The sequence below is a fragment of the Molothrus aeneus genome, chromosome 7 (assembly GCF_037042795.1).
Source record: "Molothrus aeneus isolate 106 chromosome 7, BPBGC_Maene_1.0, whole genome shotgun sequence".
Classification (NCBI taxonomy): Eukaryota; Metazoa; Chordata; class Aves; order Passeriformes; family Icteridae; genus Molothrus; species Molothrus aeneus.
In genome coordinates, this window is record NC_089652.1 from 29,321,312 (window position 1) to 29,382,259 (window position 60,948).

The 60,948-nt window shown below is 46.9% G+C and overlaps 1 protein-coding gene across 1 annotated transcript; it reads right to left on the minus strand.

The window, feature by feature from the left end:
• Positions 1–2,760: 2,760 nt before the first annotated feature.
• On the minus strand, positions 2,761–54,355 carry HEG1 (heart development protein with EGF like domains 1). The gene is made up of 21 exons (XM_066553100.1): positions 54,250–54,355; positions 36,212–36,478; positions 34,978–35,196; positions 34,347–34,601; positions 32,867–33,175; positions 32,149–32,466; positions 31,279–31,596; positions 30,074–30,385; positions 28,838–29,389; positions 28,166–28,507; positions 25,846–27,204; positions 23,483–23,602; positions 21,721–21,815; positions 20,881–20,939; positions 20,295–20,455; positions 18,465–18,599; positions 13,781–13,823; positions 13,641–13,678; positions 13,058–13,145; positions 11,452–11,626; positions 2,761–9,855 (listed from the first exon to the last, which is right to left on the minus strand). The coding sequence occupies exons 2-21, from the start codon at positions 36,399–36,401 to the stop codon at positions 9,706–9,708; spliced, it is 5,238 nt and encodes a 1,745-aa protein (XP_066409197.1). The 5' UTR covers positions 36,402–36,478; positions 54,250–54,355; the 3' UTR covers positions 2,761–9,705.
• Positions 54,356–60,948: the final 6,593 nt, after the last annotated feature.

The following is a 60,948-nucleotide window of genomic DNA, read 5'->3' on the forward strand; positions in this document are numbered from 1 at the left end:
TGAAGTCCCTCCAGTGTGACCTGCTCCCCACACCTACCCCCAAGTCCCCACAGTGACCCCCTGGCAGCCCCCCTCTCCCTCTGTCTGCTCCTTCAGGCCATGCTGGATTCAGCTCCTGCCCTGCTCCTGCTCCCTCCTGTGCCTATTGCCCGTCAAATCACTCAATTCCTCCAGGCCCCTCACTAAAAGTGCTTTGCCAGGAAGCTGGCAGAATAAGAGAAGGAAATGCCTGGGAAATGTTTGGCCCCAGTGCCCTGTGCCTACCTGCTTGGCCAGTGTCCAGCCTCCACCTCAGGTCACCACCATGCTCCCAGCCTCAGGGGACATCCAAAAACTAATCCCAAAATCTTGTCAGAATAACAAATTTCAGTGCTGTGAGCCCCAGACCCCAGCAGGTGCTTCAGGTGGGGGTGGGTGTGCAGAGGAGGACAAACTTGGCTGTTGGAGAGTGGCCCAGCTTTATGTCACCCATCCTCTGGCAATGGCCATCTCCCAGACTTACACTCTGATTTTTCAATGCTGCCTCAAGGTGCAGCTAGATCAATCCAGATCTCAAAAATCTCCCTGTTGGCTGTGAAGCAAGTGCATGGGACCAAAATAACTTCTCAGGGCACTATGGAAAATGAGGGCCAGGTCTTCAGCAGGTGTAGATGGTGCAGCTTTTCTGCCTACACTAGAGACTAGTGGTTGAGTGTGCAGTCCTGCACATTAGAACTGTTCTCTACAGTGAAGGCACATCAGGAACTGGTGTGTTACCTATATTTTTAAACTTTACTTCCATTCCTGCCTGGTTGTTTACGTTTATTATGATCACAGTTTTGGCAGTGTGAGTCATTTGCAATGCAAAAGGCCCCAGCTCCTCTAGGAAGTAATGCCCTGAAAGACACACATCTTCACAGACTAGCAGTTTTCATATCTGCTCGCCCTTCCTTGCCCATTTGTGACACACCAGTGGTCACAACAGGCTCTCTCCAGGAAGGAGGGTGACAGGCTCTATGTGCCCTATTGCTTGGTGATTTGTGGGGCAATTAATTATATATTATAAACCAGAGATATGGTGGTTTAGGAGAACAGACACAGAGAATTAACCAAAGAGGAGAACTGATACCAGTGAAACTGCACTTAATAATTAAGCACACATTAAGCACAATAAAAAGTTGACTGTTAGTCCAGACAGACTCACACAGCCACAGGAATTGTGATGTCCTGCAAGGAACTACAGAGAAAACTTCCTTTGCAGAAGTAAGTCAATAACTTTCCAGAGGCTATAAAATCAAACTGTTGTGTGTCAAAACTCAGATATGACAATCAAGAACACGGAACAATTATTATGGAATAAAAAATATGCTATGTTTAGTAACAGTAGCTGCTCTATTGTCAATAATTTTTTATGGCAGGAAAAAGAAATACCAAAAGTAAAGGACCTTATCTATCTATTAGAAAGTGCATGAAATCAAGAGGCAATCATGCTGTCAGAAGAGAAGGTAGAAAAAAATTGTCTTTTACAGCTTTTTATGTGCACCAGCTCAATACTTTTTTCCTGCACATTTTTCAATCCTTTTTCTTACTAGATTCCTCCACATTTTGTTATTTCATGTAAATTTGCTTCCTTCACTATATATGACATATATAAGTAGAATTATATGTTTTAATTAGCTAAAAGTTTAAAAAAAAGCTTCAGAAGTCTAAATCAAAGATTTAGCTATGGATCCAGATTCACATATGATCAGGGGAAGCAGATGCTCTTTAACTTCTTTTCAGGTGGTTCCCAAGAGTTTGAGGGCACACATTAGGGATGCATTCAGTGGTCTCAGAGGCCCCAACGTGCAAATCTGAAGTGGGCAGGGCTGTTAAATCATGTGCTTCTCCACAACCCCAAAGACCTTTTACTTAGTCCCATGGAAATGTTGTGACCTGTGGTTTTACACTGCCAATTTCCTAAAAGATACCAACCTCACACAGAAAGTAGAGTAACATGAGACAGTCATGCTAAGTGGTCTCTTACCATGGGGTGAGGTGCTCTCTGTGGGTGTGTGTCCCTTTTCATGGCTACTGGGAGAGCCAGATCATGTGTTCAAAGTGGCCACCTAACTTTTCATAGAACAGATGAATCCCACCTTAGTCCCATCTGATTTCTGTCACAGCTGTACTGCTCTGGAGCAACACCAAAAAAATTGCCCCAGATGAACCTACCTGCCATTGCTCCAGATGCTCTTCCAAATCATGCCTCTTCTCAGCAGCCTGACTTGGACTTGGTGTTCCTCTGGATTCAAGGCGCCCTCCTTCTTCCTTTGAGCGACACTCAGCTGGGCATTCTTCACTGTCCCTGGTGGTTTTTACTGGGACTGGACTGATCTCATGGTGGTCAGGTCCAGTTCTTTGCCCTTGCAAACAGCCCTGCTGCACCCTCTCCTGAGGTTTTCCTCCCCTCCAACATGCACTCACACATGTAAACACACAACTTTACCAGTTTCAGCAAAAATTAAACTGAGGAAAAATTAAAATTAGACTGAGTTGCTTGGTGCCACCAAGATAAATGTATCAGAACACAACTTGTACTTCAGCTGAGCAGAATTTTGTTTGGCACAACTAACAGAACATACTCATTTCCTCTTTGCTTTTCAATTTAGTTATTCAATCTTTTCTATGCAATTTCTTATTTTCTGGATTAGATGCATAATAATAATAAAGACCACCTAAAAATTGCTTTTGTTTCCCTTTACAGGAAAATCTAAATACAATAAAAAAGCAGGGACACAGTAATATTCATTGTTTTATTGTATCCTTTTATGATACTGACTAGAACGCCAGATTTAATAATATTGGATGCAGATATAAAAATAATCCAATCCTTAAAAATTATATTTTGCTACTACAGTACTGTATAATTAGTGGAGGCTGAAAATATGATACAACTTTAAATAATACTGGTTTGGAAAACATCCTCAGAACTCCAGAGACTTGGAAGCAAACATTCAGAGATAGAGGGAAGGGAGTGGAGCAATGTCAAGAACATAAAGCAGGTTTACATTCAGGTTGTAAAGAAGCAAAAACAAATGCTGAAAATTTATCTTTTGGAAGAGAGTTCACAAAAGGTGAGCTTTACTACTGCAATTCTAAAAGCTGCTTAAATAAATCATTATGATTTTACACACCAAGATTCACCTTTGACTAGGAGAAAGTCCTGTAGAATTTAATGGGTTTAAAGCAAATGACTGAGTTGAACAGGATTTCCTTTAAAAAATGAAGGTAGTAAATATTTATCCTGTTGAGTTTCTTTTTTTTTTCTTTAAATTAAACCCATCCTAGCAGATTTTATTGAAGACTTTTTATGTCCAGCAAATTCTACAGCCGTATTCAAGGGAAGTAATCAGTATTTACTGTATTCCACGGGACTTTTCCATACAGGATTTTGCTGAACTGGGGGCTGTCTGCTGCAGTCATTAACCCAAGTAGGACTCCCATCTCTTCTAGCATTTCATTGAAATAGAGACTGAGCAATTTAGCATTTCAATACCACTTTGGAGGAACATCAGGTACCCTTGCTAGGTGCTCCCTCAACAAGGATATTATGCAACATAGACTAGACACATAAAAGGTGTCATCCCACACTTGATCTCACAGTGCTGAAGTCACACTTCTGCAAAATAATTAAGCATATTCTTTTTTTTTAAATTTTGGTACTTCTTACTCCTTCGTGAATTTCTCTCCTGCTTTTCAATTTCAGCAGCTCAAGGGAATGAAGAATTAAATGTACATTGAAAAGGTCCCAAACTCTTACAAGCACAGGACATACCCCTTCTGAAACTAGGAGATCTTGCTTAATTTCTAAAGGGACAGGCAAGAGTAATCTGCAGAGCAGTTGATATGTGTGACAACAGGAAGCATCTCTACATCCCTAAATATTACAGGATAGGAAAGAGGGTGGCTGACCAGTAAAACAACTACACTAAATTCACATTCACTCTCTTCCCAGGAAACTGTTTCCAATCTTGAAGCTGTTTTGTTCATTCTCACATAACACAGGTCCTGCTACAGTAATAAGTATGCTTTAGGGAAAAAAGATACAACATGGAAAGGCAGGAACAGTATCACAGAAATAGGCAGACAGAGCCATGGGAAAGCATGTACTACATGCAGGTGACCCTAGTGGTGGAGTAATTCAGTCCTAAAAAAAACTTCTTTACAGTCCATGGGAGAGTTACCCCAGTCACTGTAGGGATGCTGGATTACATCCTTTGTGTGTAAAGAGGAAAAAACATTAGTCAGCATAGGAAGAGCATTTAACTAATATGCATCCGTTCTTGTTAATTTAAGGAAGAAAGCTAAAGATTACTATTAGGGAATGAAAATTCCAGCTGGATTTGGAATGGATATGGCCATTGACCAGCATCAGAGACAAGTCCTGAGAAAGCAACTCAGCATATCTGCAGCAGTGTCCAAACCCACTCTGTGCTCACTCAGGTCCCAGCAAACAACCTGTACAAGCACTGGCACAAACAATCTCACAATGATAAATACCTCTCTCTCACTGCAATTTATTGCTGTTTTTAAAGCCTTTTGCTACCCTGCAGCGTGGAGGCAGGTAACTTTCATAAAGCAGTTCATGAGCAGTAACTCAGTACATGACTGTGCCAGTGGGTCTTATGGGAAATGCCACAAGAGCAATGAGATTCATTGCTGCTATAAAACCTAACACTTCCAGTGTGGAGGAAAACCTGGGCCCACTTTTTCCACTTATAGCCCAATTCAGTGCTGTGAGGTTTCAACAGTGTGAAAAAACAAGCCTGATTTTTCCAGTACAGCTGGAAGGACTGGCCAGGGCAAGCAGCAGGACACAGGAAGACTGTATGTGCAAGATGCCTTCTGAAAGATTCCTCAAATCTGTGTTTTGCTGATCAGTTCAGGGATTGCCTCTCCTATGCTGACTCTCAGGGGTATTTTTGTGGGTAAGGAATTTTATCAGTATAACTGGCAGAGCACCATAGCAGCAAACACATGCCTCTCACAGTTTTTCCTGTCAAGCAACAGAATTAGCATTTTTTTTTCTAAATTTAATTAAAAACACACCCACACAACTGCCCATGGGTCATTGCTGACTGCTCCCCGCACTTTCCACAGCAGCCAGGAGCAATAGCAGATTTATGAGCAGTGTTGGTATAGTTTTTCTTCCTTTCTCCACATCTGGCTGAACCACTTGCATTCTCCATACCAAAAACATGCCACTTCCCTTCTATCCTCTCGCATAGTGGAGAGTGATTCCCCTTGGCAAAAAAATCCAGTGTGCTCAAAATTTTCAATTTGGGGTAGCTAGAAGTAATCTAAAAGAAAGATGAGAAATAAGCTGCATGTATTTAGACATCCTACAGGGAGTTAGGTTGTGAACAGAGAAGAATCTGATTTTGGAAGTGGGCTTGAGGGCACATAGAGACCCTTCTTAGACGCAAGAGGAGTGACGAGCCCCACTCCACTGCCAAAGGGAGCTGTGTTCATGGCAGAGACAGAGAGGATCCTGGTGGCAGCTTTACAGAGAGACAACCTGCACTGAAACACTGCCCCCATCCCTGCTGTGGCTGGGCGAGTCTGTACTGCTGGGTGAGGCAGTGAACACTGCACTAAAACAAGCACCATAAACTGTGACACAACACATGGTCTGCACCAGAGACAGGAGCACTGCAGAACAGGTTGCAGCTGGGCTGGTGGAAACCCAGGGGCTGAATCACCCCAGGCTGCTTCTGTCACCTTCCCAAAAGCTTCCTGGAACACTCGGGGAAAGCACCTGCACTCATCTGGGTGCTGACTCCTCGTGCCTGAACCCCTCTCTTGCCTGCTGGGCAGGGCCTCCTAAGACACCCAGAGAAGGTGTGGCAAGCCAGGAGAGACCCTTTTTCCCCTCCTTCTGTGGACTATGCATTGGCTCTGAGACTCCTTCCTTATCCAAGCTACACAGAAGGTCAGGCTGCAATGGATAAACCCTCATAAGAAATGCCCCAACGTTTACCTCCATTGGCAGAGAGAAAATTTCAGTGCAATAACACTCTTTCAGAAAATTCCAAGTTTTGCAGTCCTCACTCAGAAAATCCTGCTGGATTTACTAAGACTCTTTCTCTCCAGATACAATTCAAGAAGAATTTGAAGACCATTAAGGTATTAAAATTATTACTTGCAAACTTTTGTGTGCTCTCTTTAGAAATAGTCCTATCTCAATTCCATTCAAATCCCTTGCAATTTGCAATGTGCTGGCAGATACAGACCAGAAGTTTTGTTCATAGACTCTTACTGCAGAAGGACTGATCTGCAGTTGTGAGTTGGTGCCACACTTTGCCCTTTGTACCTGACACGTAGAAGTTCATCTCCTAGTCTTTGAACTAACCAAGCAGTTAAACATCTTTGCCTATAAGCATAGGCCTAAATGCTTCCCCATCTGAGGAAATGCTGGCACATGGGCAAATCATGGGGTTCTCATCATTGCTGGGACATCTCCTTATCACAAGCTACTTTACTGAAAAGGGACAAAGTCCAGTGCTTGTCTATAGACTTTGGATTTAGAGTTAGCATGAAGATTTTGATGATCTAGAAGATCTAGATTTAGATTTTGCATCTTCTTCTTTTCTTTTGTAACAAAAACATAGCTCTGCTCCATACCAGGGGAAAGGCAGTCCTTTCTGTCCTGGATGAAAACTCTAATTAGAGTGGGAGAGAACGCCTAATTCTTGTGCTTTACCTGTTGTAATATTTTGGACACTGTAAGTAAAGCTTTCCCTAAATACAGCTCCTTAGGCAGCTGTAATTCCCATGAGCATCCATTCCTTTCCCCCTACACCTGCGATCCTAATCAGCTGCAAGGCTAATTATGGATCAGATAGGTGTGAAGTTGCATGCATTGTCACCAAAAGTTCATGTAAGTGCAAAGGGTACTGCCCTAGGTGTCCATAAAGCTCTGTTTCTCTGCAAGCTCACACTGCTGCTTCTACATAGAAGACAAGAGCTGAGGCATAAAAAAGACACTGTGTTGGTGTGCTGTGGCTGGTGCACTGAACTGTGCCTTCTCAGGCACATCTGTGGCACCTTTCCTGTCTTGAAGTTTTGAGAAAACAGAAGCAACTGTGAGCAGGGACCAGAAACCTCTAAGCCAACACAGCTTATAATTGCCTGTTTCTGTCTCACTTCCCTCTGGATACCAGTTACTGACCTTTGGTAGGGAACACAGCCTTTGAAGTGCTGGGAAAGGATCTGGGAACTCACACCACCTGTAGGATGCAAGTACCTCCTTCCTGATGGAGAGCTCCTCATCACCCCAGGTTTGCCTCCAGTGAGCAGCCACACAACACATGAGCATCTGAACTGGGGTTAGGCACTTTGGGGGATGCACCCCATTATCCTCAGTGCTTCAGTCAGCTGAGCTACCTAATGAACTTAGCTGTAGGGACTGTGTCTTTTAAAGCATGGTAGGGGAGAAGGGAATGTCACATTCTGTGCACACCACAGATATGGTGAGTTAGCGACAATGGAACTGTGCTATTTGTTATCCTTATACAAGCAGCCACCTTGAATTAAAAGCATATTCACATTCAAGAGGAGAAACTGCATCTGGACCTTGTATCTAAACAGGCTTTGGATGACTCAGATTAACAGTGCAGTAAAGATAAGTGGTAAATATACTTCATGATATTTAATTATATTTCCCACATGTGAGCCGGGGCAATCCTCAGCACAAATGCAGGCTCTTGGAGAATAGAAACTAACCCTGAGGACTTGGGGTGTTGGTTGGTGAGAAGTTCAACATGACCCAGCAATGTGCTCTCACAGCCCAGAAAGCCAATTGTGTCCTGGGCAGCACAAGAGCCAGGGTGGGCAGGGGATCCTCTCCCTCTGCTCTGCTCTCCTGAGACCCCATCTGCAGTGCTGTGCTCCCATCTGAAGAAATGAGGCCAGAGGAGGCCACAAAGGTGGTCAGAGGCTGGAGCACCTCTCCTATGAAGACAGTCTGAGAAAGTTGGATCTGTTCAGCCTGGAGAAGAGTAGGCTCCAGGGAGACCTTAGAGCACCTTCCAGTAACTAAAGGAGGTCTACAAAAAAGCTGGAGAGGGACTTTTCACAAGGGCATGTAGGGAAAGGACAAGGGAAATTATTTTAAAGCAAAGAAGGTAGATTTAGATTAGTTACAAGAAAGAAATTCTTCACTATGAGAATGGTGAGGCACTGAAACAGGTTGCCCAGAGAAGTTACCCAATCCCTGCAAGTGTTCAAAGCCAGGTTGGATGGGGCTTTGAGAAACCTGGTCTAGTGGAAGGTGTCCCTGCTTATGGCAGAGGAGTTGGAAAAAAATGATCTGTAAGATCCCTTCCAAGCCAACCCATTCCAGGATTCTGTGATTAGTAAGATCTCTTTCCACACTCACTCTAGGTCAGAATACAGTCCATGAGTTTCAACCTGATCTTTGGTGAGAAATGCAATAACTTAAATTCTTCAGCTTCTGCTAATATAAACGAACACACCTGGGTGAGGAAACTTGCCTGGTCTGAATCACTCAAAACTAGGATGAAAGAAAGAAAAACACTTCAACATAAGTGATCTTTGCTATGCTAGGATTGCAAGCATCGTGTTTTTCTCTTCCTTAAATGCAACTGACTGCAGTAAGCCCTCTCTTTTCCAATGTACTGAAAGTCTCCACAGCACCTACAAATTCAAGGTGGACTCTGGAGGTTTGAAAATATATTCGACCTTCAGCGCCCAGAATTCAGGTTCCTCTACCCAGCCAAGGCTACAGCATTATTACTCCTTCACAGATTCCTCATAAAAAGCATTCTGAATTCACAGCTCATCTTCTTCTTCCCTGTGAGTAATTATTTAATATTGTATTGCTGTGTCTAGAGGCATTTAATTCCTTGCAGGGAAACAGAGCCCCAAAGGATCCCACATGGAAGCACCACGATGGCATGTAGTGGCATCACTTCTGAACAATATTGGTTGACAAAACAACAACATTCCCTATATACAGAAGGTTTTCAAAGCAGCACAGAGGAACAACTGTGCCTTTTTTCTGTTAAAATTGCAGTGGTGTGACTAACCTTCCTGCACTCCTAGGAGACAATCAACCCACAAATTCAGCCAATATTGCCAGACACCTGGCTTTGGCAAGGACACAGAAATGTGGAGAACTTTTACCAGTATGAAGGTGAACACAAGTCAGCTTCCCTGTCATGCACGAAACCAACAGCGAGGCAGTGATCTAAAAGGGAGTGGCCAAACTTGCCTGACCAAAAGCAATTGCACAGTGAATCTTTGCATGAAGGCTGGCTAGGAAGACAAGCACAGTCAACAGTGAACGAGATCTGTAAACAAGACACTCCCTAGTGGTATTCAATGCAGAGTGCTGGGCACAGTTCATCTGCCTGTACTGATCCATGCTTGCCCATGTAGCGCGAAGAGTGAAGAATGAATAAGGAGTACACGTGTTAGCTTCCCATTGAGTCTTTTAGTGATGTGCTTCTTGAGCCATTCCCTCCTCTTCCTCCTCCTCTCTGATGCTCAGCAACTGTGACCGTCCCTCAGGGCAGCAATGCTCAGCATGAAGTTCAAAGTCCTTCCTATTAAATGGGAAGAGTAAGATTGATGTGGCCTCAACTACCCAGGAGACAGACTGTACCTGGGAATTAAGGGCCACACAACTGTGTCAATCTTCCACTCCCTCTCCACTCTTTGCTAAAAATAGTCTCTTCTTCTGGTTTCATCACTAATGAAGGACGGATTGTATTGTCCAGGGTAGATGCACGAATGTCGAGATCCAGGCAAACCAGTGTAGGGAGGAAAAAGTCCATTTCTTTCCAGTTCAGGATTTCTCAGTCCAGTTGGCTGTATTAGCAAAAAAAAAAAAAAAATTAAATAAAAAGGGTCTCATTCTCACACTCAAATCCTTCTTCAGGCACAGCATTACCACATTTCTTTGCTGTTGGATCAGTAGCTAGAGGGAACAATGGGATCTCTAATGATCTCTATAATCTAGAATGATTTTTGCTGCATTGCCTGAAGGGATTATTATTGTGAAATCTAATTTCAACATCTGGCCAATGAACAGATTTGAAACTTACCTGACTCTGCCAAATGCGGTCCAAGTACACAGTTAATTTTTAATTAAAAAAAAAATCTACTGCTGAGCTCAGGTATTGAGCTCAACTGCTGAGCTCAGGTATTGAGCTCAACTCTCATTAAAAGGATATCATCCTAGAGCCATCCTTAAAGGAGACAATTACAGAAAATCAAAGGTAGTCTCCTGCTCTGAGTATTACCTGGGCACTTCTCTCCCCATTTACCATAGGTACTTCCTCTCCCAACACAGTCCCTTGAATTATATGTCAAATACAAAACTATCTGATCTTCCTTTCTCTCCCCTTCTTGTAACTAAGTAAGATTTCTGGGGACACTTCGTGGAGGAACACTGATGCCTAAGATCAAGTCTGTACAATCCTTTCACCCAGTGAATAACATGAAGCCTCTGGGTTTAATCTGTTCTAGAGCAGATCCATGCAAAACCCTCATCACCTACTGCTTGCTAAAAAGTTTCCATTTCTCATTACCAGCATAATGAGAGTCTTTATTTAGTCTAAAAAATTAGGAAACGCATCTTCATTTCAAATATCTCATTCTTAGTGGAAGCATGAAGGAGAATTGTTCGACTCCATGCCGTGCAACCCAATAAATTTGCTCACTGAAAAGCCTAAAATATAAGCCAGGAAAATAGTAAAGCTCTCTGCTCTGGAAAGCAAGGAGACCAGAATGTGTGATTTGGGTGAAATCCAATGACTTTCACTCTCATGAGTAACCCACACACACCTTAAGGACATGTTGCTGAAAATGAGTGACAGATGATACAGCAGCACCACAGCTCTGGATACAGCCATTAGCAGATGGTACCAACCATGCCATAACAACTTGAGCTTGTGTCTTTCTGTGCCCTACACAGCCTATTACTCCTTAATTCATCAGAGCTGAAGGGATGCTCCTTATGTACCCTGGAGAGGGAAGGAATGGAGGAAAAGAGGGGTCCTCAGTGACCAGCATCTTCCTATTCTGGGGCAAAGTTCCCCAGACAGAGGTTTCAACCTTCCCCTTAATCAGTGAGGGTGGACAGGAGAAAACTACTAACAGGGAACCCTAGCAGTTTATCCAAAACCTTTAACTGTCCTTCCCTATTCTAGGGTTGGGATTTTTGAGCATTTTTACCAAACTATTCCTAGACATTTCCTCATCATTCTTCCAAATGACATCTCTTTGTGATATTCACCACAGGTAATAGCTAGAGCCCATAGGACTCCTAAAATGCCTTGCTATGGAAGACATTTGCTTTGCCCTTTCATCTTGCAGGAAAGGGATCTGCACTTCCAAAAATAAAGGAATATCTCTTTCCTGTACGAGGCACAAGGGATTAAAAGTTAATCTATGGATAGATACCGAATAATACACATCTGTCATCTGCAACAGGTTCTTGGTGCTTCCATTCTCCTGCATCTCGATGGTCTCTCTGCCCCACTCCTGTGCCCGGGGATTCTTCGGATATTCAGCATAAGGTGACATCTGGAAATCCCCACTCTTGAAAATCAGTTTACTTATGTCATTTTTATTCTTCCTGTTTATAAAAGAATGAGGGAAAGTGAAAACTTACAACTTATCCTGCTGTCTTGTATACACTTCTGGCATGATCTCAGGAGAGATCATTACTTGATGTTACAAATCTTGACTGGGAACAAAGATCACCTCAGAAGGACTATAGTCCAGCCATCTGCTCTGAAGCCAAGTCAGATATGAAATCAGGTCACGCAACTCAGATGGCATTATCTGGTGGGCTTTGAAATCTCCAAATTTACATGGCAAACTCCCTGAGCAACCTGTTCCACTGCCTTACAGCTCCCTTGGTGAAAGAATATTTCCCTTCATTCAGTTTGATCCCCTCCTGTTCCAGCTATGCCCCTTGTCTCTTAAAAACATGTGTGTTCATCTAAGTCAATGAAAAAATCATGGAAATTGATGAATAAAAACATATGGAAGTCCCCATGCTATTAACTATAGCACTTGTAGGCACTATGTTGATTCCTAAGAAGGAAGACCTGCAAGGAGCTGGCCTGAGTGACACCAAATGTCCCTCCAGGACTATAATGGTTGATGTGTGGACTTTGGTGACACTTCCAATTCAAAGCAGAGTATCCTCCAGGAAGTCACATAAGCTGCCCAAGACCAGGGCTCAAGTGAAGATCAGTCCACCCCTGTGGAGATCTGCACTCTGGGCCACCTCATCTCCTGCTGGCATCCCCCTGGCTGAAGATATGGGGTAACAGGGGCACAACCAAACCACTGCCACATCTATATAACTGACAAATCCAGTTGCCATCTTTATCAGAGAGCTTTGAAATCCTAGATTTGGGGACTGGAATAGCGAGGAGAGGGTGTTACTGCAAGGCATCCCTTTTCAGATTACACATATCAGGAAATAGAGCTTCCTAGGAAAACATATCTTGTCAAAAGCCACCTGCGGGCATGGGAATGAGGTGTGTATGTGTGTGAGTGTGTGTGTGAGAGGGAGAGACACACAGAGTGAGAGTACATGCAGACTTATCCATAAAGGTGAATGAAAATAGCCTTAAATACACTCAAACACCACCTGAGCGACAGCAAGTAACCTCTCCTGTTGCCTAAACTGCTCCTTTCTACTTAGCTTGCACTTTTGGAGTCTGCTTCCTGGCTTCAGAGCCTCACAGCTCTGCATGGGAAGGACTCTCCTGCTCTCCATCCTTAGAGGACATGATTTCCAGGTGTACCTTTAAGAGACACCCAGTCCATCGTTTAGCCTGGCTGCTGGGGAAAAAAAAATTCAAAATTCTCCAAATGAAAGCACAGTGTGATACTTCAGTATCTCAGATTACCCCACTTGCTTAGCCTATGTTTTCACCTATGTTTTGGTCCTTAGCTATGCTATGTTTTAGTCCTTAAGAGCTCACACGGGGAGCTCTGGGTATGGTGCAATCCACGGGGGGGATTGAGGCGGGCTAGCAGTGGTACCTACCGGCAGCAGGTGACAATCAGTGCTATGCCCATGATCAGCAGCAGTCCCCCTCCTGCCGCTGCAATCACCACCGTGATGAGCTGATAGGCTGCAGACAGGAGAGACAGAGGCTGAGAAACAGCAGTGTGGTTTTAAACCCCAGTTTATATCCACAGCTCCCATGCAAAGGGATTAGCGGCTTATTTCCCACCTTCCCCCCTCCCCATAAGCAATATAGCCTTAAGTTTTCAAGTGAAATAGAAACAAGTTCTTGTTTCCCTAAGGAATAGATTAACTTCACCAATATATCAGAGTAACTCAAATGGATTCACCTTCAAATACCTTGCTTCAAGAGTACCCACTATATGTGCTACCCTGACAGACTATACAGGGAAAGGAGATCTCCTTTCCTTAGATGACATTAAGTCAGCATTGTAAAAGAAGGTCCACAAAATGACTTTTAAGAGAAAATGAAGGAACAAAAAGCATTGAAAAAAGTAGCGTGTACCTACTGCACTTTAGACACAGTCACTTGCAATTATTTGTTTCAAATCTCCTATTTCTGACACAGTAGGAAATGAAAGGAATGAAATTTGGTACTCACGGTTTCCACAGTTGAATCCACCCAAGCCAAAGGGGCAGCTGGGAACAGAGAACAACAGGGAGTTTCAGCAGCTCAGTTGTGCCAACAGGTCACCAGAGCAAGGATGGTGGGGTGGGAGGAGGGCAGAACAGTCACCATACCTCACACACGTCTCGTTCTCCAGCTTATATCCATCTTCACAGGCTGAAAGCAGAGAGAAGGGCCGTGAGCACCGCGCAGTGGAGCCGGCAGGGATTGCCCAGCGCAGCCTCACCCGCACCGCCCCTGGCCCGACCGCGCCGCCGGAGCGCCGTGCGCTCGGGTGGGCGGCTGGATGTCCTCTGGCTTGGGGAAAACATCGGGCACTTGAGGTGAATAGGCTGAATAATACCTCCTGCTGACTTTAATGGAACCATTTCAGGGCTTCCAAGCAGAGCCAGTTTGGAGCCTGGCACAGGGAGGGCTGCTGGCATTCCCAGCAGAGCTTCTTGCCCAAATGAAAACTCACTGCACACTGGTACTGTTTCACACAAAATAGCAATGTAAAAAATGTGCAAGTGCCTCCAGTTTTCATTTTGAAAGCCCACTTAAACTATGCTACTTTAGCATTGGCACGTGTTATTAATTAATTTTAAGTGTTAGTACTGCAACAAGACGTTATGCAAACACAGTCAGGGTAACCAGAAGTGGGATGCTAATGTTTTTTCTCATGTCATCTTTTTTTCAGATTTTTCAAATTTGCAGCTAAGTCAAACTTTGAGATATCATATTTTACTATATGAATAGAATTTTTTTAACAGAAATTGAATTTATTAAGTCTAGATAATCTAGAAAACTGCTATGCTGCTATGTGCAAAATGTTGGTGAAAAACTGGAACCATCACTTCAAAATAAAATAATTTCCATGCTTATGGACAGCTATCCTGAGGAAATTACACTACCCTTCTGATGAACAGCAAAGGGGATGATACACTGGACACACAACTATAAGGTTGAAACTACTGATAAGATCACTGCTTTTCTCAGCAATAGTCCCACCAGAGCTCTGGCAGAGGCAGTGAAGGTGGTCACTCAAAGGCCTGGGCAGGAGTGATACAGATAGAGTCACTTTGGGCAGAGAGGCAAGCCAGAGCTAGCACAGGCAGCAGCCCTCAGGGGTGTGCAAGACATCACCCAAGGGTCTGGAAACCCCCTGTAGCACATTCCACAGGGAACTGTTCAATGAAAACAAAAATGTTCATGCATTTCTCCTCCATCAAACACTTTTGCCTAAAACTGTCACAGAATTTCCCTAAATTTAATTTCAGTTTCAAATCAAATAGTTGGACGAGAGCTACATTTTAAAGAAACATCCAAGACTGATTTTAATATTTTCAATGACAGACAATCAACCACAGCACTGGGTCGGAAGCTCACAAAGTTAATTTTCTTCAGCCATTAAAAACATTCACCTTCCTTCTGGTCTGAATTACCCCAGTGTCAAATTCCAGACTTTGGATGTTTACTTATTAGATTGGAAAAGGTTATATGATCAGATTTCTCCTCCTCACCACCAAATCACTCCTTTATCTTTAATAAAGCCAAGGCCATTGAGATCTTTGAGTCTCCCTAATTATTGCAGCTTTTCTCTGAACACTCACGGGTTCTCTTTGACCCTTTTGATTTCTAATTCCCAGAAATAGATGTTGCAAGCCCAGGGATAACAAAATTTCCCTAAATCCTCAGGATGTGTGGATACGGACCACTGCTGCACTCACATCACTTCTGTGGCTATAGACACAGACTTGCTGTAGCAAGTGGCACCAGTGATGGTGGGGGGCTGATGCCCACAATACCTGGTCTTGCACACCTTTCTTTGATCTATATGGCCCCCACTGCTCCTGCACCACCTCCCTCGTTCCATTTATTTTTCCAGAGCTGGGGATGGGGAAGGTGAAACTCATTACACAGCCCTCCTGCTGCATCACACTGTGATGCTTTTTGTACTAGATATATTTTTCTCCCTCTAAGATGATTTCTTTGAAGTAAAGGAAGAGAGCAGAGGTAACTGTGAAAGAGTTAAGAGCCCCAGTCAGCAAACAGCCAGGGCAAGGATAGTAAATCCCAAAGAATCCTTGCCTGGCTCATTCATCTCACTGGGGCCTTAGCTAAAGGAGACTGGATGGGTTGCTCCTTCCACTTGCTAACAAAAGCAGGCTGAAAACATCATGAAGTGAATGCTCCACCACTGGATTGGGCAGTAACAAAATGTGCAGTGGAAGGGAGGGAGGGAAGCATCACCTCACAGCTCACTGGAGTTTCCTTCTCTAATGAGCAGCCCAGTGTATCCCAGCTCCAGCCCACCCCCTGCATGTTGGGAAGGCTGCAGGAGCAGGCAGACAGGTGCTGGAGCCCACCCTAAGCTCAGCAATGTGTGTGAGGCACATCCACCTGGAGCAGTGCCATGGGCAGGAGCAGCCGTGGCACCTCGCTGGCACACAGCTCTCAGGTCAGGGGGATATAGGAGCAGAAAAGAGGAAAAGCAAGATCCTGAATATGCATTTCTCTGTCTTACTTAAAAACTCAGTGCTTATGTATTTTCCTCTCCTCCCTGTGCCTTTTCCTGCCACTTTGCTTTCTCCTTTGGCATCTTTGCTGCTCCTTTGAACACGTTCCCAGGAGAGCTCTCACTGTCACACTCACTTGGCAAGACTCCAAACACAAGCGGGGAACAGGGGAAAGGCCTAGGTATCAGAGGCCAAGCAAAGCTGTTGAGTTGAGCTCTTCAACCTAGGATTCCTCTGCCTTCCCAAAAGACACTCAGGGGTCTCTTTGGAAACCTGCTTTGCTGCTCCTTGCTTCACTCCAGAAACACTCTGTACTGGTAAAAATAGCATGCCCTTGAAAGGCTGGCACATTGGGTTTGCTGCTCGGGTACTGAAATAGCCCTGAAGATACTGAGAAGGCTGAAAATCAGCAGCAACCCAGAGACACTGAACAGCACAGCAAGAGGTCCCCTGGCCAACATGTTGGACCTCCTGTGCCTCAGAGACCCAACCCTTCCCTGGCCCATGGCATGCTTTCCCAAGCATGTCCCTGGGGACAGATGCTACAAGGAGGACAGAACAAATCCTGTGGGTCAGGGCAGCCAATTCTCCCAGCCTTCCCACGGGGGAGACCGGACAGGGCAGCACAATAGCCATTTCCCCCTTTGCAAATCCTATAATTGGAGCTACTAGACCACATTTTCACAGCCCACAATGAGGGTCAGATGCTCACGAGACCTTGGTTCCTGTTTAGGCACTAAAAGGGCAGAGGTTTTCAAAGAGGCTGGTATATTGTATGCTATATTTATCAGCAAAATAGCCCTAAATATCAAAATGGGGCCCATAGCTTGGCTTTTGGAAAAGCCTTTAAAAACCCCAACTACCTGGCTTGCCCAGATGGGCCCAAGTGATAATGAAAATCTGGCATCTTGTCAGAGAGTGGCACCATGCAGTCAGTGCTGCCCTCATGCCTCTGCACTGCAGCCTAAATCCATCATCAGCCCTGTCCCTCAGACACTGTCAAGCTGATCAATAAGATGTTTCCTACTGACAGCAGTGAGATGAAGGTGGCATTTAGGCCTCACTGTGTACAGATAAGGTTTTCATATTTTCCACAGCAAACAAGTTTCATAAGTATGGAGTAATCATACATACAAGGTCTTAGATCTCTTAGCCCTCTGCAACCATCACACCAAGTGCCTCACAGCCTTTCAGGTATTTATCTTCACTGCTTGGCAAGAGACACGAACAAGACAAGTAGAGTAACTTTCCCTGGGTCCCCACTGTCCATGATGGAACAAGAATTGGGTAAAAACCTCTCAAGTTTCAGCTCAGCTCCTCACTCACTACATAAGCCCCTCTCTGACTCTCTAGGGTTGGTGGAGATGCTTAGTATTTCCCAAAAGAAATCCTTCCTCCAACATACAAAATTAGAGGAATGAAGGAAAACACAAAGGGAAAGGTTTTGTCACAAAGGAGCCACAGAGTGCAGGAGAGGCAGGGCCACAACCTGGCAAGCAGAGATACCCATCTCTGAGCTGTCCCTCCCAGAGTCTGTAGCACATGAGTTATTTCCAGGCACATTTTTCTCACTCTCAGATTTGGAACCGACAAAACATCTCCGCCTATTTCAAGAGCAACCCAGCAGGCAGTGCCAGAAGCAATATATTACCACTACTGCAGTTGTTATTGATATGTCATCAGAAAAGCCTTACAGCAACCACAAACTAGGGAATGGACACCCCAATCCTCCAGAAGTCATTTTGAACACTGGCATGTAAAGACTTTGTTAAAAATGCAGCAAAACCAGATTTGTTGATCTGAGGAGTAGCTAAAAAATAACACAATATTTAAGCTTAAAATTTCAATTTGGAACTCACCTGAAAAATAAATTCATAATAATTTTCAGATACAAATTTTTAAAATACTGATGATATATTAATATAAGCTTTTGAGTTTAAAGCACTTCCCCTAAGTTCACCGAGAGTTCAGACAAAATCAAAACAGGCAGAGACACACGTCATCTCTGCTCTGTGCCACTGAACTGGAGCCCAAAGCAGCCAGGCCCCTCTCTCCCTCTCCTCAATCACTGAGACTCACAGCATGCTCCAGAAAGAGATAATATTATTCCTAGAGAGACACTGTGTCTTCAATGTCTGCTGAAAAACCCCCTAACTAAATAAAAGAAACTTGAGCTGCTAATATTTATTCATAATATTGAGGGTTTTGCATGCACAGCACTATGAGCACACACTCATTTCCACTGGAACAAAAACTTGGAGGAAAATTCAGACAAAGTACACCACATAAAGAGCAATACCTCTGCAGGAGTGGTCCATCTTGTTGTATTTGAAGTACCCACTTTTGCACTGGCAGAGAGCGACCCCATCAAAGTCGGTGCATTCTGAAGTTTCGTTGTCACATTCAGGGTCCTTCTGTCTGCACAAGCTGCCAGCTGTTGGGAAGAGGTGGCCAACATCAGCATGGTTCTCTCTGAACCCACCATTATGCACATTTGTTTTTCCTAGGCATCCCATTCAGCTGATGTGATGTGCTGCTTTAATCTCTTTTTTTTTTTTTTTTTTTTTAGTAATATTTGTTCCATTAGGAGGGAGTCAGCATTACCCCATGTCACCATTTCTTGTGTATCTACCATCATTTGTACAGGCAAATAGAGGGGGTGAATAATAAATGTTTCAGTTCGGAAGCAGAAGGGGAAATGAAAAAGAGAAATCTGGTTTGGCTCAAGCTCAAACACATTCATCCCCTGACACAGTTCAACAAATCAATTTTTAAGTTTATATCAAGCAAAACATTACACCAAACCAATTCTTTTCCATTTCAGTATTAAGCACTGGCTTTTTCCATTTTTCAAACAAAAAATTTGTACTTTCATTTACATTACTTGGAAGTAGTGTTTTAATTTAGAAAGTCAGACTTGTTACAATGAGCATTCAGCAAAACTGTGGATAAATGATGGAAATTGTGACATCAAATTTACATTTTTACTGGGAGGTCAGACTAAATGGAATTAATAAATATTTGTGAGAAATAGGATTTTATGGAAAATATGTCACTCATTTGGCACTCTCCTTTTATAAACCTTTCCTTGCTAGATCAATTTTTTTTTTTATCTGACATGTTTTCTTTTAGGTACTTACACAAGAATATAATTTCTTTCTTACTCTGCTTATTTCAAGTTAGAAGTTGACTTTACAGAAGGTATCAGAGGTGATGGGTAGGTATAATCCAAGCAGGTTTACCCACATAATTTAAAGCAAATCATGGGCAGAGAATGGCTTTAAAATACAGCCCATTGCAATAAAAGCACACACTGAACTTCTCATCTGCATGTTTACTTTGCCAAAATGATACTGGGGGTTTCCCACTAAAGCCAGGCTAAGTGTTGCCACCCTTCATCCTCCTCAAGGCCAAACCTTAAAGCTTTGAACCCAAAAGTCACAAAACAGCACGTGCAGCCATTTCCTTGCAGGAATCTCTCACAGATAAATCTCCTCCATCACTCCCTCAGGAGGTGAGAGCTGGGAGATGCCAGGGCACAGCACTGGGGTCCACCTGGAGAAGGTCACTGGTGTCCTTCCCCACATCCTTCTGTGCTGTATCCACACTGCCCTTGGGCAGATGGAGGATCCAGTACAGAAATCACAATTCTCATTGACTGTGAACCATTTTACAACCTGCAGCACTGAAACTGGGCAGGCAGGAGAGGAGAGCTCGCTGTGCAGCCTCCAGCAGCTCTAATTGAGCTCACCAGTGGGGTTTTGTCTCTTGGCTTTCACACCATTTCCCTGGCTCCCAGCCGCACGTGTGAAATTAAGAGTTACAGTTTTTGATCCGGCTGGGCCCAGTGTCACATCCCAGAGATGAAAGGCTACCCTACAATGTCTCTAATCCTGTGCTGCACAATATTTTCACAGAGAGGCAGATTTCTCACACATGTGGCAAAGATAATGCTTGGTATCTGCATCCCTTTTGTACTGGGAGCTTCTTAAGATGACTCCCATTTAAGCAAGATAAAAAGATACAGAGGGATTTTTCCAAATGACAAAATGTTGTCCCCCTTTAATGAAAGGAGCCAAATAAAACATCCCTTTCCCCTCCTGCCACAGTCCTTCCAGATGCTATTTACCTCTGTGGAGTGATTTCAGGCTTGATATGAACTGGCAGGCTTCAGTGGGGGATTTGCAAGCTCGAATGTAGCTTTTCACACTGCTGATAACATCGAAGAAAGTCACGTTGGATGCTAAAGAGAACGTGGATTGCACTGAAACGTGCACAAAATTTGCCTCCCTAACAAAAAAAAACAAAACAAAACAGCCCTGAGTATCACAGGTCAGTTTGATATCATCATTAGCACCTCATACATAGGACTGCTGTTAATACAGGAGATGCTTACCACAGACACAGCACTACATGCACGTGACAGACCTTAAAAACAGGACTAACCAATACCCAGAGAGGAGAATATGGAGCTGGAAGGGATGCTGGTAGCTCACTTTGGAACCAGTCATAAGTCCCTCCTGGGCAGGCCATCCCCAAGCTGCTCAGGACAAGAGGAGAGTACCAGGTGAGCCTGGCAGGCTGGTCAGGCATTCCTCATGCCCTGTACCACTGGATTGCATCAAGCACTGACTCAAAATGGAGAGTGTGGCTCTCAAGCTGAAGATCCCAAATGCTCAAGTTTCTCATTCTTCCCCTGGCAGCCTTAGCCTTACCTGCTTGCCTTAACTGTGGAGTGGTGGTATCCTGGCAAGCCTGACAGCGATGCATTGAGCTGCAAGGAGGGAGAGAGCAGCTGTTAGTGCCCTGATGGAAGGAGGCAGCCCCGTGGACAGTCCTCCTGCGTCACTGACACCATGCCCTGTGTCTCCCAGAGACGCCTGCTGAGACCAAGGGGGCTCTGAGCATCCCAGAGGTTCATATGCTCTATAAGAGAGATGCACTGCCCTGTTGTCAGTAAGGGGTGGACAAAGTCACCATTGCACAGCTTTGGACAAGAACAAAGCCCCAGGGATTTTGACATGAGCATCTGCCTGTGGCCCTGCTGTAATGACCCCAAAGGTCAGAGTTGAGCCAGATGTCAGCAGGGAGAGATCACCCTGCAAGGCCAACCTCAAAGCAGCACCCTTGGAGCCTGCAGATCTTCCCTGACCCTGGATCTGTGCAGTGGTTTTTATTTACTCCCCAGCACAAGCTGTGCAGGCAGCATCACAGTGACTCCACCCAGCACCTCCTTCCTTTGGCAGCATCTCCAAATCCATCTCCAAAGAGCTGGAATGAAGTCCCATCCCAACAACCACTAACAGGATGAACTTGTGCATGCAGTGATCTGGATAAGAACTGCACAGGGATGTGCAGATCATCCCAGCCCATGGGTTCTTTTGGAGCTATTGATGGCACAGCCTTTGGGGAAGTCAAGAGCCTGACCAGCACTGGCTCTCAACTGACCAAGAGCCACATGGCTAAAACTGAATGGTTGGGAAATGTGACAATCATAAGTGGAGTGAAGGGGACTTGTGCCACCAGCATTGCCAAAGTCCCAGTCCAACACTCACCACCTCCAGGATCTCCCTCTCAACGTGGAAGAGCTCTGTGTACTTCCCGTGGGTGATATTAAGTTTCAGGGGAACCTGGCCAATAAATATTCTCACTAAAAAGTAAAATAAGACAAGTTAGTTGGAACACATCTCTGTGCCATGGGTAGATGTGGTTTCATCTGCCTTACATGAGAGGCTGTTTGCATGGAAAATCCCTTTACAAGGCATACAGAAAACTCAGATCCGAGAGTCACTGCCCCAATAAAGCAAAGTCACAGCCTTGGGGTTTTTTTCCCAAGAGTTGCTGCAATGTTCCCACAGTCCCAGTCAAATTCCAGAGCTCAGTGCTGCTGAACAGACAACATTTCACTTCAGTGTCCATACATTTCATGCAGAAGCACAGACTAACTTAAATAGATCCCTGAACACAGAGAGAGATGGGTAAATTGAGTAGGAAGATAATGTCAGGTACCAAAACTATTTATGATAGTTGGGGGTCAAATTATGTCAAATCTCATACTTTTCCCTGCAATGGAAGGAAATCAAATCAGCAAGTCAAAATAAAGCACTGTAGAAAGGATATTTTCATTTTTCAAACTGCTGGAGAAAATGAGCAATGACATTTGAAAAGAAGTCCAAAAAACGCATTTTTCTGTGCTTAGATTCATATTTGATTCACAGCAGCAGAATGCAATAATCTGAGTTGCCCAGACTTGCAGAGATAATACCCCTAAATCTTGTATTAAGTGTCATGAGATACTCAGTGGAACTGAGAACTCAGAATTCCAGCTTTATGTTCCACCAGAAAAACAAATACAGTTGAAGATAACATTATAAAGCCCTCAATTCTTTCCCATTTTTTTCCCATCCACTGAACCTATCTTCACCAAAATGTATATCAGACATTTCTAATGTAACAACTCCAGACAAAAATTATGATGAGAATCACCTTCACAGTGTTTATATAATCTGTCCATACTCCAGTTCAAGGCATAATCAAAACAAGTCTCTAAATTAGAAGCTGATATATTCCAGCTTGAAGAAATGTTCCAAAACACTCTTCAGGGACACCTCACCCATGCTTCCTTAGCAAAATTTCCATGCTTCTAATCCTCGTTGATTAAGGGTCAAAAGAAAATCTATGAAAACAATTTCCCCTTTACAATGGAATATTGTAAAATGTCTCAAATCCTTGAGACTGAGAGTCCTCTAATAGATTGATTGTCTCAAATCCTTGAGACTGAGAGTCCTCTAATAGAAAGGAAGAGGTCAGAACCTGAGTTCTAGCTGATAACTGTGCTGCTCAAAAAATGCTAAAGGTATGAAACTAGACCTTGATCCTACAAAGACTTTCACCACAGCTGCTTAACTTTCCACACATGGCTGATCCCACTGAAGCCAGGTTACACAACAGCCCCACTCACCTCTCCCAAGCCAAGTGCCTTCACCAGAGTTCTCAGGGCTGATAAGCTGCTGAATGCTTTTTGGGAGTTTTAAAACACATCAGGAACAGAAGGGGCACATCTGTCCTTACTAACGAGCCTGAGCCCACTGCTCCATGGCTGAGTTTTTAAGAACTCAGATATCTCTGCCTGCTCCCCAGGCAGCCCAACACAACAGGCATGAGACACCACACTTGTATAAACACTAAAAGGCTCTGATAAAAGAGGTGGTTGGGAGGAACATTAAGCTCCTGAACTAGTTTGAGCCTGAGTCAATTTATTTTAGAAGATTAAACATAATTATTTCCATCCCTGGTTTTTCACTTTTATTTTCTTACCTAAATTGCACTTTCCTTTTTCCAGCTCATATCCAAGAGGACACTGACAGATATAGGAGCCATGGGTGTTGTTGCAGGTGGCCAGTGCAGGACAAGGGTTGGAAAGACATTTATCCACCTCTATAAAAGTAAAAAACCCAACAAAACAGATTATACTTACAGAATCATAAAAATCATCAACTGTTACAAAAGAGATGAACTCCCCATCTGTGACTCCTTGAGCATTATCAGATGCCTCTTTGCATCATTTGCACTTACTATTTATGCTGTTCCTAATTATTCTGTTGGAGCTGAAAGAATAAATATAAACCACTTGAATATTCATTCAAAAGCCCTTGAGGTCTAGCACGGATCCATGTTAATATGAACATCCAACTGATCTGTAGCACTGCTCATCAGAAGATCTCAAGGTTCTTTCCAAAGACAAACAACCCAACAGTTTATGCATGAGAAGACCAAAGAAGAAACCTCAACAGCCCAAGTTAGACACATGGGCATGGGCTGCTTCACCAAAGTCCTGCCCTTTTCATCCAAGCCCTGTTTCTCTGCTCCAAGGGCAGTGCTTGAGCACTGATCCAGTCTGTAGGTTACCCAGTAATGGTGGAGGCAGCCCTGGCTGCAATCACCTCCTTCTCCAGAGCTCCTCCATGCCAGCCTGGGGATGGTCACAGCAGTGATTCCTGCCTGTGCCACCACTCCCAGTGCCCTTGCTGCTGCGTGGGCAAGAGCTTGGGGAGCAGAAACCACTGTGATAAAACAGTGTCTTAGGGGATTAAAGACTGTAATCTCAGATGCTTCATAGATTACACAACTCAAACTGCAAATTCTGAAGAATATATCCAATATTTCCTCTTGGAAAAATAAAAGGAAAAAATTTGTCCTGGTCAAAAAAGCTCCTCTTGCTGCATCTATGACTCAGATGAGCACAAACACACATCACACACACTCACAAGGGCAGGCCATAGGCAGGGCTGGGGACTTGTCAGTGACAAGGCTCTACAAGACCAGCAAGACATCTTACACCCCACTCATACCTATCTTGTGGCTGCTGCTGAGTGCTGCAGCAGAGGCAGGAAGCACAGGCTCTGTGGTTAAAGCATGAAGCACGTGAACCAAACCCATGTGTGTATTTCTGGTGGCACTGCAGTAACCCACAGCACCACACAGACCTGACAGCTCCCAGCCAAACTCTGCCCTGGGACACACCATTCAATGCAATCTCATGCCCGACCAGCCTGGCACAGCTACCTCAGCATCAGTGAGAAGCACATTTGGTGACTCTAATCTAAGCAGGCAGAAATGAGTGGGTGTGATTTAAAACCATGGCTTTCACTTTGCCATCCTTCAGTCTGTGCTTGTACAGCAGAGACCAGGGCAGCCACTCTCAGGGCAGTGAGTGACCATGTACAAGGCACCATGCCCAAGACAGGAGAAGGATCTTTTGCATTCTGGTGAATGGCAAATCTTGGTTTTCAAATGAGAGAATAATTTGGCAAAAGCGTGAATCGGTTTCTAAAAAGGATGCATTATCTTAATTTTTCAATTAAAAAATCATTCCAGTAAAGTATTTTTTTTTTTTGCATGAAGCTATAGCTATAATTAAAACCAATCAGCCTGAGAAGTAACCTTTAAATACTTAATTATTGGATGGAATATATTTTATTGCCAGTATTTCACTGAGATTAATGCCTTTAGCACACACAATATCCTACAGTGGCATGATGGCTGGGCTGTGAACTTCAAACACAAAGTCAATTTCCTTTTATATAAGACTTCAGCAAATATATTTACTTGAGAAGATAAGGAGACTGGCAGTGGTAATAAATTTCTATAACAACATTCTCAGCAAGACTAGCAGGAGAAGCATCAGGCCCCTAAGAAGATTAATATTTAGTGAGGTGGGGAGAAAACAACCATAGGTTGTAATATGAGAAGCAGTTTCAACAAAAATACCAAGTGCTGGCCAACTGTCCTTTCTCAATAATAAGACAGATATCAATCATTATCTATTGTTATTGTTAACCATCAAGAAATATACCGCATCCTGAGCTTACCTGTAAGGCCAATCAGCTTTATTTTATCAAAACTCAGCTTTATCTTTATCAAATCTCAGCTTAATCTTTCCATCAGAAATGTTCACCAAAGTGTTCCCCCTTATTTCACCCATTCAACTTGATTGCTAAACACTTAGCTTAAAAAAAAAACAACACAGAGATGAGTTATTGCCCTCAAACCCTGCTGACAACAGACTTGTCATACATGCATGCACACACAACTCTTTGAAAATCCCTGAAGTGGGACCCCAGCATTCCTGCCTGCTTGTTCCTGGCCCCACCACTGGTGAGAGCCATTGCACACATTACCTGTAGCTGGAGGTGATGTCCTCAGCCTGACTGTGCTGCTTGGCAGAGGAGCAGTGGTTGGTTTGGTAGCAGCCAAAGTCGTTGCAATGCTCCCAGTGGTCTTGATGGTTGGAGGTGCTGCAGAAGGACTTGTAACAGGGATGTTTTCCTCAGTGGCTTTACCAGGCTTTGCAGTGGTGGGTCCCATGGCTTCTGTGCTTTTACCAGTGGTATAACTGTGCTTAGTGGCAGTGGGTGTCTGGGCTCTGTGGTCCTGCATGGTGCTGGCCTCACCTGGGCTGGGCCGGCGACTGGACGGCGTTGTCAGCACAGGAGGTTTCACTGTGGTCACTGCCTCTGTGGGGACAATGCTGCCCTGATTTGTTGCACTTGCTGAGGGACTAAGTGGTGCATCTGTGGGACCAGCCTGTGGAGCAACACTGGCTGTGGTGAGCAGGGGTGTTGCCTTCCCAAAGCTGTCCCCTTGGGTGGTGGCATCTCTAGGCAAGGCAGTCTCTGTTACTGTCACGGGAGCGGACACGGACACGACACGTCCACCAAGCAGCTCCATGGGTTCTGTAGGGAGAGGTGACCTGGTGGGAGTGAAGGTGGTGCTCTTTTGGGGCTGGTGTGTGACACTGGGCTTGTTGGTCTCTCTGGGTGAGCTCCTGGCTGTGGCAGCTGTGGAGGGCACCTGCCTGACCATAGCCACAGTGGTGCTTGCTTGATCACTCTCACTGGACTGCGAGATGGATGAGGGGGATGAAAATACAGACAGTAAAGATGCTAATGAGTAAGATGGGGAGGACAAGGAGGAAGTGGGCAAGGAGGATGGCAAAGCCTGCAGAGGGGGTGAAGATGCCATCACAGAGGGCAAGCGTGGCTCAGGTGATTCTGACAGTGTAAACAGATGAGTTGGTGGTGGTGTTGATGACAGCAAGTGCTGCAGTGATGACAGTGAGGAAGAGGCTGGAAATGCTGATGAAGGCAGAGAGGATCTGTCAGTGGTCAACAGCTCAGAGGCAGTGTTGAATAGAGTTGTATTTTCTATGCTGCCTGTAGAAGCAGATGTCGATGGTTTGGAAGGGTGCACCAGCAACGGCTCCGTAGATGGTTCAACAAAACTGCTACTGTTTGATGCATTGGTCTGCCTGTCATGAGCCACAGATGATTGTGAGGTGTCAAAAGGGCTGGAAATTTCAGAAAAAAAGGTGGAACTCTCTGAGGAGTCAGCAGAGGTGCTGCTGTTGGAGATAGACAGGAGGGTCCTTTCTCCTCCTCTGGTGTATGTGGTTGAAATGTATGTGCCATCTGTGTGAGAAACCGAGGTCCTTTTCTCAGCATCACTGCCACTGACTGGCTGATGGCTACCTGAAAAGTCTGGAGTAAAAGGACAAAAATATTAGAAAGACAGGGTAATATGAAAGCATTTTGATGTCACATTAAAGCTGCTGGCTAAATAAGATTTTCTTGTCTGTGAACCTGTCCATGATTTTCTAAGAATTTCAAGCACCATTCAAGCATGGTTATACAATTGGGAGCCTTATGCACTCCTTAATTGATTGTAAAATGATGAACCCTGACAGACACAGGACTCCCATGAATGTAGGTTTCCAAATCACTGTTCTTCATGTATTGCTTTCCTAAAGTGATCCAGATCTTAACATTCCATGGTATTTGTGGCAAGCTAAGCAGGAAAACCCAACTATTCTCTTTATCACTCATAATTTACAAAACTCATATCCTCTCCCTCTTATCCTCCATTCCCATCTATAAAATATCCATCTTGTTTAGTCAATTTGTTTTTAGACACTGTGAACTTCAATGCCTCTGCAGGATGAAATTATTACATTATGTTAATTTGCAGCTTATCATGAACCCAGTGATTCAAAACTTTGCAGCCAGGAAAACCTAAATGCACATCAGCATGCAAAAAGTTCAGATTATTTAGCACAAAAGGTGCAACCAATCTTATAGCACCAATTTCAGGATGTTCAGCTAAGTTCAGCCAACTTAAAAAAAAATTGTATTGAAAATTTGTTTTAATTCTACAAATTAGTTAGGTCATTGTGAAACAGTTCTGAAAGCATCATCCAAAAGAAACCAGTTACGGTGCAAAAGAAAAAGGCAGTCATCAAAACAGGAGGGTTTATGGCTCCACTTCTGGAATAGTTTCCCATCTGTGTGGGGTCTGGTTTTGAGTCCTTTGATGGAAACATCCCCATGAGTGAACCCACAGGTGGTATTGAACGTAGTAATGAACAAAAACCTTATGTACTACATACTAAATACCAGACAATGTGAATTCCCCCCAAATGTACACCAAAAAACATCAACTTACTTGTGAGATCATTCTGGAAAGAAGAGTAAGTGGGTATCTTGGCAGAATGTACAAACACCGTCTCCGTCGCAAAGCCCGTGAAACTCCCGCTGCTGGTGGAGGCGTTGGCTGTCCTGCCCTGCTCCACCAATGCTGGCTCAGATGGCCCTGGAGAGATGGAAACTCCAGCATGGAAAGAAGAGCTCTCCGTGCCACTGGCCAGAGTGCCACGTGTCACTGAGAGCAGCATCCTCTCCTCAGCACCCGCAGACGTGGATGAACTGTACACAGGATCGGTGATGGGGCTGGACAGCTTCTCCTCAGCACCTGAGCTGCTTAGGGAGTGATGGCTGCTGCCAATAGCTGGAAAAGGATTGAACAGCAGGAGTCTGATTTTATCATCTCAGAGCAGACAGGAATGTCCAAATACTGAGGGATCAGTATGTATAATTAGAGTCATAATGGTATGTTTATGTTATTTGTAATTATCACCCCAACCCAGACAGGCAGTCAATGTGTCCTACAGAAAAAAGCTACATGTCTCAAGAGATATACAACACCACAGGGCAGCACCATGACCACTTATAAATGCTGCCCATGACACCTGCAACAGCTGTGTCATACCAATCCCACAGAGAAGAGAAAGGAAGGGAGAGGCAGTCAAACACTACCCCAGAGTTCCGAAAAACTCACTGGAAGGTTCAGCAGCAGCTGAGAAGTAGGTGAAGGCCTTGGATGAGATGGTGACCTTGGGCTCTGGGGACCCTGCTTGCGCAGATGACACATGTCTCACTGGAGGCCATGCCGTGGAGGACGGGACAGGGCCGGTGTGGGTGTCCCCAGCTGTGTCCAGCTGAGATGTGAGGCTTTCTGCTTTTGTGCTCAACGTGCTGCGGCTACCTGGGACTTGAGGTGTCCCTTCCTTGTGGATGAAGAGTGTGGCTGAAGGTGAAGGCACTGAAACGCTGGGAGAAAACGCAGGCAGCAGCTTTGTTGGGAGCTCACTGAGTCCTGCCCCGCTCTGTGAAACATGACTCTGCTTCCCAGGCTGTGCTGCAGGTGAGGACAGCAGGACTGTGTCCAGGGTGCTGGTGTTGGGGGGAGAGGGAGCAGAGCTCCCTGTGGCACTGGAAGCTCCATGGGTGTCCAACACAGGCACTGTGCTGCTCTCCTCCCTGGTGGCAGTTCCCACCACACTGGGTGTGCTGGTGAGAGGCAGGTGTCCTCCCGTTGCTGGGGTCTTGTCTGCTGAAAGAGAGCAAAGCAAAATGATTTATGCACCCTAAACTATAAATAAGCAGGTGCTCTCTCTTCCATCACCAGCCTCAGGCTGAGGGCACAGAGAACGTGGCAGAAAATCCAAGCCTGCAGAAAATGCTAACTGTGAAGGCACAGCTCTCTCCTGTGCTAGGAGGTGCTGCTGACAGCAGGACACTAGGGCACTAGGAACAAGTTATGGCAGCACTTTTGGGTTTGCTTCCCTCCAGTGCTGCTCCTGGTGCCACAGGCCTGACCTGGGTACCAGACACCCACACTGTCACCTCTGCACCCACAGTGAGTGAGGGGGAGGTCACACAGCACCCAAAGCCCTGGTACTTGAAGGAAAGCATGGCAGGTTTGTATGGGATTAGTAAATACTGCCTTTGCACCCCAGGGTGGAGTCAGGAATGACTGCTGCTGCTTCTGCTGGTACAAACACAGACAGTGGGGCAGTCTTGAAATTGTGCTGTCCCTGAAAACACAGCAAACCTTGAGACTGCTCTGGTAGTAAGGCTGGCTTTTCCTGGTGCCTAAATGTAAGAAACAGATAATGCATTTTTCTCTGGAAGTTGAAATTTTCATCCATAAATCCAATGCCATCATCCAGCACAATCTAGCATGCCCTCCCTCTCCATGCAGGTGGGTGTTTGATGTGTGGTCAGAGCTCACCTGGGGAAGTGCTTTCTGAAGCAGATGGTGAGCCTGTGAGCAATAGGTTCACAGATGACACGGTGGTACCTCTGCTGCCACCACCACCCTGGGTTCCCAAAGAAGACTGGGGATGGCCTGGAGAGCTGATGTTTTCAGTACCAGTGGTGGAAACCTCTGTTGTTTGGGCCAGGGTGGTGCTGGCTGGCAGAGACCTTAACGTCCTCCCTCCTCCCTTGGTGCCTGTTGTGTAAACAGAGGTGATGGTGGTGGGAAAATTGGTTCTTCTCTCTGTTGACAGGATGCTGAATGACACATGGCTGCTTCCAGTAGCTAAAATGTGATAAAGAAACAATTTACATTTTTACACGTATGGAACTATAAATAAAAATGACCCTTCTTCCAATAGCACCCAGAGGCAGCAAGTACAGTACACAAACACAAGTAGGAAATATGAGATGTCAATTTCCAAAGATGTAAATCCTCCCTACAAAAATTTGTCTTCTAAAAAACAGTGTGATGCTGACAAAAGTGCTATTATATAAAAACTGTTGAAATACTAATGCTGTGCACTTGATTTCACCATTATGTGCCTGAGTGCACTCCATGCTGCTAAAACAAATATCGTGATGACCCAGAAAAGCCTGGAAATCAGTTCAGACAAGGCACTACCCTGAGCAGTGTGAAGGTCTTAGAGAAGCCTGAAGAAGCAGGATCAGGGGGATCAGACCCCTTCAGAACCACAGTGGGGGGTATGACCAAACAGCAGCATGAAGGACCTCAGGGACCACATTCAAAGTTGCCTTAAATTTGTTGAGCTGGTTCAAATTCTGGGAAGCAGCACGATCCAAGTAGTAGGACAGAAGGTAGGAACTGAAGTCTGATCCCTGGGACCACAGGGACATGATCTAATCCTCACTTGCTTAGTTCTCTTGTCTGTAACATAGAGATAGCAACCGGAGACAGTAAAAAAAGGACTGTGATTTGAAAGTTAATTATTTTTCTTGGCATAATGAAACTTTCCACACATGTGCCCTTTCTGTAAAAAATCTAAAGCACATTTTTTTGGTCAAGAAAGAGCTGAATAATTTCAGACACAAAGTCACACTGCGTCCTTCCAAACAGTATATTCTACATAGCAGGAAAGAGTCAGGCAAGTGCAAGCTGCAGGAAGTCCTCCTTTGGCTTGGAAGAAAAATGAAATTTCAATTCTAACGTGAGCTCACCTGGGGAAGGACCTTCCAAAGGAGAGCCAGAGCGTGTTAGGGGAGAGTCTGCCACCTCAGTGAAATCTGTCATTCCTGTGGACCCCTGAGCTCTGGAGGCCTCTCTCCCAGCAGATGTGGACAAGGATTGAGTTGTTCCCAAGGTCCTGTACATGGCACTGCTGGACGTGGAGCCCTTGGCTGCTGCCCAGGGGCTGCTGCCCGAGGCAGACCTGGGTGGCCTCCCCTCACTGCTGGATGTGGCTGGAACGGGAGTGCTGGTGGCAGAGGAAGTGAGGGAGGTTTTCTCTGTCACTGGTTGGTGGCTGCTTCTGACACCTAGGGTACAATAAACCAGGTTTTATTTGTGCATACAGAGCTATACACACAACTGTGTGCTCAGCACCCATTTCGACACTGCCCTTTGAGAAACTGAAGGGGTTTCTGTGGGAAGAGATTCATCTCTTCAGTACAGGCATGTGCCTTACAGAAACCCATGAAAAATCTCAAACCCACATTCTACAGACCAGCATGCATGGCAGATACAGCACCAGGTGACAGCTGCAAAACCCCAGCAAGTGTCTCTGGCAGGGAAAGTGTGTGCATGTATTTCTTAGCAATGCTCTTCCCAGGACAGGAGTTTCATTAGTAACGAGGCCATCAATGTTTTCTTTTTCAATGTTTTCTTTTTCTTTTTTTCTTTTTTTTCACCCAAAAGCTGAGCTCCACTCTCCCCCTTCCCACCCACCTCACTGCCAGCTCAGTGCAGCCAGTAACAAAAACATCCACGTGTCCAATAATGACTGATGACCATATCTGAAGAAAAACAGTGCAGGGATGTGAAAACTCATCCATCCCAAGGCAGACAAGCTTTCAGACTAACAAATTTACCTGGGAAAGGACCTTCAGAGGCAGAGAGGGAGTTTGTGAGCAAAGGACCCCCAGGAGGGCCTGGGAGATCGGAGGCTTCCCGTGAGCTGTTGGGATGATGTGTCCCAGTCCTCAAGGAAGAGGAGGTCCCACCCAAAGAGCTTGTGGGGTTGGTGCTGGTGGCAGAGTCCCTTGTCACCCCAGCTGTGTCGCCATTTTCTGGGGACATCAGTGTCCCCACTGCCGTGCTGGACACGTCAGCAGCCTGGATGTCCAAGCTCTCTGTCGCCTCTTCTGCACCTGGGATGCTCCTGGGGGGTTCAAAATTGCTGCTAGAAGCTGAAAAAGGAGAAGAGAAAGGCAAAACTGCATAAACATAAATAAAAACTGCTGGGTAGGTTTCATCCCACTGTCAGTAGATGTAGACAATGTATGTGTGAATATTCAATACGGAAATGTTTAATACTGGGAAATCATTAAGACAGGGGAAAAGTGGTCTCTAAATAGGAACTGCTGAAGTTATTGCTTGCAAAATTCTACTGGAAGTTTTCAAGGAAAATCTATCCTCCCCTTCCAACAAGAATAATATTTATCCATACTTTCATTTCTGTGAAATGTTTTTAAATGTACAGAATGTGCCAAATACAATATTATTCCTCCTTTCTTTAAAATAAAAAGGATATATTTTGTTAATAAAGAGTCTTTAAATAAGAGTTTTGAGCTATCTATCAAAACTCACTTGTGGAAGCACTTCCTGAAATGGAGGGCAAGCCTGAGAGCAATGGGTCTGTGACACCTCTGCCTCCATCACCCTGGGCACTCACAGACACCCCAGGGGTCTGGCTCTGGGCTGAAGAGCTGGTGATTTCAGTCCCAGAGGTGGAAATCTCTGCCATGGTGACCAGCCTGGTGCTGGCTGGCAGAGACCTCAATGTCCTCCCTCCAGCCTTGGCAGCTGTTGTGGAAATGGAGGTGCTGGTGGTGGGGGAATCCGAACCGAACCTCTCCGTGGCTGAGCTGTTGGATGGCTGGTGGCTGCTTCCAACGCCTACAGTACAATACAAAAATGGGTTTATACACATGAAATTATAAGCAGATGGATCAATTTTCTTCCCAGATGCTTACAGTGCACATACAGATACTAAGCATAGGAAGTGTTCAATCTGGACAAAGTGCTCCTTTGGACAGGCAGGACCCCCCTCACCTCTGGAAGACCTCGCACAAAACCCAGGAGCCCAGGGCTTGCAGCCAGGCTTTGTGAGACTGGCATGGCCCAGACAGTAGGAAACCCCACAGGACAAGGACTGTGGGGGTTTGCCTTTAAATCCCACCTTTGCTCTAATATTGCTGGAAATAGGCTCAGTTTTTTCCTTCTTTTTTTTTTCTTTTTTTTTCTTTTTTTTTTTTTTTTTTTTTTTTTTTTTTTTGTGGCTTGAGCAGAGCATCAAGCAGCAAAGGGAGGAAACCTAAGCACAGCCACATTCCCACATGAGCCTGCAGCTAACTACACATCCCAGGGCTCAGCAAGGCACTATCCTTCAGACACTGGATCTCAGGTTTCCTGCAGCCCAGGGGTGCTCCCAACAGCTGTGTCGGCGTGATAACCTGGGAGATGTGTTTGCTCCTGGGCACAGGAAAAGGATTTAACAACACTGAGGTTTTCAGTGTTCATGTGGAGCTGGGCAAAGTCTCTGGTTTTGGGAGCTCCAGAAACTGGCTGCTGCAGAGCAAGCAAGGGGAAGCCATGGAGCCCAGGGATCTCAGGTTTGCTGCCCTGAGCAAGTTGCTCAGCACAGGCACCTCACCCTGCCTAGCTGAGGGCAAACCCACCCCATGTGGCCACAAGCGTGGGTTCCCAACCTCCCACCCCACCCCGTCACCACTTGGGCACAGGTCAGACAGGGCTCAGAGCTGCCCTTGCTCTGCAGCTGGCACTGGCCCAGTGAAGATATTTCACAGCTGCAGACATCCACCCTGCAGAAAACACTGTGATAACATCCAAAGAACTTCACTTTTTTTCAAGTGGAAAATGCCGGGGGGGGTTGGATCAAATTATTTTTTTCCATTGCTTTTTCCTGCTTTCAGCAGGGAATTTCAGCTAACCATCCAAATAATAAAAAACAGAGTGCATGCAAAATGGAGCATCTCCTCTGGCTCAAGAAAGCAAATACTATAAAGTGGCTTTTCAAAACTATGAAACAAAGGCCAGCAAAGCTCACCTCTGAGGGCATTGTCCATGGGAGGTGATGCTGTCAGCAAAGGGCTGGTCAAGTTCCCTGTGACACCCCTGTGGTGCAGCATGGTGTGCTCTGCACCAGTCTGGGTACTTGAAGCTTGGGAGGAGGCCTGGGGCTGTGCCAGGGAGCCAGGGAAGGCAGAGCTGGGGCTGCTCCCCAAGGGGCTGGGTGAAACAGCTGCAGTGCCCAGCTCTGTGCCCACCCAGCTGCTCATGGGTTGAGAGGGGCTGTCAGTGCCTGCAAGGCAACAGGGGAAAGCAGATGAGAACCCAGAGATGGGCTCAGCTCTCCACATACCATTCCACACTGCCCCCCTTCCCCTGCCCCTCAGCCCCCTGTCTGCACTGTGCCTACAGGATCTTTGTGTCTGGAAGCTGCACCAAGTAGTTCATAATTTTGAATACTAGGATTCTTCTCTCCATCCTTGTGCATAAAGCAAGCCAGTAAACCGCCCTGAGTGCACAGTGAGGATGGAGAGCTGGATCCACAAAGCTGTACAATACAGGAGAACCAGGCCTAACCAATGCTGGCTGCTCTGGGGAACAGCATTCACCTTGTTCCCAGGTCCCTGAACACTTTCCCAGTGTTCCTAGGCTGAACTGGGATGGCTCACCTGGGTGATGAGCTTCTGAAGATGAAGGGAGCAGCGCTGTCCTCATGGTGTTAAACCCTGACACGTTCCAGATCCCATGGTGCCCTCCCTGTGTCCCCTCAACCAAATCAGTGCTGACAGCTTCTGAGCCTGGTGGTGTCCCCTCAGCAGCTGCAGGGGTGCTGGGAGCCCTCTTGCCTCTCCCTGGCCTGCCTGCAGCATGGTGATGGCTTCCAGGGCCTGGAAAGGAACAGGGAGAGGGGTCATGTTCACCTGGAAAAGTTCTCCTGTCTCAGCTGGGTGGCAGGAGCATCACCTGCAGTGGTACCCAGCCCTACCACATGCAACAGGAAGAGTCACAGCTGCATCCCTCATGTTTCCTCTGTTTAACAGAGCACAGTTTAACTGCAGGAGGGATTGATGGGAACAGAGGGTTTCTGTCGCCAAAAAATAATGGCATTTTAAATATTGTCCTCATTTGAGCATGGCAAAAGAAACAGATTTTTTTTAGAGATATTAAAAATGCAGAAGGAAGTAAGGAGCTGGTGCCAGAACAGCCCACAGCTGGCAGCCTGGGCATGCCAGCTCCACATTCTAGTCCCTAAGCAGAAAAAAACAAGGAATAAAAAAAATTAAAGAAAACCTCTATGCTTATATCTTATTTCAGCTGGGGATATTAAGAAAAAAACCTGAAGCAGGGACAGGGCAATCATCACAGCTTTGTCTTGCTGCTCTGAGAAATAGGCCTTGATTTAAGTTCATATTTAAAAGAGTACATTGGTTTACTTATGTCTGAAGACTATGAACAAGCCCAAAAGTAAGTGCTCACTTGCAGGATTTCCATGTAAGGACCTCAGCCACAAATCATCATCCCAGCTGGTCAGGTATCCTTAAGCTGAGTTCTTACAACCTAGGCTGGGCTGGCAGTGGGGTTCAGTTCCTGATGGGAGAAGTTGTGGGGACACCCAGGGGTCTCAGCTCTTTGCACAGCCCCTGAGCTCAGTGGATGGGCAGGACTCCCTGGGTACTGCTGAGTGGTGAAAAACAGCGGCAGCTCCTGAGAATCATCTGTGTTGTAACGTTAAAAAACAAAGCCCAGCTTTCCTGAGAATGGATTTCTCCAATCCTGAGATTAAATTTCTCTCAAAAATCTGCATTTCTAGCTGTGGGGCAGCAATACTCCCTAACCCACTGCCTATGCTCAGTCCATGGGCTGGGAATGGCTAACAGGAACTCCGACATCCATAAAACTCACCGGGAGGATGGCTGTGGGTGAGCAGGTGGCTCACTGTCCCAGCAGATGGGTTCTCTGGGGATCCTGCTCCTGGAGGGGGGACATCCCCGTCACTGGCAGGGGGCACAGTGTGCCCTGGGACCCTGCTTGCTGCTGGCACTGCCCCATGCCTGGCAGGCAGTGATGCCCACTCCCTGCTCCCAGCCAGCATCGTCACCAACTCCACAGGAGCACCAGCAGTCCTTATCTCTGTGCTTGAACTTCTCTCCTGATGGCTGCTTTCAATGACTAAAAGGAAAGACAAGAAAAAAAACTTAGATCCCATCAGCACTGATGTGCAGGCTCAGCTCACTGCAGTAACACCAAGGCCAGGCTCTGAGCTCATTTACTTACACTAGAGAAAAATTTTGCATAATCAAAACACAGACATGAAATTTATTTTTGGATTTGTGCCAGTGGAAACTAGATTGGTCTGAGGGACCAAATACCAAAATCCACCTCTGTGCAAAAGACTAATTCAATTCAGCACCCTCAGGATTTTTTTTTGTGTTAGGAGAAATAAATTTTGAATGGAGCAAAAAGAAAGTCTTAAACAAATAACTGGAAATACTTGCAGTGTAGGGTCCATGGCAGGAGTGTGAAGGTCTCCAGAGCTCACAGCCCCAGCACAGCCCCATTCTGAATGTAAGATGGGAAGGGAGAGGGCCCCACAGCTCTTCCCCTCTCTCCACTTGGCCAGTGCTTGCTGGACACCCGATCTCAAATCCCATCACCTGCAGAGAGCTGGCAGGGAGCTGGCTGAGAACTGCAGGGCACCCAGGATGGTCAGTATAACCCACCCAGCCACCATGCAGCACTGGGGACAGAGGAGATCAGTGCATAGCGTGGATTACATGGCCCACCCAGGCGCCAAAGCACCCCAAGGTGATGAGATATTTTAGCACTTCTAACGTTAATGTCTACCAGAATATGAGAAACAAGAAGAAGATTGTGCATGAGTGGTGGTCCGAGGAATCAGGGTTTTCAGCTTATGATACCACCTAGTGAGGATTTCACTGCATATCAGTTCACACAAAAATCAGCAGCCACCATCTATGTTACAGTCCCAAGGCTTGGCTGGCACTGCAGCCTCAGATGACCCTCAAAGCCCACAACAATCTTTGAAGTCAAAAGCAAGTCCAAATCTGAACATGCAAGGTCTCCATTTTGTCCATCTTCCTTACAACAAAATGCGGTCTCTGTCATGTGCATGACATCCACAGGCAGCAGATAAAGGCAGTCAGTCTCTGCCCCAAAGCTCTGATTTTGAAGGTTAAACCTGTTCTAGACCTCCAAACACTTTCTGTAAGAAAATTGTGTGTCCAAAACAAAGACCTATGGGACACCTCCTACCTGTCTTGTATGTCTTCCTTGGAGTTGCTGTGCCACAACAGAGGTGAAAATTTCAGAAGTGTCCTCTGCAATACCTTCAGTGGGAACTCACCAAGAAACAGAGAGGTAGGTAGGACAGTCTGTATCTCATCCTGGGAGTCTAAGCCCACTGTGGGCCAAGGAGACAGGAGCTGTGGTGGAGCAGAGCCCCCAGGGTACCATCACTGGCAGCCTCACAGTGGCTACAATGCCAAGCAGCCGCTGCCACCCAGAGCCCACTGTGAGCCACCTCCTGTCCCAAGGGACAAGCTCCTGGTCCTCACCAGCTGGACAAGGGGATGGGAAGTGGCAGGGGATGCTTGCTGTGTTCATTTCCAAGCCAATACCCAGCCTGTAATTGTAGCCCACAAGTCCATTTATAGCAACCCCAAAAAACGTGGCTGTGCTGGAGGGCAGTGCACTGAATTTCCCTCCATCCCCCTCTCACTAAAAGCTTTCAGCTGTGCAGCCCATGCTGACCAGAAAGCCTGTGGCCAGCTCTGCTGCACAGAGAGGAGGCAAAGCAGCAGATGCTTAAAGAAACCCTTAGGGTATGAGGATAGAAGAGGGAAATCTGCTTTCCCAGGTTGCCAACTCATTTGTCAACAAAGGCTCTGGGCAAGCAGGCTAAAATATACAGCAGCACACTTCAGCAGGCATTTCATTGCCACTTCTTAAAAAGTGACCCTGGAAATGCCAGCAAGCAGTGCCTTCAGCTATGTTCCTTGATTGAATGAGACCAGTTCAAAAGTAAAACACTGCTGTTTGCTTATCTGGTGGTAGTTTGCCCTGCAAATCCACCTCAGAGTGTTCTCTATCTTCTTTTGGCTCTGCAGAGATGCTGGGAATAAACTGAAGCAAAACCCTTCCCCTTATTGTGGGTTCCAGCAATTTGAGTGCAGCCAGGCAGTGGAGGGGCTGAATAAGAAGGTATTATTTACACAGGCTTTTTAGAGTCATCTGGCATCTTTAACCCTGCCCTGCAAGGTATACCAGGTCCTGCTGCAGGGAGGAAAACCTCATGCTAGCACAGACTCAGCTCCCCAGATTGGTGCAGAGCATAAGCTATGCTGGAAAATTCAACCCACAGCATGTAGTAAGGAAACCCCAAAAAAACTGTGTTGTTCAACAAAATAGACATGAAATCTCACATCCATCAAGCCTACCAGAAGTGCAAGATAAAACCACAATATCCTCTTTGATTTGCCTGCAGAAATTAAGACTTCAAAGACGACCCTCCTCTGCAGCAGACAGACCAGATCAAACTTCTTCCCAAAAATTCCCTACAAGACCATCTGGCCTCCCCTGATGCATTAAAGGCTTAAAGCAGAGTGGCCCTTTAGCTGAGGTACAGATCTGTCACTAACAATTTCATCACATCCTAAGCTGCCAACAGCTTTGCACGGTTTAACTCCACATAACCACAGCCACTGAGAAATATTTGACTTCCAGCACAAAACTCTGCCACCCACTGGACTGGTGTTTTCCTTCCCAGTGAAAACTAGCAGTGATGCTCACCAGACAGGTCGAGGCTCGGAGTTACTTTTTCTTTGCAAGCATAACAAGCCCGAGGCTTGCTGTGAGCCGAGTTACACAGCTCAGCCAGGACAAACAGATCAAGTTCCAGCTGATTTCTCAAGGCTTTGGGCTTGCCCCTGGCAGCCCAGTTGGAGATCTACCTTGTAAGACTCCTGGAAAAATCCCTTTTGGGCCAACAATTTTCTGTCTCCATCTGTGACACAGCACAGGCATTGCCCTGTTTCACAGGTGGCTGCTACCAAGGCAGGGCTTAGGTGATGCTCACAACTCAACCATGGGTCAGCACAACACCACAAAAAGCACAGTAATGCAAGTTTTCTGCAGTGACTGTGATCACACACAGGGCGGGGAGGGAGGTGGGATGTATCCTGCTGATGCCAGGAGAGCAGCATCCCCACAGGCAGCGTTTGTCAGGAGATTGCAGCCAGCCAAGGCAAGCCACAAGCTATCCCAGCCCCACTGCTCCCCTGAAGATGGGTTTTTTTTCCCCTCAAGGGCAAGAAAAATACTTTCTTGACAGGGGAACACAAATTTGATCTGAGTTTGCACAGAAGGAAAGCCAAGAGCAGCTGACTGGCTGTCGAGAGCAGCCCTTCACCCGGAGCATCCCTCGTGGGGAGGGTGGGCATTCCCTGGGGAGCATTCCCGCTGGGATGGGGATGGAGCCGCCCATGGAGCCGCTGTCCTGCCAGGGCTGCGGGAGCATCCCGTGCGCGGAGGCTCCTCCCGAGGACAGGCAGCTCTAACTATAAACCCCACAGCTGTTAACGTTGCATAATCTCAACATCATCCGAGGCTCGCGGAGGGGAGAAAAAACTCATCCCGACTTCGAAAACTCCTGGCTGGCTGTGGGAAGAGGTTGGGAAGAAAGGCGGGCAGCTCGGGAGAAGAAGCGGGAGCAGAGCGGGGCCGGGGGCGGCTCCGGTCCCTGCCGGGCTCCGGGCTCCAGGCTCCGGTCCCTGCCGGGCTCCGGGCTCCGGGCTCCGGTCCCTGCCGGGCTCCGGGCTCCAGGCTCCGGTCCCTGCCGCGCTCCAGGCTCCAGGCTCCAGGCTCCGGTCCCTGCCGGGCTCCACGCTCGGGGCTCCGGGCCCTGCCGCGCTCCGGGCTCCAGGCTCGGGGCTCCGGGCCCTGCCGCGCTCCAGGCTCCAGGCTCGGGGCTCCGGGCCCTGCCGGGGCCGGGCTCCAGGCTCGGGGCTCTGTTTTGAACGAGCGGCTGCTGCTGCGGATGTCGGGATCATGGGTGGAGGCCGGGTAGGAGCCAAGCGAGTTTGTGCGAACAAAAGCTAAAGCCCTAAATCTGGACCGTCCAGGGCTCTCTGGGATTTTCAATTTCCTTCCTTGTTCTTGCTCTGAAAGAAGAAGTTCAGGGCGGGGGGGTGAAATGGAGGTTAAAAAAAAATTCATACTTGAGATGGGTCAATTGAGAGTAAATACGCTGATAATACTGCTTGGGGAAGGTCCCTCGTGTGTGCTAAGTGCAGGAAAAATGCAAGAGGTTTTTAACCACATGCAGTCAACCCTGTTCTGCTAATTTTTTTATATCTATACAAGGATTTATTCTGTCTGGATTAAGAAAGGTGGGAAGAGAGGGTGTATGGGGAAGAGAAGAAGAGGCACAGAAGCTTGCCAGAGCCTCTCACCCTTTTGTGGGAGTTGGTTTGGATGCAGTACCCTATAGACACATCCGCGGCAGTGCCCTGCTCTGGTGCTTCTGCTCCTCATCCTCTCCCCACTGGCCCCCAGGAAGAGCAGAACAGCAATTCACAGGACCTTCAGCCATTTCAACCATAATAGGAAGGATTTATGCAGGCACCAGAGGTGCCTAGAGCTTTAATATGTCGGCTCAAGAAAAGTGATGGGGGTTTGATGGCAGCAGCAGCCCCTGCAAGCTCTGAATGCCAAGGCCCACATGGTTAATGCCCACCTGGCCACTTCCAGCCATGGGTGACCGCAGGGCTGGGGACATCAGCATCATCCTCAGACACTCCAGTGCCACACCACAGCACCTTGCTTGCACTTCTGCTTTGTGACACAAAACCATTCTGCACTTCCACATCACCTCCCCTCCAGGACCTGCAAAACCTCAGAGGATGCTAAAGGCCATTTTTGCTTCCCACACCTTTTTTCACCATCCCAGAGCCTGATGCTCAGAGATGCCATTAGGAAAAAAAAAAGGATCCAATTATTGCTCTTAAAAGCAGTACCCTAAAGCAAGGAAACAGGTTGTCCTAACACAGAAATCTGTGATCCTTTCCAAAAGCACAGGATATATGCATATGGAGTGCCCACAACTAGGATAAAACCTGCACAGTGCAGGGACAGGATATTGTTTTGCTTATCAAGAGGTTTCCAGCCTCTTAGTTTTGGTGTCCTAAACATTGCCCTGGGGAGGTGCAGGCTCCCAGATCACCTGCACAAGCCCATGAAATCCTAAGCTTCTTACTTATCTTTCTCAGGCAGTTTGGTTCAATCCACAGATCCCTGAGACCACATGGATCCATGGGACCACCTGTGCTGCCTGAAAACCACCAGCCCGTGGTTCAGGGCAGCTCCTCAAACCTCTTTTCATACATTTTGGTTTTTTAACAGCTTTTAGCAACTGAATTTAAAAAAAAAAAAAAAAGTCCTGGTTTATCATCAAGTCTTTGAAAAATACACTTATATAAATTCCACTTCCAACAAGGATAAGCCATGAATTACTATACTGCTAAAAAAACCATAACCATGCTGAGGCTACAGTAAAATCTCAATCCATCCATCCAGTGGAGATTGAACCTCCAGTGTCCCAGGCCCTGTGTCCTGATGGCCTTTCTTGAGCAGCAAGCCAAACCCAGCCATATTTTCTGGCTTGACAGCTCGTTTCTGGAAGCATCCTTCCAGCGTTAATGTGGGAAAATCCCCCGCAGGCCCAGGGCAGAGTGAAGGCAGCCCCAGAAGCACTTACCAAAGGGATTCATTTTCTACTGTTTTTAGTAAACATCAGTAAAACCAAGCCAAAATAAAGCTCCCTAAGTGCATAGCTCTCTGAGCACTCACACCTCCTCTCCATCCCCTTTCCTGCAACCCTGCAATGCTGAAATGTCCCCAGCTAGCCTGCCTGCACCATAGGTCCCAAATGCTAAATCCCAGCATCAGTAAATTCACTTCTAAAATCTCCCAGGCTTTTCTATAATGTCCTGCAGAAATATTACAGAAAGTATCACTCATGCATTGCTTCTCCTTCCTTTTTCTGAGGTTTTTAAAGCTCTCCGGAAGCTTTTCTAGTTGGGAAGGCAACGCTGCCCTCACCAGCACTCATGAGGCCAGAGCAAAAGCCACACAGGGACCCAGCCTGGTGTCATTTTAACTTCTGCTCCCATCTGAGGGCAGTGCTGCTGGAGACTATCAGACGGCTTGTGGAGGAAGTCTCCTGGCAGGACTCCACCAAAGTGGAGTTGCTAGGTCACTGGAACAATAAAAAGGCAAGAAAAAACATCCTGGCTGTGAAAAAGATGGGGCGGGGGGGGGAGAGAAAAATCCATGGTGGTGTGCACAGTTCTGGTGAAGTGGTAAGAAACAGGCTGGTGAGGCTGAAGGGAGCAGGACCAGGCTGCTGTCAGCTTCTGCAAGCACACAGGTTCATTTCTAATGTGGCTCTTTCTCCAGACCTCTCACACAAATACTTCCAGAAACCTGGAATTTGTCTGCAAGGTTTGCAGCTTGGGAAAATCTCACAGGGGTCAATATTTCCAGGGCAGGGCAGCAAGTTCACTGTGCTGTGGAGAGATTCACTGCATTTTGCCTGTCAGCTGGGCCCCACAACCCACGGGATGGCTTTCACCCCCAGCAGCTGCCCAGGCTCACTGAAACTGGCAATACAGGAAACCTGCCCCCAGGCAGGGCTGGCCTTTGGTGAGAAGGGCCGAGCATCTCTACAAGGGGCTGGGCACTGCACAGGCCTGGGGCTTGGGCTCCCCTGTAAGGAAAGGTGCTAGAGGCTTAGAACCTGCAGGATGAAATTTTGCTGTCTGGAAAGTCTAATTTCCAGGCCAGAAGGGAGCATTAGCTCATTCTGTGTGACCTCATGATAACCAAAGCCATTCCATGAAGCTTATTTACTCTCAATACAAGTTCAGTGACTTGTATTTGACTTAAACAGATCTTGCAGGGGAAAGAAACACCCAGACTACTGGTATTTGTAATTACCTGGGGTTTTACTCAAAACCACAAGGACTATGGGCTGAAGCACAGATTTTTCTGCACAAAACCTCAATGCCTATCAAAAAATTATGCCAGACAGTATGAAGCAGATGTGTGGCAAAAGACATCTACCCCAGGGGCTGAGGACTCAGCCTTTTGCAGACCCAGGTGAAAACAAGATTGCATTTTCACATCCCACTCTGGAAACAAAATCGTAAGTCCCTGCTCCAAAGTGGTCTGAGTCCAGGACCTGCTTCCCACACACAGGAAGGGACAATAAATACTGGGAAGATGGAGGAAGGAGCAGGGAAAGGCTGCTGCAATGCTGAGAGGTGAGGCTAGGAGCAGCCAGGGGCTGCCATGAGTCCCTGGGGACCCAAGCCATGCTGCTCAGTGGCGCAGGTGGGCTTTGGTCCAGGTGTCTTGACCAGAGCCTCACTCCAGCAATGTACTTAAGGGCTCCCCAGGGAACTATTCCCTGTGCTTAACATTAGGCACATGCCAAAGAGCTTTGCTGGCTGGCAGTCACTCCAGGGATGATGACCAGCCTGGGAATTGAGCAACTTCTCAAGGGCATTGTGAGAAGCATAAGGAGCCCTCTTGGATGCAGGAAAATCATCAGACTGCCAAGTGGTAGGTGCCATTTGGTGACATGCAGACACAAGGCTCAGTGGATTCTTCCCTCCATGTAGACCAGCAAAATGCAACCCCATCCCAAGGGAAAACTGAAGGTAGCCCAAGCCTGACACCCAGCTGAAGGCTGGATGCAGGGCATGATGTCATGGCAGCAGGAACCATGTATGCTCTCGTCGCTCCTACCCTTCAACAAGGGGCACTGAGACTTGTGAAGGGATGGAGAAAAAGGCAAACAGGCAAAAAAATAAATACAGCAGCTTAAAGAGAAATGAATCCCCAGAAGAGACAAGGGCCCCCACCTCCCTTCCCCCATCTGCTGCCAAAGGATGATGATCTAAATCACATTTCCTAGATGACACCGCGCCGATCTGCCCCGGAAGCAGCGGTGGCAGCTCAGGATGGCGCCGGCCCTGCTTCTTCCAGGGGATGAGCCAGGTCTTCCCCCTGGCACTGGCAGAGCAGTCACCACTGACAAGGAGAGGACAGCACTGCCCAGGGGCAGCTGGAACAGAGGTCCTGCCCACCAGCCACCACTGTGCCTCTGCAGCCACACGTTTCCTTTCCGAGAATGGGGGAAGGGATTTACCACTTCCAGTGCCTCTCTGCACATGTTTCAGGGAGATTGAAAAATAAATACCTTCTTTCAGATGTGGGCAGCAGTGGGAATGGGTGCTGGAGAAGGGCAGGGCTGGGCTGTCACCCTCTGAGCTGTCACTGAGGGCTCAGAGGGAGTCGTGGTCAGGTCACATCCTACCTCGATGCATATGGGCATGGGGTGGTGAGCAAGGCAGTGCAGAAGACTGAGAGGACAGAAATCTGTGCCCCAAACCTGCCCACACAAAGACACAGATTACCCAGCACAGAGCCACCACACATCAACTGCCCTGGCACATCCATGTGACCACCAACTTCAGTCTTAACCCAGCGTGTGACACAGCTTATCCAACACCCTCCAATCTCCAGGTGTACCAGCACTTTGCAGGACAGGATGATGAGGATCTCTGACTGCATGCTGGGGACTGTCCTCAGAGGCCACAAAATTGCTGTTATTCCCATTCCCCAATTTAAAAGCCTCCTGGTTCATTTAGCTTTCTTCATGCATCACATTTGCTACAAGTTTCTAAGAAGAGACCATCTTCATGATTTTCTGCATTCTCTGATTATATTTCCCTCCTAAGAAACATCCTTTCAAAGGGCCTTTATCTGCAGGGTTGGCTGACAGTCTAATACTGCATCCCCATTCTGCATTTGCTGAAAGAGCTGATAATGTCCTAAAAAGAATTAACATTTAGATGTTAGTCCTGTAACCAAATCTGAATCAAACAATGATGACTGTTCAAATGTCTAAAGCTACTCAGGGGTATTTTCATTTAAGCCCTACCAAGCTTGTACCAGGGATGAGGAAGTTTCTAAAGATGCCTTTGTGAGTACCAGCCACTGAAACCCTCCTCCTTGTCCCTCCAAACACAGATACAATTATACCCAGCTCCAGCACAAAGATAAAGGCTGAATTACAAGAGCAGCATTATGCTCCACAATCAGGGTCCTTGATTCCAATTGACAAGGAGCTCAAATCATGCGCAGTTGGTCTGTGGATGCTTCCACTCCTGGAAATCATTCCCATCACTGGACAGAAAGGAGTTCAATAGACAGGGGTACCTTCTGCATTTCCTCCCCAAATTGCTAAATTACCTTGTCAGTTTGGGAGATCTTACAAGCAATGCAGGGTCAAACCTGGCCAACACTTGTCTGGGATATTTCTTTGCAGAAGGTTTAACTACCAGCTGCTTCAGTTTCCCTGATAAGAAAGTGTTTTCTTACCTATAGTGGCATGGATGTAGCAGGACATTTATTCAGAGATGCAGTGAAACCCTTCTCATTAAAAAAAAAAAAAAAAAGTGGTCTTTTTCTACCATTCTGGGTGATCCCAGAAGATAGGGAGGAGATATATCAAGATCCCTTGGGAAATGTCTTGAGATCTCTTACAGACCTGCCTTTTGCTTTTATAGAGCACTCAAAACCAAAGTCAAATGAAAAACCCCTCAAATATCCAAACTCCCACATCAATCCCCAATTTATGCATACTTCAGAAAGTGCTGTCCTCCCTCCAAAACAGATCCTGACACCCTGGGTGGGTGGGCAGCAGTACCCTCCTCCTAGGCTATCTGAGAAGGCATCTTTTGGACAATATATTGAAGCCAAACTTAGTGTGATTCATCCCTGCTTCAGCAAAGTTCACCAGAGCGTGACGTTTCACATCAGTCCTCAGGGCTTAAGAGATTTTCCACAAGAGGAAGGGTGTTAACACCAGCATCCTAACAAGCAGTGACGTGAATAATTGTGCTCCATAGATCTAAATTCCTCTTGTCACTCCAGATGCAGAAGTGCCTTTTAGCATGCTCTTCAAGGAAAAAGAGAGCCCACCTTTGCTACCAGTAACCAACGCAGCCTGGCCATCAGTCCAAAATGCCTGCACAGGGTTTCTTCTATGCTCTGGAGATTTCACAGGAATCTAAGGGTGGTTCTGGTAGCAGAAATTACCACAGTGTCTGCCTGGTTATAGAGGCGAGAGGTCAGACTGATCCTGTAACAGCCTTCAAAACCTCTGCCATCACAGCCTGCTGAAAAATGCTGAGAAAAATGCCCCAAATGTGTGTGTGCAACTCGATGTCTTCTGGGAAATGCAGCCTGGGCTGTACCCCTGGGACAACAGCTAACCCTGCTGACTTAACCCTTTGTGCATAGTCTGCGTGCCTTGCTATCAACCACTTAAAATTCCTCCTCACTCCTTTCCCACTGACTTTATCTCAGAGTTAAAAAGAAAATGTTATTTTGTCCCAAACTTCAGTGGCAAGAGCCTTGTTGCCATCAAACCGCTGTGTAAAAGGTCCCTCAAACATCTCCATGTTTGCCTTGGCAAAAGAACTGCAAAGGTCATGGCACTTCCAGAGGACTTTTTCCAAGCACCAGATTGGAAGCCCAAGATGGGGTGTCCACAATGCAAGGCAAAGGGAAGGACCTGCAGCCAGAGCACAGTCAGAATGCTGCACAGCTCCATGGCCGTGCAAAGAGTGACAAGGCACATGGAGCTTGTTTTTCCCAGTGGAGAGGCAATCCACCAAGGTCAAGGTGCTTGCACAAGGTATTCAAACAGCTGGACAGAGAACAACTGGGTTTGCCCTTGGCATTCCTGCTGTGCTCCCTCTCTTTCCCTAGCAGAGCAGGACAGTGCAGAGGGCTGCACTTCTCCTGCAGATGCAGTGGTGTCTGAAACAACCCTTCTGTCTGGACACAAAAGCTTCTGGAGACCAGCTTTGAGCTAGTGGTATTTTTAAATAAACCCAACCTGGGCTTCCTTTGTGACTTCTAGCTTTGCAGCTAATAGTTTCCAGGCTTTTTTATCTACCACCTCAACAGCCAGACGCTCTTTTTCTACCCCTCTAAGTGATTCTCCTGTAATGACAACTCCAGGAGTTGGGGTTTTAGGGAAAGACAGCCAAATCTTAGGAGGCTCTTGACACAGATCCTGACTTTTGGCAGCAGTGCTTCCTCGCCCACAGCTGAGATGCTGACTGCAGCTTGGGAGATGCTGAAGTAACCAACTGCAAACCTATTTATCAAATGACTCCAAGTCAAGGGCACAGCAGATGCAAAAGCAGATATGACCCTCCTCAACAGCCCTGCCTGCACAGAGGACAGGCAACTGGAAATAGCTCCATCCAAAGCCATAGAGGGATGGGGGAAGCAGCACAGGAGCAGCAACAGTTTGTAGGTTATTACACCCTGTTTATGCATTTTGGGCACTTTTTAAATATTTTTTTATATCTCGTGCATTTCATAATGGTTTCTGAAAGGATGAAGCTCCTGAGACAGTTTTGTTTGTTCTCATATATTAAAATAAACGAGCCTGGAAGGCAGAGACCTCCAAGACAGCAGGTTCCTACAGGTTTTGTGAAGACCAGCACTTTAGCAGAGCAGGCTCCAGTGAGTGCCCAGCTTGGGGAGCTGCTGCACAGACCAAGGGGGCTCCCCATGACTCAGTCCATGCCCTGGCCCTGGAACCTGCACACACTCAGCACCCACAGAACCCAAGATAAGCCACAGCACACACCAATGCCACACATCCTGTGGCAAGCAGAAGAGAACAAACCACAGGTTTTTGAGCCTAATGAGTGGAAACCTTGCATTATTTTACCTTCCTCCAGCTGATCCCTGTGCTCAGCCTGGCTCTGCCTGTCCCTTCTCCAAGTCTTCATGACCATGAGTGGCCATCACCCTCTCCAGCACCCAGATGAGACAAAAAACAAATTAACAGCAAATAAGGGATATAACCAAGGTCCTAAAATCTGTATTATGTACCTCACAGTACTCAGATCCTACAAGAGGTTCTCATTTTATATAGGAGCTGGTTCCTATCCCCTTTTTCCCCTTTTCTCTCCAGAGCACTTCAGTAAACCAGTCTGACAGCAGCATTTCTACAGCACAGGCAACAGCTACACTAACAGCTTGGAGGAGCTGAAGTTTACAGAGCTTCCTTTACTCAAGGGAACTGCATTTTTCTAAGATTATATTATTACTTGGGCTGGTTGCTCAGTAATGCAACATCATTTCCCTTTTGGGTGGGAAAATTCTCTCCTTGTCCTCAGATGTGAATGATTTCAGCCTGAAAGGATGAACGCAGACTCTGCATGAACTGTGCCCCTTGCTGAAGCAGCAGGATGTTATATATATAACAGCTGGGCATTAAAAAATATATGGTGATGGGTGCACACACATCAGCTGTATGTATGCAGAAAATGGTGAGAAAGAAGAGGTGCCAAATGTGACAAAACCATTTCCTCCTGAGAGGCACCCACAGACTTCATTCTTTCACCATGCCTGTGCTTGTAGCCCTCTTGCATCTCCTCTGGATGAATATCCCAGCAAATGAACCTCTCATATTTACAGAAACAGCAAATTACAATGCAAATGTTGCAAAAACTGCTCAAAGAAGTAAAAATTTGAATTTGCAATCAGGTCTGCTGCCACTGAAAATTGGATTCTGCCTTCTGTGTTCAGCCATTCAGGAAAGAGAAAAAGCCTATTGTATGACCTACATCTTTAATTGAATGTAAATAACAGGGGCTGTGGTCGGGGTATTCAGGCCTCATGACAAGCTACTGACTATGGATTTTGCATTGAGCATTTTCAAGGGAATATTCCGAACCACCAACCTTTGATTCACTCAGAGCACCTTCTGACACTCCAGTCGGTCAAACTGCCCCAGTGCTGCTTTGCACCATTTCAACAGCAGAAAGATACCAGAGCAGGTGCAGGATCTGGCCCTGCCTCTTTCCAGAGGAGCTCTGTGCACATCTGAGAGGATCAGCCCAGGCTTCAGCAGTGCTGTTTGTCTGCCTAGAAATATCCTGACACCCTCAGACTCCTCACCCCTCCATAGCAGAGAAACCCTTTTGACACTATGTGAGGAAGAAAAGCCAGAATCCAGAGGGTTTACACTGACTATCTACAATCTATCCAGCTCCAGACTGTTTCTCTGGGGGTATTTCAGAGGTTGCAGCCCTGCCTGGAGCACCCCAGCTGGCTGGAATGGCAGAGAGAGAGGCAGAAAGACAGTATTTCTGTGCTGCAAAAAGTCAGCAGGCTCAGCCATAGCTGAACCTTGCCACTCTGTAGCTATCCTTATTTTGGAAATGGCACACAGCTCCCATGGATGGGGAGCCCACAGTGCCAGCCAGGAGGTTCCTCTGGCAGCAGCTCCAGAAGTGCTGTGGACGTTGGTGGCGCCTTAATCTCTACATTACAGCACTGAAACCCTATCGCTGTACTGACAGGTTTTATTGGCTTGATTAGCTTGTTATTTGAAATAGTCCTGTATTCTGTTGGGGTTATTTTGTTAGCATGGATGAATGCTTCATTCAAACCAACACAACCAGACTGATGCTACAAAGTTTCATGTCTTACATTTTGGGTGAACAGCTACGGTCAGCAGCATCCATTCATTTTCACTATGAGCACCAAAACTAACAGCCTTTCTAACCTGGCATCATAACCCCTCTGTTAAATGAGCAAAATCCTCGGCCACCTCTGAGAGATGTGATGGTGATGGAGTCAGTTTCAGCAGCTCTGACATGCTCCCTACAGATGAGCAGGATGGGGAGAATGGAGGGAGGATGGAGCACATGGAGCTTGAGGGTTCAGTGATGGAGAGTTTCTGACTGGCAGCCCAAAAATTGCTATCTGTAAGAGCAGGTGAAGGAAAAAAAGTTCTCCCAGAAACGCCACACTCCCCTAAACAGATCAGTATCTGCAACTTCTGATACTGAAAAGAATATTTGCTAAGGAATGCACCCATGACACCAGCAAGGCTGGCACCAGCCCCTGCAAATGTGGCAGCAACAGCCCATCTCATCCCCCCAGACATGAGAAAAACATGAAGGAAGTTAAATTCTTTAAATTACTTTAAATTCTTTAAATTACTTTAAATTCTTTAAATTCTGCTCCAGCAGCCACCATGACCAAAATGGTGGTGGCTGCTGGAGCAGAACATGCTGCCAACACCTGCTGAATGGGCACAGGCTGGCACAGGTGGTTTGGGACTGAGAAATGAGACTTTGGGGGAGCCCAGCAAAGGGCAGCTCTCCCCTCACCCCCTGCCTGCTGACGTCTCCACACACACTGTCACATGGCAGTGTCCATCAATACTCATCACTGTGTGCTCCCTGCCAGCCAGGTCACACAGCTATCCCTCACACTACTCATTTAGCACTTTAACATCACATCAAGTGCTTCCACAAATTGATGCAAACCCAGCTGCTCAGTGGACAACCCCTGCTACCTTCCAGGGCTTGAGATGGGGAACAGGCAGGAAAGCTGATCTTCAATCTTCCTCTGTTTCTGAAATGCATTTTCTTCCTTCTCTTTTCTTTTTTGCTTTAAATTATGTACCCCAAAGGAGAAGAGCTAAATCCACGCAACCCCTGGGAGTTCATGTTCACAGCCCACCAACCAAATCCACTCAGAGCTCACAGAGGAGCAGCAAAGATGCCCGAGACAGGAAAACCCTGCAGCCTTTTGATAGCAGTGCTGAGGCACAGGAGGCAATTCTTCCTTGTCCCTGCACCACAGGGGGAGGGAGCATCCTTCCTGCACCACCCACAGTCACCTGAAGCTGCATCAAAGCTAGAGAGCAGCATCTTACACCTCTCTGCATCAGTGTGGCTGCACGGAGAGCTGGGCTCTGCCCCCAGGAGCCACAAAATACATACTGCAAAATGTGAGGCAGGTTTGGAAGCTACACCGTATCTTTGTGCAAACAAACATCCTCAGCATCTTCTTCCCTCGCTCCTAACTTTACTTCTTCCTCACACAGAAAGTTTTGGACAGAAAGTTAAAAATATACATAAATAAATACAGACTGTTTATCCTTTCTAAGAGTTTTGGAAAGTTTCTCCCAGCAGCCAGCCTAAACCTCTGCTGCAACTAAAGCTGGTTCCTTCTCAGGCAATTTCACACCTCATTGCCAGGGCTCCCACCAGGGAAGCCACATAGAAAGGTGGCACCTGCCATGGGAGAGAGGGAGCAGGGACAGAAGGACAGACACAGATGGCAGCAAAGCAGATCAGCTTCTCAGGGAAAGCCCATTGCCAGCGGCTCCATGCTGTGCTGGGCACCGTGGCAGGGCACCTGTGTGGGCAGAAGTAGCAGGAAAAGGGACATGGCAGGAACGGGGAGATCCCAGCCACAGTGACTTTGTCAGGGGCACAGTGTTACCTCTGGTGTCCTGTGGTGTCACTGGAATTATTCCCATTTCACAGATGGGAAACCTGAAATTCTGAGACCTGCAGGAGGACAGGGCTTGTAACCAAACCCTGACCTGACCCAGGCTGGTGGCAGACAGAGCCCTTCAGCTCACTCAGTACCCATGTGAGGTAGTGCCAGAAGAGATTTCATGGAGAGATTTGATAATGCTTTAACTTTACTGTCACCAGCTTTCTTGCTTCCTACTTCACCTATTTTTTTTTTTTCTTGTGTTACTCTCCTTGGGTTCAGACTGTATTATAAACACAGGCTAAAGCCATCTGTCCTCATCTCTCAGCAGACAAGCCCACAGAGGGTCTGGCAGGGAGGGTGGCAGATGCAGGCTGAGGCGCAAGCCAGCCAGGAGGGCAGTGAGGCTGCGAGGGCAGCCCTGCTCCCTTGCCCCACGCTTTGTGAGAGACTCAAAAGCCCCATTTCTACACCCACTGCCTCACCATCTGCTCACTAAGCCCTGCCTGAGAAAGGGCTTTTGCCACCCTGCCCCAGACTGTTGCAAAGGGAGATGTAATCATCATTTCCTGGTAGTGCCAGGGTGATGGGTTCACAAGAAATGGTACCCTGGCTTCAAGCAAGTGTTTTTAAAGGTGGGACATGCCTCGAGGGGCAGGAGCGGTGGTGACACAAGCAGGGATTGCTCAGGAGTCTGCAGCCCGACCTGAGGGTGATTCCGGAGATCCCCAGCCTGCTCCTGTAGCACCAGACAATTCCCTTGACTGACAGGCACGGAGCTGGTGCTAACAGCGAGTGAATCGCAGCTGTCAGGAGCCAGGGTAATTCACGATGCCGTTTGCTGGGGAGCGAGCTACTGCTGGGCTATTTATCACTCCTTCACTGCATGCCCTGCTCCTTCTGGCTGTGGCTGACATAATTCACAAGCACCTGTAGCTGCTGAGCCCTGGCTGCACGGAGCAAAGCCTGCACCCCCGAGCCGGCCAGCCAGGCTGACAAATGGCTTCTCCAGCATGTGGACAGATAGTCCGAGCTTTTCAGACTCTTAACAAAGGAAATGCATTCCTCTACTGACTCTCAGGAGTCATCAAGGTCACAGGAAAAGATGCCAGACTGAAAGCTGAGATGAAATTAAATATTTTTTTTCTGTCCACTGAGGAATCTGCACAGCTTTCAACAAATAATAGGTGAGCAGTTTGCTGGCAAGTTGCAGATTTTATCTTCACAAGGTTGGTAGCAGGTAAGATAGCATTATTCTCCCAGTTTGGAAGGCAAACCAATACTTGGAGTAGCACAAAGAAGTAGCTGAGCTGGGAACAGACCCAAATCTCCTTCATTTCCATGCAGTATCCTAGTCACAAAGCTGCTCTCACAAGCACTGCTGGTTAGGAGCTTTCTAATCCACTGCAGGCTACATTCCAGCTGATACCCCTAGTTATACATTGGTCTAGTCTGGATACATCCTACAAAGGCATGCCTTGGGTTTGTGAAGAAAATGAAAAGGTTATAAAGGTACTTTCTCACATTTCCTGAAATTTTACAGCTCCATACAACTAAACTTAACCCCAAGTTCCAAAGCATAATATTCTCTCCTCATCAGAAATTAAAATATGAAATTTGACAGTCCAGCTCAGGCAGGCAATGAATCCTAAAACCCACTTAAAACCTACGCAGGATTAATTTGACATATTGGATTCCTTATACCACCTGCAGACACTCAGTGCTTTCCAAACTCATTGAGAATTAGTCATCCTTAGAGCTATGTGCCTTCTTTGGTGAGTAAGTGAGCCAGTTTACTGAACGACACTTGAAACATCCCTGCTTGTTCTGGGAAAAATAGGATTTATCCTGTGCTGAAACCAAATTCAGCACAATCTGTAAAGCACAAAACCAGGCATTGCTTGTGATAATAGCACTGTAGAGGTGGCATGCAAGGAAAGATTTGACTCTATACATGACTAATCTGACAGTCTGTAAGCGACTAGAAACAGAGGGTATTCACAGAGAGCTGACAGCATCTGTCCCCACACCTGATAGGGGTCTCACCTTTGGTGAGATGAGAGCATTGCTGGAGACAAGCAGGAGGCAACCCAGACCCTGCAGATCACCTACAGGAGCCCCCCGTTTCCCACCTGGATGGGTATACACATGTGGACAGTACTCCTGGTGCCCCCCAAAACCTTTCTCAAGTTCCTCGGTGAAGTTTCCACCGCTCGCCTTCCACTCAGTCCACACAGCCACAACGTGTTTACACTTTCCCATCCCAAACCTTCACCCTCTGAAGCAGCTGTAGCACGATGAGCTGGGCAAGGTTAAAAAGGAAAAGGAACTGGGGTGGGGGGAGTGTTACACTTCCCAGCTGAGCCAGCTCTGGGTGATGTCGGGATGCTCAGCAGCCCGCAGCCGCGGTGCCACGAGAGACCCGCACCATGCGGACCCCCGCACTCTCCGGCCGCTGCCGGGACGAAATCCCGTCCCTTCCCTTCTCCCCATCCCTATCCCCATCCCCATCGCGGGGCACTCACCCGGGCTGCCGGCGGGAAGCGAGGAAGGGCGGCCGAGACGGTTTCGGGACGGAGGAGGAGGAGGGGGAGGTGGAGGAAGACGCCGTGGGGAAGCGAGGGGCAGCGAGCCGGCCGGCGGGACCGGGACCAGCCCCAAGCCCAGCAGCAGCAGCAGGGTGCAGGCTGCCGGCATGGCGCTGGGGGTGGATGGAAGGGGAGCCGGGGGAGGGGGGGGGGCAGGGGGGTTGTTGTTCACATACCCGGAGCGGGGCAATAAATAACCACCCAAATAGCGATTTTTAATGAATTCCCCGTGCCCCCCCCTCGGGGCGGCGCCTTAAAAGTGCGGGGTGCCCATAGCGGAGGGGGTGAGGGGGGGGCCCGGCCAGCAGCGGCAGCAGCCTGCGGCCAAGTGCCGGCGCCCGAAAGTAAAAGGGCAGGCGGCGGAGGCTCCTCCTCGAGCCTGACATCACCCAGCCGCGGCTCGGCTCGGCTCGGCATGGCCCGACTCCCCACGGCCCCCCCCACCCCGGCCCGGCCCGGCCCCCAGCGGCCGCCCCCTCCCGCCCCGCGCAGCCGTCGGGCCGCCCGCTCCCTCACCCGGCTGGCTGCGGCAGCACCGGGACTATTAGCAATAGTAATAATAATAATAACGCTCCTTTTTACTTCTAGTTTATTTTTCCTGCTGCATCTCCCAGCCGCGCCGGGCGAGCGTGACCCCCTGCCCGCCGCCGCGGCCGTCGCGGAGCTGCCCCGGTTCGGTTCCGCGGGTAAATGCCCCGGTTCGGTTCCGCGGGTAAATGCCCCGGTTCGGTTCCGCGGGTAAACGCGGGCAGCGCGCAGGGCCCGCACCCGGCGGGCACGGCCGCCCCCACTACGGCAGGGTCACCCCCCTCCTGCACTGCCCCGAACTTAAATCCCATCGAAATCGAGTCCTTGACAAATAACCTCAGCTTTTTTCTTGGTTATAAAGCTGACTCTCTTCTGAAAGCCAGCAGCAGCGTTTGAGGGTGCAATTTCTGGCAGTGGTGAATTTCCCAGGCCGGGCTGTACGGGAGGCAAAGGATTTCCCTTCATTGTTCTGAAATTCCCCTTCATAATTTCATGCTCCTAGCTCTGGGAGGGAGCAGGCCGCAGAGCAGTGGGCTGGGCTTTGCCGGGGCTGGCGGCATCCCGATGTGCCGGGTTTAGGGTCCCCCTGAGCTCAAACCCGTCCTGGCCCACCTCTCCCCTCGAGTCGCTCCTGAGCCCTGCACTTTTCCCTCGAGCTGCTTCAGAACCAGACCTGATTTCCTCAAGGCAAGCAGAACCCGACCTTCTGAAGGGGAGGGTGGCTGGTGACAACTCACCGCGTCCGGACGGCTGCAGCACCGAGCGAACCCGGGGTCCGGTCCCCAGCCCCCCGCTGCCTGCTTTGCTCTGCACCAAAAGCAGAAGTCGGTGCCTGACGCACACAAACTCTCCTGGAAGCCTCTTTCCACCCAAGAGGTGGCACTGATGAGCCCACACCAGCACTCTAAGGCCTTGGCTTTACCCCACAGGACTCGCTTCCTCTGCCCTTAGGCTTTTCTCTCCATGTGCAAATGCTTTTTCCCACACCTTCCCACACCACTTCACCATGAAGCACACTCAGAAATCCTCATTCTGGTACTTGAATAATCATGGATGAAAGCCTTGGGAAAGGCCACCTCTGAGGCATCTCTCTATCAATCCATGCTCTAGTCTACTCCCTACAGCTTTTGCCATCTTCTTGCTTCAAATTTGCCTAAACCCAAGGAACAAGTCAAGCTGCTCAGTTTTGGACACGAAGCACAAACCAATCATGATTATGCTTTAGTCATGCAGGTAAGCACCCCAATCCTGGCAAATGGAGTGACCCAGAAGCCACAGGCAACACCACGGTGCCTCATCTAGAGAGGACATTTTTAGGCATCTCCATTCTGTTTCCAGGTATTTACACATTCTGTATGGAATAGATGTGCAAAACAAAGCTTCTGTCTTGAGACCAATACACAGCTAAAGCTCAGGGGAAGAGCTGTGAAGTATTTCGATACTGTGGGAGATGGCACAGGTCGTGCAATGCAGCAGTGGGGGACAAACACTTGGGGATATCTTTATACATAAAATACAGGACTCCATGCTACCAATTCCTAAGATAGTGAGTAATAAATATGATTCTTTAGAAAGTTTTGTTAGTCCCTAGAAAGAAACACCTTCCAACCAGCAAATCTGACACTTTTAACTGTGCAATACACATAAGACAGCAGGGCCACAGAAACCTCTCTGAGGCCAAGGATGCATCCTCAGGGCTGCAGGGGGCAAATGAAAATCAAACTTTGCCCTGACATGAAATGGATGCTCTCCTGTCCACTCACTCTCATGCCTGAGGGCCCTAATACCGAGTCTAGATCTCACCCCCTTTCCCCTGCCTTTTCCAAGGGACTTCCCTAACATCTAAGCCACACAGCAGCTCCCCACTCTTACTGCATCCTTCCAAGCTGTAAATCCAACAAGCAGGAAGCACAGTATCAAATACTTTTCCAAAAGGGTCTTAATAAATTCTTCCTACTGTTTCATTCAACAGGCCCATGGAGAGCCATAGCAGACACAGGCAAATGCAAACCAAACATTTCTGCAGGAGCAGCCCATGTGGAATGGTATCGAATGGCTCCGTCTCACCCTTCCCCATGGTGCCCCCACAGCACGGCCCACCCTGCTGTGCCACCAGCTAGGAAAGCAGGGAAGGCTGAATTAACCCCCTCTGAGCGTGGGGGAAGGGGGCAGCTGATGTTGTCCCAAAATCTGCCATTAAACCTGCCTGACCTGCTGCATTTCTGAAGCAGACAGGGCACTTGTGACCACGACGGAGTGACCATGAGGAGCGTGTGCCCGAGGGCAGGGCCAGCAGCAGGAAACGCTGGCCAGAGGGCCCCATGTGCCCTTGGATGAGCCACATCCTGGCAGGGCTTAGCACAGCTGGGACAGGAATGCCATTGCAGCCTCTGAAGCCCATGGCAGTGGTGAGCTGCCTTCACCAGCCCCAGCCAATGCCCCACAGATGTGAACCCGTGGGCCTAAACCAGTACTCACCATCAGAAAATAATCTCCCTGCTCTCTCCATCATGGTTCCATGAGCAGCATATTATTTACAAGCACCTGGCAAGGAAACACTGACATTCAGGCCGTTTCAGACTTCCTAAATGCAGTCCCTTCCCCCACAGGTATCTGATTTGTCAAGGTTTAGTGCCTGTAAATTTAAAGCTACTGTGTTTTCCTGCCATCTTATTTTTTATTCCTATCTTCAGGGTTTCATAAGGAATATAAGAAGTCAATTTATGACTGATATTTTTAAGCTTCAGTTTCAACAGCCACGTGAAAACAACAGAGAAAAAACCTCACTTTGTTGGTTTTTATTCAAAAAATACTCTTTTACCCATTGGAGCTGCAGAGGGCAGTGTGGAGGGGATATCAACCCTGCCACCCATGTGATGAGTTTGACACCCCCCTCGGAGGCTGGGAAAGAAGCTTCAGTGGTGGGAGAAGGAAGAACTGCAGCAGGATGAAGGTGGCTGTGTGGAGCACAAGCACTCAGTGAAGGCCACCAGCACTGGGCTTTTCCCCATGTGGTGCTGGAGTTGTTTATCCCCATGGCACAACCACACACTCCGCTGCAGCATCCTGCTGATGCTGCTTCCAGGGCAGCTCCAGGCTGAGGGCTGCTCCCCACCCTCCTTGTAATAGGAGATTTAAATGCATGAAATCATGTCTGAGGAGCCAGATGGGCCAGGCAAAGCCTGATGTCGAGTAATGCCACAGCATCCTCCTGAAAGAGGCTGTGACTTCAAACGCCTCCCCAAATCATGTACAGAACACATTTAGCACTTCCATCTGAAAGCAAGTGGCACCTTCCACACACAGCAAAGGAGTTAAAAACAAACAAACAAACAACGTCATCAACATAGGAAGCCTCTAACAAAGCTATATATAAAACATGATTGATACTGATTAATTGAAACCTGCCCATCACCTTGTTTTGGGGGAGGGAAAAACAGAGTGTGTTTTTATTTCACCTTGATTTCCATTTTCCAGGTTGAAGGGCTAGAGAAATGTGACAAAATTTGCTGGTATCTACATTGTTTAGGTCTGAAATCCCCAAAAACCACGAGAGTCTCTGCAGAAGAGGCATCTGTGTAGCACTTTGGGAGGATTACAGTGACCAGTTCCTTCCCTCTGGTTCCATAGAAGCCTTTCGTGGCACAGTCAATGTCATGAAACTCCTGCAGCTCCCTTGAAACTCATCCCAGATCTGTCCAAAACTTGGATCAGGCTCATAAACCTCAGACAAGTTTTAAGCTGATGATGAATTAAGGTACAAAGTGAATATTTTCTCCTCCTGGAATTTGTTATTAAAAGCCCTGAGTTTCCAAAGTGGACAAATAGTTCCTAACTGAGTAATTAATTACCTTTGCATATCCTCTTGATGCCGCAAGCCATCCATTAACAGATACCAATCATCCAGAAGGCACTTAATACATGACCATTATTCCTGAAATTTTGGGGGTGGTGGTATTTTATTGATTTATTTTAACAAAAATTGCTTGCCTCGTTCCTCCATTGGAAGCAGCTTGTTCCAGGTATTTGACATTTGGAGGTCAGGATGGATATGGGTCTTGTGATCCCTCTTCATCCCTCACAGAAAAATGCACAACTTGAAATGATGTTGCATTTTGAATCCTGTCACTGGAAAAAAAAATCCCTTATTTTCTGGGGGAAAAAAATAAACCAGCCATCCAAATCTATCTTGAAGAAGCAATTCTAAATTTCTTATTTATTTCTTTCAGGACCTTTTTCCACCAGCTCTGGTTTGGAGCACACCCAGATATTCTGCAGCTGAGCTAAACACTTCAGAGCAGTGCCCTTAAATCTGGAAAGAGGCCCCCAGTGAAATTTAGAAGGGACACTTGGATCCAATAAAGTTACAGGTGTGCTCCTCTATCACCAAGTTTCTGGGAGCACCCGTGGTTCTGTTTGCTCTTGCATAAGGAGGGCAAATCCCAGGTATTGGGGGATATAAGCATAAAAATCCTGTGAAAAAAGCCACAAGGAGCAGAAGGCAGAGAGGAAAGGAGCCTTTCCTGTGCCGTATGGGCTTTAAAGTGATTTATTTTTAGCCTGCAGTTTGCTGCTAGAGCCTCTCATCTGTAGCTTTTAAGGCTGCTGCCGCTGAGGTCTCACCTTGTCTCAGGTTTAAGGGATGCTGTGCCAAATCTGGGTTGCAGCAAGACACCACTGCAGAACATAACAAGAGCATTATATTCCACTTTCATACAGAGCTAACAAATTTATAGGTTGTCTACAAAATCTCCTCTCTTTTATCCCTGTAATTACCCTCTCTAAAATTCACCAGGCAAGGGCAATAATTCAAATAACTTCAATTTCCCACTAACCTAAATGTTAATCCTAGGCTGGCTCTTGTGCTTCAGCAAATCTCTTCTGACCTTGCAGGTGTAAGTATGATGCTGTTTAAGAAACTTTGCCCGTCTGAATCTAAATCAGAGCCACATGGGTGAGAACAAACCACCTCACAAGGCACAGAAAGCCCCCTGTGCCTTAATTCAGCCATGCACACAAGCATCATTTCACATTGTCACCCTTCTTTGCTGCTTCAACGCTGTGGTCACACTTATCTGGTGGGAAGAAATGGCCATGGCAGGTGTGTGATATTTTGGCCACCATACACAGCAATAACCATTGAAGGAAACTCAAGGCTGATCAAGAGAAAACATGAGGAGAGTGGAAAAAAAAAAAGACAAGTTTGAGCTAAGATATGGATTTAATGAACTTGATTCTCCTTGTGCAGACTCCTAATGGGACACAGATCCATGTGGATGGCAATTTATACCAACTGAGAAGCTGTCTCTTAATGCCAATATCACAACAATTTTTCTGCCCATTCTTAGTCCTGACTATTTGTGCTGGAAGTTTTTTGAGGCATAAAATTCCAATTTCTGGACCCTCTTAGTGCTAAGGGATCATAAATGCAGCATGAGCTTCCAGGCAGCACTGCAAAGCAAGTAATAAAATATTTATCCCCACCCGCCTTCTGTGCTTGTATGCTCTGCAAAGGAAACTGTCAAAAGTGGAGCCACCAATTTACAGCTGGAGCCTTCAAAAGGAACCAAAGTGTGTGCCATATCCACATCTCTCTCAAAAACAAATATTTTCACACCTTGACCCATTGCTGAACATTTTCATTTCTTGTAAAATAATGATAATAATAATTATTATTATTATTATTATTATTATATCGAATTTCAAACCAAAACGAAAATAATTATAGGATGATAAAAAAGCTCACATGGCTTAAAAAACAGTAAGGCCTTTCCATAACTACAGTAGCCAAGCTGCAACCTTGATATACAACAAGGCATCTGTTGCTCAGAGCTGGGCCCCAAACTCACCTTCAGGGAACCTGAAGCTTCATGAAACCCCCAGCATGTGGAGGCTCACATGGGCTCTCCGGGGATGAAAGCAGCACATTTCCACTCACAGGAGCAATCCCCACTCCCATTTCTTCCCTTCAGCCATTAAATGTGAAGATGATAAATTCCTGCCCACCTAATTTCACCCATTTTTTTAGAGTTCTACCAAAGCTACAACCATTTTTGAAGTGACACCATGATCTTTAGCGGTACAACTGCTTCCTTGCTTTCTTTCCTG

Excerpts from the sequence above, each read along its gene's own strand:
- HEG1 (XM_066553100.1), bottom strand. The coding sequence starts at position 36,401 with ATGCTGGCTGGGAGCAGGGAGTGGGCATCACTGCCTGCCAGGCATGGG. Across the intron at positions 21,816-23,482 it reads AAAAGGAAAGTGCAATTTAG|TGAGAATATTTATTGGCCAG; the intron begins GTAAGAAAATAA and ends TTTACTTTTTAG. Across the intron at positions 13,679-13,780 it reads GAGAACGAGACGTGTGTGAG|CTGCCCCTTTGGCTTGGGTG; the intron begins GTATGGTGACTG and ends CTCTGTTCCCAG.